Below are 58,545 nucleotides of genomic sequence, written 5' to 3' on the forward strand. Positions count from 1 at the left end.
GCGTTTTGTGGCATGAAAGGAACCCAGCTAATTTACCAGTGCTTAGATTTCTGTACTGTCATTCAAGCTAGTTCCCGAACCATCGAAGTGTTGGGATAACTGGCTTCTCGAAGTGATTTCGCGGCTAGCATGTGGTCCGACTGTCACAAGCTCTTTGCTGGACGTATTAACCGTGATCGCAGAGGAAGCTGAACGGGCGGATATGTTAGGTGCTCGCAGGTCAGAACACAATCTACCCTTCGATCCGCAAATTACATTACGTTGAATTTGCTTGGATCCAGGGTGCAGTACGATAAGTCTATTCAAGATGGCAGTGGACTCGTTATCAGAACTTTATCGGAAGCTCTCGTCTCAGAATCTCGCTCGATAAGACTCGCCGCCCTCAGTTGCAGTCAAGCGTGGCTTTGCTCTTCTCACTTAAACATCGATGGACCTATTACCTTATGGCCAATTCTATTGGACTTGCTATTCAATTCCCAGTATCTTATGGTTTACTTAAATCCAAATACGTCTATCCACATTGCCGACGAGGAAGAGGATATTGTTCAAAGGTCTGCCGATTGTATTGAAGAGTTGGTGTCTGGTAGCCGTGGAGGAGCTAGCATTGGAGCTGGCTTTGTGACCAAGGCGAGAGCTGAAGTCCTTCTGGACTGGTTTGGTGGCGACTTTGTAGGCTCTATTATTGAACGATCAGTAGCTTGTAGGTCTTCAATCACCTCCCTCCCCGGACGTACCATTGGGCTTATCATTTCGTGATTTCTAGCAGGAGAGGTTCCCGATGCGATCTTATCCATCTACAAACTTTTTACTTCCTTGTCCGAGCACTCCATTGCCGGCATCGCAGCAAACCTTTCATCTCCGCGAAGCTTGAAAATGATGAGACATTTATTGCGACTCAGTACCTTTCCCGGCTATGGTGGAATCGACGAAAATATATCGATACTTATTCTTCCGATTTGGACGCTACTACAAGAAGAACTTAATGACTTAGGATATCTGGCAACCGCCCCAGACAACTCTGAGTTCAATTTACCACCTTCTCTGGCCCAGGAAAACCATCCAGAGCTAAGATCTCTATCAACTGAGCTTTTCAAAACTTTATCCCAAGGCTTGAAACTCAAATCAACTTGGCCAAAGCATGATTTTATTGCTGAAAATTGGACTAAAGACATGGTCGCTTCTTTCAAGTCGCATACCAGGGCCGACTTGGCAGAATGTCTTTTGGCCTGCTATTACGTTTGCCGCGATGAATTGTTGCTCGACTTGGTTATTGAAACGAAATCGCTGCTAAGTAGAAGTCAGGAACCGAATGATTGCTATGAGGTATGAACGCATTCTTTATTTGATTACTTTCATCTTTTCATCAAATTTCTGCAGGTGAATTCGTGGTCTTGATGCTCAGATCATAATAGCGGGGGATGATTGCGTAAAAGAGATTATTACATGTATTGACTGCTATCCCGGTAAAATAGTATCCCCACAACTGAAATCCTGGATATCTCCGCTCACTTTTTTTCCAAGGAACTAGAAGCATGTCTATTTTGCATCCGAGCCATCCAAGATGGGATTCCGTTGGAAGAAAATACGGCTTTGCCCCTAGTATTCAGCTCTGAAATCTTGGGAAGAATCCCTATCGGAGATACAGCACCTTTACTGCGGTTGAAAGGCACGTGCTTGGGGCTGATCGGTGAGCGCCCATTCATTCCAGCCTCTATTCGTTGTGATGCTCAAACGAAGGTGCTCATTTGAGATTCAACTGCACAGCTTCCTTTTCAGAATGGCTTAAGCACCGTCCAAGTCACCTACTTTGCTCCCTCAACTTGGTTGCACCGTCCTTGAACTGTCCGGACTCGGAGACGATCTCACTGGCAGCCAACGCTTTGCGTAGACTTTGTCATGAAGGAAGGAAGGTTCTAGTCAATGAAATTGCACCTTTAGCAGAGCTGATTCGGTCTACCGAGGGAAAAATCATGGTTAGTTAATCTGCATCCTCTCAATCACTGGAGTCAGTGATATGCATCTATTCACCGTTGAAATTGTTCGGTTTCAGCCCGATGAGTACAACAAGGTCTTGCAGGCAGTTGCCAGTGTACTCCAGGCTCTTCCCCCCAAAGACCTGGTCCAGCCAATTCTTAGTTTGTTGGAGCCGGTCTTAACGCGACTGGATCTTGCTCTACAGCAACATTCTCAAGTGCGTAATGTTTTTCTCATGGCGTCATTTGACCTGTATGGGCTCATGACTACATGTCCTTCAACATCTAAAAACAGTATCCTGGAATCACATTCTGAATCTTGGGCATTTCTTGTATCGAATAGGCACCTGATCCCAATAATCGTTTGGTTATCATCACTCAGCTGCAACAATTGAAGGCTTGCAATCAGGGACTTTCTGAACCTGACGAAGAGCTCATTTTACTGGATATTGATGACGAAGCGGAAACAGAAAAAGAAAAGATGGCTCAGTTGACTCAATTAGAACCTATCCGTAATCTTCAACAAAATCTCTCTCAGCTAATCTCCAACGCTTTGGTTCAATCTTTAGGTGATGTTGATATGGCTGTGGTTAGTGTTCTCATAAAGTTCCATTTGAACTCACAGGACCTTGCTCCGCCATCATATTGAATGCACGCCTTGCCTTACTATCAGACTCTATCAGAACTCGCCCGATCATGTACATCCAGCAGTATCCCTACAGCAATCTCACTCGATCCTTTCCTACTGCTCACGACCTGTATCTCGAACATCAGTCGGGATCCTGCCAATCTAGCCATTTGGTTCTCGCTTTCCACTTCTTTGGTTATCGCTACCTGCCGACTTAAAGGCCAAGACTTTCCTCAAGATCAGTGGAATGCTCTTTTGGGTTGCGTCAAAGAGTCGGTTAAGGTCACTGCTTCCGTGTTAAATTCTGATGCTCAGATGATGCAAGAACCGGATGTGGTTCAGACGTTTCTGCAGCTCTGTGCAGCGGTCAGTGATTTCTTCCTCCCCCAATCAATTTAACATCTGCAAGCTTTTGAAACTTTGCACAGGCTGATCAAACCCCCTTGAATATATTCAGATTATTGAAAGATATGGACAGATGTTTGTAGCTCTGAAAGATGAGTTGCAGATCATATTGACCATCGCCATTGCTGGTTTGAAAGTCGAAGAAAGAGTCGCTTTACAGGCTGCTTTAGACATCCTTGTGAGTTAAGTTTTATCGCTTGGGGTTCGGGATTTTATAAGATCCTTCTGTGATTGTTGCCTTATAAAAGACTCCTGTCACACGCTGTCACTCTTAGCGAATTTTCGCTCAGCAAACACAGAAAGCATCCTCGCAAGCTCAAGTTGATCTGTTCCTCGAGTTATTAACGATCCATGGACAAGAAGCGTTGAATCAAATTGTTCTCGGGATCAGTGGAAAGCTACCAAGAAGCTCTTTGCCAAGCCTATCAGAAACGTTACATTGTTTTATGATTAAATTGCCTCGCCTCAGTCAGATATGGCTCGCCAAACTTTTGGAAACGGTAAGCTCATTCGAGAACCGTATATCGTTCGAAGAGCTGACCTTTCATGATAATTCTCAAGCCTGGATATCCGAACGAAAAATTAACTGAAGACAAAAAAGTTAGATTTTTGAAGAATATTACCGCGTAGGTCTAATTCTTGCGGTTCTATGACTTTGATTTAGAGATCAAATATACCCGAACTCATTTCGTTTTATGCTTAATGCTTCTTGATAGGGCTCGGACGCTCAAGAAGGCCAGAGATGTGTGTAGTGACTTCGCCATTGTCTCAAGAGGACTAGAAGGAACTGCTTATGGAGCAAGTCAACTGAGTCTATCGTTTGCAGATTAATATATGTTTGCTTACTGTCAATTACAAGTAGCTTAATTAACGTTTGCGAATTGTCAATTACAAAGATTTTAAAAGCCGTCAATGACAGGCCGTTTCTGCCCATTCAGGATTTGCTCTAGAGCCTACATCTGCCCCCTGTTGGTTGTAATTTTCGAGTACAAATCGAGTACAAAAGTATGAATCACCTGATTATCAAGCAGATTCCTCGGTCACTTGTCGTCTTTTGAGGCCTGTAAGGCTGCACCGTAGACAGCATACATCTTGAAAGCATTCTTGTAAAAACTGAGATTCTTGTGATTCACTTTCAACCCCTAGAAGGTCGGCTACCCATCAAAAATCACAATACTTTGGGATTGGTCACATGAAAGTAGTTGAATTTGAAGGATCTGGTGTGCTTGAATGGGTCCTGCCCTCCCAATTAAAACATGAATAATTTGAAGCACTCCATATATACAACCAGGGGTATGAGATTTTGACTGAGGGAAGAACAGAACACTTCAACTGCTAACAGATATCCTGTGTGGGATGTCCAGTAAGAAATCTGGGATAATGTGTATGTGCCAAAAAAAGCACACTTCTTTCCTAGCAAAAATGGGTCACTACACTACCTGCAGCAGTAGTGTAATGGTAAAGTAGCAAATTTTGGGCTGCTATTGCTACCTTACATGTAATTTTTGTCCACTAAATTATTGGTGCACATTTTTCCTCATTTTCAATTGCAACTACACTATTGGGAGGGTAGGAGATACATTTTTTGCATTACACTATGGAATGCATCACAAATTTTTAAAATTGACAGAAAGTCATTTTTTTGGATGGCGGCATTGAGCTATGATTTCAAAATTTCCCCAGCCTTGGAGCAATGGTGAAAGTGCTGCGCTACAGATAGCGCAGCGCAGCGCAAAGCATAGCACTTTTTGGCCCGGATGTGCTGCGCTAATTTACAGTGTTTTTGGGCTACGCTTGCGCTTTTTGGTGCACGCTTGTAGCTTTTCTCTTTTTGTAGCCGCTATTCATAGCCAGAAAATAGTGCAAAAGCACTACACTTCCGCTATAAATAGCGCTTTTGTAGCGCTTTTGAGGTGTTTTTTTTGGAGGGGGGGAAGTAATGTTTTTTGTTTCAATGTTCGATTTTGTATTAGAGAGAAAAAGAATTGTGAGGGGCAACACCTAATATGGAAGATACATTCTAGTGGCTAATCATATCAAGGAACTATTTTGATGTTCCAGGATTCTTCTTACTTGTGGCTGATTCAAATTTGGGGTTCTTAAGCGCCCCATCAATCAGTTTATGGCAATCCTTGAAGTTGCCTCCCGAGTCCCATCCTGAAATTTTTGCCCAGACACATCTGGCTGCTGATGCAGCACTCAATTGTTTGGACTGAAAGACTAGACAGACCTGATGAGCACACTGTTGCTGCGCCCGATAGGGTCATCATCTTTGGCGGCTGTAGCAAAATGATCAGAGGAGAAACAGATCACGCTGAAGTGAAGAACAGAATAAGGGTGACAGACTGAGGAAAGGGTGAAGGGTGGTGAGTGATCACACCACTGTGGGATGGATGCATTGGATGGGAGGAGCCAAGGGGTATATGTATACCCACTTGGTAGCCTGTAGCGCCTCAAAGTGCATCACAGCTTTGGCAAGCTTGTGCTATTGTAGCAAAATAGTGCATGTAGCGCACTCATAGCGGCAAAAAGCGTTTTCAAGCTGTGTTGCGCTATTTTAGCGCAAAAGCGCAGCATTTCCGGATGCGCTTGCGCTATTCCCCCTTGGAGAAAAGCACATGTGCGCTATATTTAGCTTTAGCGCAGCGGGTTACCCGCTGCGCTAAAGCTTTTTTGGTCAGTCACGTAGCGGGTGCCTGCTGCGCTGCGCTATAATGGGTGATTTTTGTAGCGCAGCGTAGCCTTTCACCGTTGCTTGGAGGAATCCCAATTGAACAGTTGAATACCCAGCTTGGGTGTCAGAGGTTGCATCAAAATGGGAGTTGGTGTTGCAGGTGACTGATGCCCAAGCTGCTGGAGCCATGTTGATTACCAGGAAAACTGATTAGATGGATGTGTGGAAGCTCAAGCCAATGGCAATGCTGGCAACATTCAAATTTAAGAAGGGGGGGGGGCTCTCTTGCAGGAATCAGAGGGGAATCTCTCATAGTGAAGCAGTCACTTGAATAATTACACCACTGGGAGACCCAGAGGATGTAGCAACCCATTGTTGTTCCTAGGAGTGTGCCAAAGGGATGGCAATTGAAATTGATCAGGCTCACACTGTGCTGGTACTGCAGGTACCACCACTATGTTTTGAAAGTGACTGGTCATCACCAATTGATTGGGGTATACACACCCCTCTTGATTGCCAGTCATCAAGCAGAGTACACACCCCTCTTGATGACTGTACATTGAGCGGAGTACACACCCCCCTTGATTACCCTACATCAAGCAGAGTACACACCCCTCTCAATGACAGTACATGTCAGCCACAGAGTACATGTCACAGTACCTTACATGTACCAGGTACCTGCAATTGTTCACATTACTTATAGTACATTCCTTTTACACCTTTATTACATATGTATATCATTAGATACAAGCTTAAGAATGTACTCTTGTTATACATCACATTACAGATAACCTTAGTTAAATACAGTTACCATAATGTACTGTTGTTATAAGAGTTAAGTTACGTGAAAACAGTAAGATTACAACACATTGTAATATTACTGCACATGTGAAATACCCCAAGACAGGTATCACTCATTTATCCCCTGTTACGCCTCAGTCCCTATTTACAATATAACATATTGGTTATGATATAAATACATAAACAATACATGATGTAATCCAATTCAAAGAGCACTGAATGGAATCAATGATTGGTTATGATCAGCTAGTGTGCACTGCTACTGATCTAGGATCAGTACTGATCAGTACACTACCTTGATCATTTCCAATGTTGATCCTCATGAGGATCTGCTTCCCTTGAGCGCTTCCAGTTCCCCCCTGGTTCTGAAGCCCCTCCAAGCGCCTCATGTTCCCTCCTGCTCTTTTCCCTCTATATAAACACACCCCCCAGGACTGTTTATACCTCAGAATATTATTACAGCAAAGTTTAACCCATACTATAGTTAAACAGTGCTTTCATTCTCACCCATCTTTCAATTCAGGAATAACGTCAACTCTTGATTACCCTTACCTTTCTGTAGGTAAAACCACAAACCCAAGTTGAGTTATTCCTTGGATGCCTATTAACACCCTGTGTTGATCTGGATGCGCTTTAATTGAGCAAGCCTCTCAGTCAAGATTACTGATAGAGTGAAACCTTTTACAGGTCTTACCACGAACCCATTGGCCCATCCTTGGCACTTTACACTATCATCTTGCTAGTAACAACTCTCTCAGACACAGTTAGTTACCTACAGGCTGACAGTACATTGAATGGGTTACACATCCATGATCCCACTTGATGACCGGCCATCAAGTGGGATGCACACTCCACCTAATGACCAGCCATTGAGTGGGGGTGTAGGCCGGTCATTGAGCGGAGTATGCATCCCACTCAGTGGCCGGACATTGTGATCACCCTGCTCAATTTCCGGTCATCAAGTGGGATGTGGGGGTGTGTACTCCGCTCAACAATGGCCGGTCTGGTCATCAAGAAGGTTATGTACCCCACTTAGTGGCTGGTCATTGAGTGGTATGTGTATCCCGCTTGATGTCCAGTGAGGGACTTCTGTCCGTGTCAGGGGCTGACCTCAGGGTGATGGTCCAGAAAAGGGGGGGTGTAGAGACTGTAAAATGAAGATGTGTCTGGTGAGAGTCAAAATCACGACCTCAGCTATGCTAAGACACATACTAGAGTGCTGCCTTTACCAACTAGGCTACAGACGCTTGTGGCTGCCAGCTGGGTGGTTGGTTGGTAGTGCTCATGGGTTGATCCAACAGCCCTCCATACTGTGGTGATACATCATGGTAGCAGACTAACAGACAACTCAACACCCCCCCCTTGCTACATGATGGGAAGTGGGGATTGGCCCCAAGAGAGAGTGGGAATGAGACCCAGGAAAGATGATCAGCGTAGGGATTGAACCCGTGATCTAGATGTAGGCTTATAGGGGTTTGTGTGGTCTTACAAGTAAGCATTCACAAATTCATCAAGTCTCTATTGTAAGCAAGTAGCGCTCAGGTAGCTCTGGGCTCATAACCTGTAGAGACTGTAAAATGAAGATGTGTCTGGTGAGAGTCGACCTCACAACCTCAGCTATGCTAAGACACATACTAGAGTGCTGCCTTTACCAACTAGGCTACAGACGCTTGTGGCTGCCAGCTGGGTGGTTGGTTGGTAGTGCTCATGGGTTGATCCAACAGCCCTCCATACTGTGGTGATACATCATGGTAGCAGACTAACAGACAACTCAACAGGGGGAGCTGTGATGGGATAAAGGATAGCTGCTGGGTTTAGGGGTGTTTTTGAGATGTTTGCCGGGGTGTTGGATCCTTGGCGGCGGTTGTTTTGTTTGGAAGGAAAGGGGAGGTGATCTTAAGAGGGGAAAGGAAGACCAGATACTGATCTCAAGAGAAGTGATCAGAGGGTGATGCCCAAAAGTTTGAACTCAGAAAATATGATCAATATTATTTGATGATGGACCATATTCTGGGGATCAGAATGCCATGCCGCTCCCTTCCTCCAAGTTATGCAAACTTGGAATCAGGGAGACAACCTGTCACATACATCACATCCTCCTGCGCGCGCACACACACAACAAGACAGCAGAGAGAAAGAAAGAAGAAAACAAAGGAAAAAGAAAACACAACACAAAAGAAAAGAGGAAACAGTAAGATGAGACAGAAAGAGAAAAATCAAAACCTAAGAGGAAAAGAGAATAGAGGATAAAAATCAAAACAAAATGGAAAACACAACCAACACATTGAATAAACCCGTAGCAGGTGCTGTGTTAGGACCAAGAAAGGTGAAGGGATGAGAGAGAAGGGAGGGAAAGGAAGGATGAAAAAGAATGAAAAAGGAAATAAGATTGGAGATGGTGCAGAGGATTTGGGAAGAGGGGGAAAAAGTTTGAAAGTGGGGGAAAGGATCTTGAAGGGAGAGAAACTTGAGGATGAAAGGGATGAGGATAAGTGTCTTGAGATTGAGGATTGAGGGGTCTTGAGTTCTTGATGCTTGCTGAGTATCTTGCTGATCTTGATGGTGACAATGATGGAAGAGCTCCCTGAAAGAATGCAAGGAACTAAGAGTATTCATTTTTTGTCAGACTAAGTAGTTATGTTTATGTACAATAGCTTTCTGATATGAAGAATAATAACTTGAGAAGAATAAAGTAAGGGAATGTACCTAAGAGCAGGAACAGAGCCGCTCTCTACTTGAGATTAAGGATTGAGATTTAATTTAGAGGAAGTTTGCGCCGGCTGTCAACGACCTGTCATGAGTGACATTTGTCGTTAGCTCATGCCATCTCTCTGATCTCTCCTGAATGTTCATTCAAGCCTTACTTTTACTGGTCTTTGAGACCTGAGTGATTTCACTCGGCGTCGGCCAATCGGCAAAGTAGCGGCGCAACGCAGTCTACAAGAATAGACACGTTGCATCAGCTCCTTGCTCCTTGTTTTTGCTTTAGCCTTTTCCATTATTGGAACTCAAAACTCTTACCGATATTGCTTCCTGCTCTTTGAGCGGTATCGGCGTTTTCGGTCTGCGTGTCTTCAACGGTTCTGTCTAGGATTGCAAAATAGAGCGTTAGCATCTATCTGATCATCTCATCTCGAGTCTCTGCAGCCGCTTACCTTTGGTGCTTGCTGAGATTCTTGTGATGAGAGATTGGGAGCCAGGATTTTCCGTAAGCCTAATCTTGCTGCTCACGTGCGTCGGACCTGCTGACATCAAAAGATTAATTCAGTTTCACGACACCCGCAGCGCTGATTTGGACTGCGGAAATGGTTTGCTTTTGCTTACCAGATTCCGCAGCTAATTTAGTTCCTGGCGTCTTCCTCAATTTATGAGTTAGGCGCCGTTCCCCTAAGCTGGTATTCTCACACTCCCAACTAGCTGACCACAAAATAGGCCACCACACCGGTCATCAAGCGGGGTGTGTATCCTGCTTGATTTCCGGTCATTAAGTGGGGTGCATACTGCGCTTGATGTCTGGTCATCAAGTGGGGTGTGTACTCCGCTTGATGACCAGCCATCAAGAGGGGTGTGTAACCCACCTTTCTGGCACTTGATGACCGGCCATTGAGTGGTATGTGGTCCTGGTAGATGTTGATGGCTGGCCATCAAGCTCAATGGAGTGCATACCTGCAGCTGACAATGGTGGGTACCTGGTTATTTTTCAGCCCAACTTGCATACCCGGCACCTGTGGACAGGTACCTGTGGGGCATGAATGGCAGGTACCCGCCAACTGGTTCCAGGCACTGCCAAACAGGTACCCACTGGCCATCTCTATTCAGGCCAAAAAATTAGTGGGCAGGTTGGGCTAGTTATGTTTTACTGAAATTTTTTCCAGCCAAAAATTGCTCTTGTGTTGCCCAGAAGCCCCTGAGCGAAATGAGATAATAGAAAAGAAATGCAATTAAAGAAGCAGAAGGACCAAGGGTTGCTTATGACTCTAGATTAGTTTCTACACTATATCCATGAAGGCAACATACACCAGAAGAAATATAAAGTGGGAAAGAAATGTAGAATTAACTTTAGGCCACTTGCTTGGCAGATGGCTTCCTGGACTTGATCCTGTCAGTGGTTGGTTACTTGCAGGGGGAAGATGCAAATCCACTCAATGGAATTTTACTGGAATTGACCAGTGGCTTCAAGTCATACTAGAGGTGGTCAAGTCTGATCCAAAAAGTTTACACCCAGATTTTTTAGGTTCAAGAAAGATGCAAAGGATTGCCAGACTTGTGGAAGTATGTTTTGTTAGATGAACTAATGTACAGTGGGTCATCTAATGTTTTTGGCACCACATTTTTCAATGCAGAAGCTCAGGCCACAGACTTCAAGTCATGAAATTGGCTACAGGGATGGAAACAAAGCTCCCAGGAATGATTATGGAATAAAGAAAATTAAAAGCAAAAAAATGGAAAATGTGAAAATTATCTAATTTCTTGCAAATTTCTCAGAATGTGTTCAAACCAAGGAGGGCAAATTAGAAAGCATCGCATGCAACAGGAATGATGAAAAATCAAAAAAAAATTGAAACAATTGCCAATGATTTTTATTGGATCAAATAAATTGAGTCCAATCGGTGGTGATTTGGCTGCAGTCCCTGAGTTCAATTCAAAATTGGTGGATAACCCATCCACCCAAAAAATCATTGGCAATGGTTTCAATTTTTTTTTTTATCATTCCTGTTGCATGTCATACTGTGCTCTCCAATTTTCCCTCCTTGGTTTGAACAGCAATGAAGATTCTGAGAAATTTGCAAGAAATTAGATAATTTTCATATTTCACATTTTTTTATTTTTACATTTTTTTATTTCATAATCATTTAATTGTATCAATTGCGCCGTGCTCCCATTGGTCCGCCAATCACTAGTTCTTGGGGCTGTCAGCACTGAAATTACCTACTCAGGCTCTCAGCTACCGGCCTGTTACCACACGACTTCACTTTTCTCGTCCACATGCACATCCCGCTCTGATATTCTTTACAAACAGCTGTCCATGGGTAGGCAGATGTGTGGGGGCCTACAATTACAACTCCTGTCAGTCTACAAGAGGTAGCTCTTTTGCTCCAAACCAAACTGACGCGACTATCACAGTTTTGAATACCTGCAATGGTCGTTCATGTACTGTGTCACGGGCTTTATAGTCATGGCGGTCAAGCTAGTCAAAGATAGACAGAGTGCAAAAGGAACAAGGAGTGATCCATTCGGAATGCGCGAGCTGAGAGGCATGGAGGAAGGGGGCCAAGGCGAGGGAGGGATGGCAAAGTTGGTGGAAAGTGCAGCACGGGAGGTGCTTTCAGCAGCAATAATCACAGGGGTGCTCGCGCTGTTCATCAGCTCGCTGTTGGTTACCCGTTTACATCTGCTCATCCACGGCCTCACCCCCCTCGAGCACATGGCCGTCGGCAAGTTTAAGGCCGAGCTCCTCCAACAGATCCACCATGCCTTCCCCGATGCCCACCATCACCAGAATTCTTTGCCCGTCGACTATTGCTCCCGGATATCTACCTTCTTCCGCAAAAAACTCCGCAAAATCATCCACACAATAATGACCCGAGTCCTGACCCGAGACCCGACCCGCCCCGACCCGGACCCGATTTCATCACCAGCAGGGTCGGGTTCGGGCAGTGCTAACCTGAATCTGACCCGACCCGCCCCGACCCGCAATTATATCCGGGTCGGGTTCGGGCACTGTTTTCCGACCCGAACCCGACCCGGTTTCATCCCTAGTCCCAAGTTCCTCCTTTGGAGGTCGCGCTTCGCGCCAGCCCAGGCTGTACCAGTTAAGTTAGAGGGGGGCGCCACATCGCCATGGGTCACCTGTACGACATGGTGGCGCAAATCAGGGTCCATGTGGCGTCTGAACACGCCCCGCGGTGTACGGCTGTAGTTGCTTGTCTCTGGGGTTGGGTTGTTTGTCCTTGTGCTTCTGTTTGAGGTGCCCTTACAAGGCATCCTCTCTCTTGTAGGGGTTTTTTTCCCCCAGCTAAGGTGCTACGATGGTTTTGCATTCCTCAGTCTCCCGAAGTCCTACTAAGTTTCCCAACTTGCGCCTGGATTTGATCACACCGTCAAAAGCCCAGAGTAGCAAACCGACAATCTTTTCAGCCAAACACCCACTGTGGTTATCGATCATTATAATCCTCTTGTTTCATATTACCTCTTCATTCTCAAAAGCATCCGACCCACAGCACCAAGCTGAGCTCTGGTCTCGTGCTCGCCTAAGACCACGCGCGGTGGATACCGGCCAAAACCTTTCCACCCAGCAAGACGAGACAGCCCCTAAATGCGCGGTAAGCGACCCATTGCATTTATATTCCACAGTCCTTCTTAAAGGCTGCCCGCCTGATATAGCAGCTAACTAGGCCAGGAAACACGATTCCATGCGTGTAGACCCCGCCATGCAAAAGTACAAAGAAACCTATCTCGGGTAGAGTAGACCCCGCCACAGTAAAGGAGAAGTGAGTGCTAGTTGTTCAGAATGTTCGATTTTCCTCTGCGAAAGAATCACTCAAGAAACTCTCACCATTTCCTAGCGTGATCCACCATCGTGCGACAATCTCTACCAAGCCATCAGGTTCTCTTAGAGCTAGAGACTGTACCCCTCATGGTCAGTTCCTGCTGTCTGAATTTTATCTATTTTGGAACTGTTATGTTCCTACATTTGGGTATTAGTTTCTAAACTGTCTTTTTTTTCCAGGCCCGAAAGCTTCACCAGTCCCACAAAAGCTTAAAAACACGCAGGCGTCTCAGAAGACCACAGAGAAATCTCCCAATCCCCCACCTCAGAAAAAGGAAAAGTCGGTCGAAACACCAGAACAACATTCCAAACTACCTTTTCCCAACCAAAAGCATGAGACTAAACCCTCGCGGCCCGTCCCCAAAGGTTAGTTGATTTCTTCATGATAGCGAAACAAATATAATTGTTTTACATGAGGAGACCTAAATAATATCTGTGCAAATTATTCTAAGAAAAAGACAAGCCCACTACGAAAACTGTGGAACCGGTGCTCGATTCTCCTACTATTGAAATCAAGCCCCGACCCAAGAAAATACCCAGGTGATTAGCCAATATCTCACCAGCTCACAGCGCAAGCATTTCATCAAAGATTCGTCCCACTGAACATATACATTCACCTAGTCACATTTCTACAGGCACAGTCCATCGTCGTCCGAAACAGCCTACTTCCCAGTCCGGTGATTCCGCCAGCAGGTTGGACACACGCCAATTTACTCTGATGAATCACCAACAGATCTAGCAAGCTCATCGGAATTCTGGTTACTTTTTTCTAGATGGCTTGCAGCCCACAATGAAATCCGAGAGAGGTACTCTGTCGGCAACCTCGTCTGGAGTTCAAAATTGGAAGCCTCCGCTCAAGCTTGGGCAAACCGATGCGTCTTCGAACATTCTCATGGTGAAGCCGGAGAAGTAAGTTTTCTGCTAATTTTCTGAGCAGAAGTGAATCTAGTCTTGGAAAAGATTCCCCAGAAGAAGGCTGAAGAGAGGTTCTTTTGGGTGGGCATGATGGTCACCAACTGATTCACTTCAATTACCTCAGAATATTGCAGCCGGTCAACCGACAATCGCGTCCGTTGTCAAGGATTGGGTATACGGCGATAACGAATGTGAGGCTTACGATCCTAACCGGCCTGTTTATTCTCATTTTACCCGTGAGCCGAATGTGTCTTGTTTGGGGAGATCGTCAGTTCCTTCTCATGGATGAATAGTTGACTAGATGCATGACATCAATCTCATCGTAGAGGTTGTTTGGCGAGATACATCTCGTCTTGGTTGTGCGGTTAGTACATGCTCCAATCTTCCCGGAACGCCGTTGCAAGATGCTCCTTTTTACGTCTGCCAATACTCTTCGTACGTCGCAAAGCCTCCAAAAATTTCAACCATTCAGCTTGAGTTTGAGTTGACGTTTTTTTTTCTATCGTTCCGTTATTTATTCGGTGGTATGTTTTCATCGTCAATAATGATAATTGTAGAGCGGGAAATGTCCTGGGCGAATTCGACACCAATGTCCTTGCCAAGGCTGGGCAATGTCTGAAGTGATATACAACCCCACTTCATGGGCGCCAATCTATTCGTCCTGTTTTACATCTCTGCGAATATAGGGATTCAAGAAACCATGAACTGATAATCATCTTAAGAGAAATAACAATCCGTCCCAGATTCGGTTTTTGAAGTTCATTTCATTTTTTTTCTTGTGGCGTTCTTGCTCTCAGTTGAAAACATATATGGACTTTGATAGTCCAGTTATGATCTCAGTAGCTTCTCTTTCTCCATGCACTCTTTCCTGAGAACCATAGTCGGTTTATATCCCCTTCTTTCTTGTGTTCTGTCTCATTTTTTTATCAATCAACTATGGACCCTTTTATGATAACAACCGCAAAAGAAAGCAAAAGCAATCAGGAGAGCAACACTAGCCCACAGAAAATAGAACAGCATCCCGAAAATCATTTATACAGATGAAGTGATATAATTTAACTCTCTCATCTGACAATTTGCAACTTGCTTTGTTTGTTTTGTTTCGGAAGTTACCTCAAAATTCTTCTTGTTTAGGTAGCTTTTTAATTTTTCGCACTTCCCTCTTGATTTATCTTGTTTTTCTGATTCCATGAATTTACCCGACACCTAATTGAACCATTTCGGGAAGTTCTCCACCTTGACGTCCCTGTTGGTACATAAGAGCATCCGCATCGGTGCGGGTGTAACTCGAGGAGTAACAGATCTGCTTACTCCCGGATTAGCGGGAATCCCGGCCGGCAACCGCATTGGTGCGGGATAAAAAGTGTAAGACACTCAGGGATGAGTGAATGCAAATCTGACAATAAGATATGCGTCACGGGTAAGCACAAGTACGCTCGGTATCGGTCCAATCTTGGTATTGATTACACTCACCTGACGATAAGATATGCGTCACAGGTACATAAGCACAAGTACGCTCGGTATCGGTCCAATCTCGGTGAAGAAGAGAAGAGGGCCGGTACCGGGCGCACTGGTTAGAGCATCCGCATTCGGCACTAAGTCAGCCCGGATTAGGGCACTTAGTCCACCCCCGCAGCCGCATTGGCTCGGATCAACTCGGGATCAACTTGACCCGGAGCTCCGTTTGGAGCTAGTGGGGTCTACATGTAGACCCCACTAATCCTGGGATTAAACTCAAAATGCATATTCAACATGCTCATAAGCATGAGCTCTATGTGTTTAGGTGCCAAACACATAACATACTGGCACCTAAACACATAACCTCCGACAGCTAATCCCCACCCATGTGGTCGGCTGATTGGATTAGCTTGTTCCGAGCATAATCCAAGCTAGTTAGCCCATACTAACTTAGCCACCAATGCTGATGCTCTTAGACTAAGTACAAGGTTGCCGCAGCCGTAGTTATGCATATATGTACAAGTTTAGTATATGCATAGCTACTGATAAACTCAGATGAAGCAAGTTTACCACCTTGGTTACCCCAGCCTCCAACGTGTAAGTATGTGGTATGCACCTACAGCTTATGTAAGCTGTGTTTGGAGCATACTTTTGGGTGGGGAGGAGTGTCTGCATGCAGCGCTTACTCCCAGGATTAGCAAGGAGTAACTTTACTCCCGCTTACTCCAAATTGGAGGAATTGAATAAAACTTCTCTACTTCCAAAAAGAGAGCCAGTTGCAAGGACAAATCATCAACAGTCTCCACCAGTACAACAACTGTGTAAAAAAAGATAAATGGAATCTGCAGCTTGGCCAGCGGGTACACCTTATCTACACCAGGATGAGTGTTCTTTGGTGAGCACCTGCACATCGGGAAGGATTCCACCATGGAGCAGTCCGTACCTGCTAGCCAAGGAAGGCTGCTCCAGGCGGACAGCAGCTATGTGTATTGGCTGGCCGGACAGCGGAAGGTGTCTTTGCTCGCCGGGCCCGGGGAGAATATTGCTCCTTGTAATTCACTTGGCTCGCCGGGCCCGGGGGGAATATTGCTCCTAACAATTCACCAGCTAGTCTACATCCTTGCCAAGGGGTTGCTCCCCGGCAATCGCCTGCACATATTATCAACAGTGGGTAGTTACGGTACGGTTATTGGTAACATACCAATATCGTAACGGTTTTTCTCTCATTACCGTTACCGTTAACCGTAACAGAAGTGTGTTACAATATTGCACACCCAGGATGTATGGCATTTAACATCCGTTACAATATCTGCCCGCACGGAGGGGCAGATATCGGACTGCATATGATCCAGAGGGGGCCATTTCCCCCTCTTTATCTCGTTAACCAGTGGTTAACGTGTTACGCTACTAGTAACACAATTAACGTACCAAAAAAATCAGGCCCATTACAATACGGGCCTGGGGTTACAACTAGTTGTTACTAGGAGCGCTAACCCCTAAGCGCAGTAACGGCAAGCGTTACGCTACGCAGATAACGGCGGTTATTGTAGCATATCGTAACTACCCACCGCTGGTATTATGGTATTCAAAATTGCATAACATTTTTTTACATAAAATCATAAACTGCAATTTTGGCTGGGAGATGTCACTTTGAGTTTTATGCACATTGACATCTCCCAGCCAAAATGGGCTTTATGATTTTATGTAAACAGTGGCATACACAATTTTGAATACCATATATGCTTGCCAAGAATGATTCGTTCCCACCGGGCAGAATCCTTGGCACTTGTACATGCTTGACAAGGAGACTGGCCATCAAATGGAGTAAACACTCCCTTTGATGGCAGGTCCGACTGCACATCTAGAGGAGGAGAGTCCTCTCAATTGCCACTGTCTTCTCCCTTTATGACCTATTACATCGGCGGCCATTGGGAGGGGTAACTGAAGGCCGAGGAGGCATTCTTGCACCGGGAAGGGGCTGGGTGGGATAATCTTTGCAAGATCAGAATGTGCGGGTTCTCAGGCCCTTTTTTTAGCAATTAAAGAAGTTTTATTAGGGGGTGCCGCTAAGCCTCCCTTAATCCCCAACATGCGGATTCTCAAGAGGTTTGCATCGGCGGCGAAGCCGCTCCGCGGGACCCCGGATCCTCTGTTTGAGGGGCTTTGAGAAGTTCTGATTGGAAGACATCTGTTTGAGATCTGCAGATATCATTGCCCAGCTGCAGAATCAGTTTGGAGTCTCTCGTTGGAATAGATTTATTTGAGCTTTTGATCAGGTCTGAATAAGATCTGCAAGGGCTTCAATTTGTTTTTTACACTCCAATGAATAAACATAGAACAATTTTGACAACTTGACCTCCACCACACTGAAAAGTGCAGTGGCCAGGGGCAAAAATAATTGAGCTTCTTGCGCAAAAGGGGGATAGATTCAATGGTGCAACAAATGTAATACATGTATTGTATAGGCATATACATTGTATTGTATTTATCTTTGAATACAAAATGTCTTGGTGTATTTGTACTACATTTGTCCTGGACAACCAATGCAATACAAAACATACATTCCAAAAAAATGTATTGACTGTGCCAATTGACAAGATATTATGGGGTTTCAAATTTGGCCAAGTGCAACTTGCATGCACTTTTGCAAGTCAGTGTACAAGTTTATTCTTGAACACCAATGTGAGAATAAAGGTTGGTGTTGGATTTTCAAATCTTCCCTCTGCCTTCTTTTCACTGAGCTACTTGTTGCCTACATCATCATCTCTACTTATGCTCATACCACCTGTGTTTCCTTTTAGTTTGGTCATGCTATCTTGCCGTACTAGCCTTGTGACTTTGATCCCTGCCTAGATTAGCTGTATTGCTTTCCTTCTACTGTGTTCTCTGGTGCGGGCGCTCTGTTAGTGATTGGTTGTATGTCACCTGTTTGCTCATCCTGAGTTTCCATCAGGTTCTATTGTCTTCTTTCATATTCAATATTCTCTCAACCACAAGTTGGTCCTTGTATTGTAGCCTACTTAAAACATAGCCTACAAACCTGAAATCAATCATCGGTTCTTCCTCCATTCTTTCCGCGCCGATCCGGTGAGCTTCTCCTCCTCACTGTCCCCTCTTGAGCCCAAAGGCTCATCTCTGTTCCTTCATTCGTGCTGCGGTCTTCCTGTGAAATCCCTTCAGTTGGTAAGTGTGTAGAAATGAACACTTCTGCCTTCTTCAAGATATATATATATATGTCCGGGCTGAGTGATTATTGATGTCTTGGCTCCGCACTGCTACTTTCTGCTAGCCTTCAGCACTCCGCAATGAGCCTGATCTATAGCGTAATAATCCGCAAGTGAAGAAGCTCTGCACTCCATAAGCACAAGTCCACAATGGCAATCAATCGAGTAAGCAAAATGAGGGTCACATGGAACTCTTCTAATACTCTATTACGTACATAGGTTTTAGTTACAATAATGAGTAGTAAGTAAGACGATGAAAAGGAAAAAGAGAAGAGAAACCATGAGCCTCTACCCCCTTCCTTCCCTCCACGTGCATCTTTTTTCCCACCTGATCCTGCAATCTGACACTTTCCCACACTAATCTGTCATCTCCGCCCAATTTCTGTACATCATTTTCCCAGGCTCCACTCCTCTCCAACGCTTGACCTCCCACGTCCTTTGCCTTGCCCCCTTCAGTTGGTCTCTCACTAGCACCTCCGCCCCAGTTCTACCCACTAGAGGAACCCACTTCAGCTGCCCTGGCTCACCTGCTGACGCGCCGCTGCTATCAGCCCCCTTGTTTGGTCTGCCACAGTCCAGCCCTACCTGTCTGCTCCGGTCCGCTACCTGATCCAAATCCCGCAGTCCTCAATCCTCTCAACATACAATCCATGCATTCTGTCTGCATGCGACTTTCCGTAAGCTTTTTCTGACATCATCCTCCGTGCTTATGTCACTGAATGCACTCTGAGCTCAGCTGTTTGTGCATTCCCGCCTGTGCTATTGCCAAGTGGACATTCTAGCACACTTACCAATATAAATCACCACACCAAGTTGCAAAATTGCATGCCGGTCACATTGTACTAAGCCCCCTAAGCCTTCTTAAACATATTTTTGCAAGTTGGTCATCAAGAACTGCCTTGAACACCAACTTTCAAAAAGTGCATGCAAGTTGCAATTGGCCAACTTTGAATCCAAATCCCCTTATTAAATTTGGGCAGGGCAATACATTATGCAAAAAATACATTGTATTTATGGTGTTCAAAGTTGGTTTGCATAATTTTATGCACGCATAAATCATAAAATCATAAAGATATTTTGGTGAGGAAATTTTCTATTACATCCTCAGACAGTCATATACCATGCAAAAAAGATTTTATGATTTTATGATTTATGGATGCATAAAATTATGCAAACCAACTTTGAACACCATAATTATATTGAATAAAAAATACAATACAAATACAATGTATATGCTATACAATACAATACAATACAATACATGCCATATACAAATGCATGTGTTGTATTTTTTGCACTGTTGGTAGATTGGTGGATATCAACAGGTGCATCAATATTTCAGTAATCCTGGAAGCAGTGGAAGAAAGTATTCAAAGGCTGGCCTGAGAAATCCAAGTTGAACAGTCAATTCTGAAATGCCCATGAAGATAAATTCACAGCAATATACACCATGAAAAAATTGATTTGAATAGGTTTCAGGTGACATTCAGTAAAATATGCTGAAATTCCAGCCATACTCCAACATCACTCACCTTGAATAACAATGGCCCCTTTGCCATCATCAGGGGTTTCTACCACTTTTGAATAAGTTTATGGCTGGGGTTAAGGCTGGATTTAGCTTCATTTCACCTACCACCTACTCCCCTCAGTTTTTTCATGGTGATAAGTCACACATTTTTTCTTGTAGATTGCTCATATTCACACCTTTTCCCTGAATCTTTTTGCATTTTTTTTAAATTTAGTTAGCATTCCTACATCACAGCCACCATTGTGTCCATGTGTATTGTGAAGCAAAGTTGTTTTGATTGCTCTTATCAAATGGTACTTCAGTAGCAAGATAATGATGATGCATTGTGGAACTGCGGTAATGGTACCAATCAAAATCATTGGCATTGGAGTGATGGAAGTGGTACACATATGTTGTGAGCAAAATGAACAAAATGTCAGGAAGTTTCAAGCCAGGCAGAAGTAAGCTAGGGTGGTGGGGTGGAAAGGTGGATCTGCTTTTTATCCCTGTGTTTCCCTATGAAGTGTTATTTTTTGTGAAATTTCCACCCTGATGTTTGGGCAAATATCAGGGTGGAAATTGACCAGTGGCTTATATAAACTGGACTCAATGTACACCGTTTTATGTCATCAAGCTAGGAAATCCCCCGCTCAATCAACACTACAAAATACTGGTCATTGAGCCTGGACTTTCTAGGCTCAATTACCAGTATGTACTGAATCTTGAGCTTGGAAAAGCCCAGATAAATTACCAGTAATGTCAGCGGGTACCTCTTCTGTGGTAGTCCGTCAAATAGAAAGGTACTTTTATAAGTACCAAAGTTGATGATATAGAGAGATGAAAACCGTCCCGTGGCACGGGAGGCTGGTAGAGCGAATACTACCAGGTCTGGCACACCGCTGGGATAAGAGTTTCTCTGAGATATTGGATAGCTGAACTGAAGAGGAACTACTTACTCGGCCTTAATGGATTTGACAAGGAGTACGGATAAGATGTAGGAGATGAGAGATGGAGCTGATAGGAGTCAAGGTTGGAAAGGAAGAAGTTTGATAGAAGTGGAAAACAAACTAAGGATCTCGGTGTAGATAAGCCCCAATTTTAGACTACTTATGAAGTAAGTTGACTACAATCTTGGTGGGCTTGGTATCTGGAAATCTAAGGAGGAAAAGGTCTTCTTGACACTTGGACCTTAGGATTTATATATGAACGGTTTAACCCTCCGCGGTTTGTATGAATTCCGCGGATGAGAGGTCTGGCTTTCTCAAGCTATGCTATAAAGGGAACATCAATTGGACTAAACTCAGGTCACTATATCTACGTTGTATTGGATGCGCTCTCTTATCTTTGGAGCGCGCGCGCTGACTGTGCTATTTGGGTTACTTAATAGTGGGTGTTAGCCCCTCGCACACCCGTGTGGGTAGTCAAGGGCTGACAAGTAAGTTGTGGTAATCTAAAAGGTGACACTATCAGGAGAAAAATAAAAAATTCTTTATTTTCTTTTCTTTACGTACTATTCATCAGGAATCACGTAATATGGCACAAGGACAGGACTCTACAGGACTAGAGGTTACACTTGCAGGCTACATATACATCTAACCTCCTATTACAACATCACGTTTACATACACAACCCAGCTACAGGACACATACATATTGACACTGCATAGTACATAACATACATTCTAAATTAGTGGATTTTCACAACTGAAAGCCGCAGGTGACATCATTAAATCCCTCATGTTCTGACCAATCATAGTCACTCATTCAGAGGTTTGTATACTTTTGATACATCATGTACATTTCCAAACAACCACATTCACTCATTCAACTTCTCCTGCAGCTAAAATGCCTCATCCAGGGGCTTCCTTGTATCTATCTTCCCTCACATTTGTCTATATAAGGAGCTCTTGTTGGTTGAGTCTCACAATGTGCTGGTCATTGGTGTGGTATACAGAAATGTGAAAAATCAAAATTTCTTTCTAATACATATAATTAACCATACTAGGCCTCAAGGTAACACCAAATGGACCCCAGGAATTGATTCTACAGCCAATATCACCCTTAGTTCCCACTGGAGGTGTCACTGGATCCCCGCTGGATTGGAGGTTAGACCTCTTTGGACCCCACCAAACACCTATCACATGTTCAACACACCCAGTCACCAGCCTGTCACCAGCCTCAAGTCCAAGGAATCAAGGCATTACGCTTATACATATCACAGGATGCAAACATACATCCACCCATTAGACTAACGTCATTACATAGTGTCAAGTATTCCCTTATTTGCATACTATGACATCATTTTACACTGCGTCCGCAGCCTCAGACTTCATTTACGCACTCACTGCATCTGTATAACACTTCAAACCTTCTGACATCATTTATGTACCCCTGAAATATAATGACATCATTTGTACATATTATGACATCATTTGTACCTACTTCTACCAGCTAAAATGCCACATACCCCCTTTTCAGTCTAGCTGAAACCCTAACCCAGGCGCCCCCCTCAGAGGGGGAGGGTAAAATATATCACATTTGTATACAAAAGAAGCTCCTCCTCCACCCAGTTCTCTTCTCCTCAGTTCATCACTCACCAGTTACAGTTCCCCCAACTTGTAACCCTTACACTATTACAACCCTCATATTGGAAATTAAAGCCTTATACTTGTCAATCAAACAAACTCATCTTGAGCCAACCACTCCTATCACTTCATTCAAGCTTACCTTGGTGGCCCTTGTTGTCTGATAGCCAGAAGGGAAGAGTTTGCACCTCCATCATACCCTTCACCATTCAGCAAAAGGGTTTCATTACCACTAGTCCTACATTGGGATAGGGCTTCTTGAACTCAATGGCTATCAAAAACTGGTCATTGATCTGGGAGAGGCCGGGCTTGGCCCTCATAATGCCCTTGTCATCAATACGCGGCCACTCTGAACTCAAATTTAATGGCAAGTAAATACTCTTCATCAAAGGAGGGAGGCCCTAGCTCAATGACCCTGGTCATTGAGACAGCCTTTTGGAGCTTGTTATCCCGCATATACTGGCCACCCAGCTCAGAAAAGAGAAGCTTGATGGTCAGTATGTACTGTCCATTGAGTCAGGACTTTCCCGGAGCAATGGTCAGTAAAGCTGGGAAAGGCCCGGCTCACTGACCAACATGTAGAAATGGTCATTAAGGGTGTTCAAAGTTGAAATCATATTTTTTTCAAATCATAAAATCATAAAATCATAACACTTTTGAGTGATCATTTTTTATGTACCATTTTAGAATTGTTGCTCTTTTTTGAGTGATTGGGTGTTACACATTTTTTTCAGATTAAAATTTTATGAATTTATGGTGTTATAATTTTATGCAGTCAACTTTGAACACCCCTATTGAACTGGGATTTTCCAAGAAAAGAGATATGCAATCAAGTGGAGGGTTTCCCCACTAGATAGTGGGCATACACTGGTCATCAATTAGAGAATCCCTCCACTTCATGGCTGGTACACCTGTTCAGAAAGTGGAGAATCCCTGAGGCTGAACTCCATGGCCCTTAAGGGTGGTCATTTAGTTGAGGATGTCTCTCCACTCAATTGCTGGTAATATATATATGGTCATTAGGTGATGACACCCTCCACTCAATGGACGTCCAGAAGTTTTCAAGTGTAGGGTGTGTAAAGCCCCCCTATTGTAGAGGGCTTCACACAAGAGGCCTCGGGGGCTGTTATCCCCTTGCGCGTCCGATTACTTAGTCTTCAGCTCTTGCTTCCCCAGACCGGCAGAGAACTTGTTCTCTCCCAGCTAGGTAAGCAATACTGACTGTTTTCTTTTTTCTCTTCATTTCTCTCTTCCATGACTATCAATGTTGTACTTACCACCAGGAAAAATAAATTATCACCAGAAATCAGGTTAAATCAAGCAACAATGACTGTCACTTTTTTGACAGCTCTGGTGTTACCACAACTAGGCTAAAATGGCCCCTTTGTTTCCCACAGGGGGCTGTCCATTTGGCCAACTTTGCAGATGGTGGGTAGCTCAGTGGACTTAGGCTGATGTTACCTGTAGTCTAGTGACAGTTTATTTTTCCTGATTTACAAGAGAACTCTTTCTCTCCCGGCTAGCAATCAAACCCAACCTTGGTACTAGAATCTCCGGTGTGGTAGACGGAAAAGTGAAAAATCAAAAGTTTTTTCTTGTCTACAGATTTACTCGTACTAGGCCTCAAGATACCGCCAAACAGACATCAGTAATGGATTCTACGGCCAATCTTAAACTTAGTACCCAATGGAAGCATCACTGGAACCCCTCTGGATTGGAAGTTACACCCTCATGGACACCCATCACACGGCCAGCCCCAGTTATCAACCTGTCACAGCCCTCAAGACCCCTGTTCCCTAGTATAAATTTACTCAGCCCCATCCAAACACATACTCTCTTTCAACCCACTTATCTCCACTGCATATGCAGGGGACCAACCCCATTTCTTCTGTATTTGACATGTCCCCGCTTCATTTATGCACCCCTTGCAGCTGCATGCAGTCTTCTGGCCCCATTTCTGCACTACTTGCATTAGTCTGACATCCTTCATGCACCCCTTGCACAAGGTACCCCTTTATTTGACATTTTCCCACTTTGTTTATGCACTCCTTGCATTAGTATGACATCCATCATCTTTCATTTCTCACCCCACTTTTTGCCTGTATTTAGTATCTTCTGACACCAATTGTACGCAGCCCACCAGTGTAAATCCCTCATCCAGGTTCCCCCTTGTAGCTAAACTCCCTCAAATTTCTCTATACAAGGAGCTCTCTCCCCCAGTTGTTTTTCCTTCAGCTCAGTATTCCCCAGTTATTTACATACCACCCATAGCTTTACCATTAACCTTATAACACCTCATAACAGCCCTTACTTTGCAAATAATCACTGAGCTCACTCTCATAACTCTCATATCTCTTGATTAACATATCACATGCCTGTCATGAGTTACCCGGTTCCTGGTTCAACTCCTGACTGAGACATATACTCTTCTCAGTTGAGACACTCTTCTCAACTTTTTTATATCACCCTATCAAGGACCTGTGTTCAACCCCCACCGGAAACATCAAGTCAACTTTCACCCTTTTCCATCATCATAAAACCTCACATCTTTCACATACCTGTCATCTGGAACTAGACCAGACCTATCACTTGATTAAAACTTGCCAAGCTTAGCTTGGTGGGCCTTGTTATCTGATAGTATAGAAGGGCAGAGTTTGCACCTCCATCATCCCCTTCTCCATTCATAAAAAGGGTTTCATAACCACTTTTGATTCTTACACCGGCTTTTTAGCCCAGAGACTCCACAATCCCCTTTTCCTCCACTTTAGTGAGGGTCCTAACAAGGACCCTTATAGGGTGTCTCCATTTGATTACTGTACAGTAAATTCATTAAGGGTAAGGTGTCTCTACTCGATGGCCAATTCAAACCTGTCAGTGTAGAATCCCAATGTGCACCAACCATGGATTGGATTTACCCTCCACTCAATTAAAAGTGTGGCTACCATTGATTGGATCAAAGTTCAGCCTCAGTTGAACATAAAATCAAGTTATTGGAGCCAAAATGAATCATGCTTGAATGGCTGATATCAGAAATGGTTCCAGAAAGAAAATGTGGCCTGGCACTCTCTAGAGAGTGCCACAGATCCCCCCCTGGTGAATGAATATAAAATGCAAGTGTGGCAGTACAGTGATTTTTACACCATCATGAATGTCTATATTCTCTAGTGATCACATTAGGGGTGTAAACGGGTTGGGTTTGAGTTGAAAAATGGTTCCAAAACCCAACCCAATGTGAACAATGGGTTGAGGCAAAAGTGTGAATACACTTCCCACACCCAAACCAATTTACAAGTAGTTGGGTCTGGGTTGGGTTGTGGGTTGGTGGTGGTGGGTGTGGATTTGCGGCAGGCTGCGGGTTCATGGGCCAATCCAAATGGAAAAAAACCCTGCCCAAGCCCAAACCGGCTGTCTAATTGGGTCTCAGCAGGTCGGGTTGGCTTCTTAAAAGGACACCTGCAGCACCAGGAAAAATAAATTTTCATCAGACATCAGGTGACATCAAGAAACCATGACTTTCACTTTTTTCCTGCTCTGGTACTACCACAACCAGGCTACAATGGCCCCTTTGTTTCCTACAGGGGATTTCCATGCGGCCAGCTGTGCAGCCGGTGGGTAGCTCATTGGACTTAGGCTGATGTCACCTGTAGTCTAGTGACAGTTTATTTTTCCTGGTGCTGAAGGCTTCCCAAACCCAACCCAGAACCCTTCACCCCACAAACTCAGAAAACCTTAATTTGTTTTTCAACATGGCTGATGGCCTGAATCTTGCTGTCACCATAGTCCATTCAGAATTTACTTTTTGACCATCATAATCAAACTGCATGATCTGGCGTAAAGAACCCAAATCCAATTTCTTGTACCTTTTCTCCTTCTTTTCCAACCAACCTTAAATAGGGGGTTTCAAAATTCAATGTTGGCAGATTCCGCCTCCAGGAGCAGGAAAAAAATACCCCGCCAAATATGGCCTGATCCTTGCCCAGCTTTGAGCGCCCCACCCAGTTCCTGGGATTTTCTGTAATCTGCACCCAGAACAGCCCAAGAGTTTTTCACACAAGAATTAAACTACATATCTTGTCACCCCAACCTGGTGTTCTTTGTTCACCAAGATCCCGTGTGAAGTTCCCTCTGCAAACTACATATTTATTTAGACATCTGTAGCTTAATAAAAAATACACAAGTACCAGCCATGAAGGGCAGCACACCCTGCATCCCCACCATGGCCTACCCACACAGTTTATCAATCTCAACACAGTACCCCCTAATTAATCACCAGTATTTCTGGGTATTGGGGGCAATGTATTTCCCCTTCAAAGACCCACATAACTGGGCTTCAAGAGGTGTACACACTGCACTTGTGGGGCAATTGAGAGCAGCCAGCTGCCCTTGATAACCAGCACAGACCGGTCATTGGGTAGAAATACACCATCCACCACTCTCAATGGTTGGAACTGTACAGGCCATTGTGAGCATCCCACACTACAAGAAAAAGTTGTGCAACTGACAGCAGTTGAGGTGTGAGAAACTTTTGTGTAGCCCTGGCTCTAGCTCCACCCAAGCACTCAACAGTGTTTTGTTGCACAGTCCCTGTGCATTGAACCTTGGTCAACACAAGCCTCAACAAAGGCTTGAGTAGCACCGCAGCCTTCCCCGGCGCTCTTGAATGTCAACTGCTTGCAGTTGCGCGACTTTTTCTTGCAGTGCCACTCACCTTGATGGTTGGTACATATACCATTCATCAAGGAGAGTATATAAATACCTATCAATGTCCGACACTAGTAGGTAGCAGCCAGCAAGAGCAACCCACTCCTCTCCACGGCTGGCACAACTGGTCATCAAGAGAAGTGCAAAACACCCATTTCAACCACTGGCTGTGCCTACTAGAGTCTAGCAAGGGTGGGTGCCTCTTTTGATGACCGGTTGTGCTGGCACTTGAGAGGAGTGAGTAGCTCTTGATTGCTGGTACCAGTGTTGGCCATCAACAGGTATGTACTCTCCTCAATTAATGGTCTGTACCAGCGGTGGGCAGATACATTATCCAAAATTCTGCTAAGTTACAGGTAACTGAAAATTTGTTGTGTAATTGATGATTAGCAGAAAATCACTCAGTAAACATGATTTTTTTTTGCGCAAATGAAAGATGCTATGAATACAAAGCCCTAATGTTTAGTTGTGTGCAAAATTGGAATCTAGAACAACAAAATGCAGAATTCTGGATAACGTATCTGCCCACCGCTGTCTGTACCAAACATCAAGGTGAGTGTGATGCTCTCAATGGCAAGTACAAGTTCCAGGCATTGAGAGGGGCGGATGGATGCAGGTGGTGTGGTATGGTTGGGTGGATGAAAATGGGTACATACACATGTATTTAAATATGTATCATGAGCAGTGGTCAGTGCATGTGACCACAGGGGTTGGGCAAGTTGCTGCAATATTAATGGGTTTTCCTTCAACGGCAGAATGGATGTTTCCTGACTGCCGGAGTGAGGAAGTAGATCAGTTGATCAGAACACAAATCAGGAGTTTTTTTTTTTTCTTTCTGATTTTGAGCTCTGGATCTGCTACTGGATGGGGGATCTGCCAACTTTGAAGCCCCCTGATAAAGAAACCAATAGCATACAGTACTTACTACTATTGGGCAACAAGAAGAACAGCTTGACTGGATTTTCTTTTGTCACTAGAAAATCAGGTTTACACAGTACAAAAAAGCTACAGATCACCCAAAATGTGCATCAGGACAATGGTTTCCATCTGTTGGGATAGTCAGCTGAGTGTGATATTTTTCTTAAATCTAATTTTAAGAGATGATTTGAGTGATTCAGACATGCTGCCAGCCCTGCAACCCAACTTTGCACATAAGTCTCTCTACACAACAGTGTTGTCCCCGTAAGGCCTCCAGAGAGGCTGCTTAAGCTTGCTGCACAGTGCGGTCTTTGTGTAGTCACCCTCTCTATGTATGTATAGACTGACCAGAAGCCTGGCTGTCTCCTGCCACATTCATGTGTATTTTTCTTTCTCCCTCCTAAACTCAAGACTAGCGTTTAAGGGCGGCTACGCCGCCCTGTGATCGCTGGTGTAAATTCATTCACCATTAATTTAAGACACTTCCTAAAATGTTGCCTTTATGGTATGCCAAGGTGGCATCCTCCTCCAACCAGAACACGCGGATCGCCGCAGTTGTATTTTATAGAGCGGGTCGGATAGGTGCGCGGAGGGGGTTGATGAAACTTCTGAAAAGAAACTCAATTTCCCATTTTTGTGGGATCAATTGCGTCCGGGAAGACTTGGAGGCATGCCGGAAAAGGTGTGAGCCTGGAGAAGGGCTAGGGAAATGGCTTGGGGTGATTTTAAGAGTTCTGAAAAGAACCTCAGGTAACCATTTTCGAGTGATTGATTGCATGTGGAAAGATGAAAATGGAAGAAAAAGGGGAGGGGGATGTGGGCAAAGGTGGGAGGGGAAAAGGAAATTAAATAACAGAGTTTGGCTTGAATTGAAGTTTAGGGGAAAAGTATAAAAGGAGGCAGCGAGTCGATGAATGCTGGTCATTGCTTGGCTCTTGCTTGGCGCCAATTGCTTAAAGAGCCAAGCAATCCAGGTGCATTGGGACCTGTATTTTTTTGGGGGGGGTGGGGGAAGGGAGAAATGCTGCCATTTTTTTTGTTGGTGGGCGCAGCGGTCTGCTCAATGTTAAACTGTTAATACAAGGCATGAAAAAAGGCTCATGCTGGCCAAAACAGTTGAGCCATCATCATTGTTGTTTTTTTTTTTTTTTTGAATTGGCTCCCTTGGGATTTGGATTGAACTGGGGAAAATGCCAAATTTGGGGCGCAAAGCGCCTCCACTGGAGGGACTTATGCAGTATTGGTGATTTAGGACTGAGAGCAAAGGCCAAAACCCCCCAATTTTGATGAATGTAGCTCCTTCACCTCTGAGGATTCCAACAGTTTTTTTGGATCAGATGAAACATCAACATCTTGTCTAATTTGTGATGCATCAATATCATCACATGTAAGTCCTCCTGCCTCACTCACAATGATGCATCAAAGATGGTGGATGGCAAGAGCCAACTGGGAGATTGCTAAAACAGCCTTTTTAGTGCAAATCCATACACTCATGGCCTGGAGGAAAAAAATAAAAACTGACAGGTATCCAGGACTCCCTGCTCTGACAGATCTGAGAATGTCAATCAGCTGGAGGATGTGTGTGGGAGCATGGATTTTTGGCTGTTCACACCCGATCCTGAGGGAGTCAGATAGTGTCCATTGTTGGTTCTAGCCAGGATGAGGTTTTTTGTGTTTACATATTGTCTTTACCATAAATCTTGGTCATCTCGCTCTCTCATTTATGCATTTAAGTTGCCTCAGGGGCTGGGGTTTTGTCCTGACCGGGTGTTTCTGCCCGCGGACTATCCCAGCCGATGTAGTTTCCCACACTACCAGAGGGTCACACGGTATGTCCCTCTCCCACCATCACTACACCGCTCCGATTCCTGGACCCAGCCAGTCCTCCCCATGCCCCCTGCCCCTTGCCGGTGTCCCCCATCCCCCCAGCCCTTGCCACCTTTATCCAATTTGATCCCCAGTCCCCATCATGGTTTTCCGAAAATACGATGCTTCAATAAAGGTTGCGACGGTCCGAATGTCCCTTCAAAAGCACTCGCAATCCTTCATCCGCAATGCTCTTGGCGTGACTGTCTCAAGGCAGTCTTTCAGTCGATGGACCCAGCTTTACCGTGAAACACAGCGAGTGGTACACGATCCTGAACAGTATGGATCGCGCGGCCAAGTATCTTCATTGACAGCTGAGGATCGCCAGGACATGGTGGAGCTTGTTTGCAACAAACCGGGCCTCTTCCTTGACGAGATCCAAGAACGCTTGTGCGATCAAGGCAGTGCACTCCTTGGGATCAATACCGTCCATCAAAATCTTGTCAATAAACTCTGTATCACCTTAAAAAGGCCGAATACCGTCAACATCTGCAAGAACTATGCGGCTAAATTTCGATGGATTGCCAAAATGAAGAACGTTCCGGCTGAGTTTCTTGTCTTCACCGGTCAGTGCAGCTCAATAATAAGGTTTTTATGTATCAGTTTTAATCTGATACGTTTGGTCTGATTTCAGATGAGTCAGCAATATGTTTGCGCGACTTGCTACAAAGCTTTTCCAGGTCCGCCCGAGGCTATCAGGCTTCACGTTACCAGCTTGATTCGAATCTGCCACGCTACAGCTTGATTCCAGCAATTAGCTATGACGGAGTTGTGGCAATGAGTGTTGCAGAACACACGTTTAAGGCTTGTGACTTCGAGCATTTTTTGAAGTGGAAGGTGGTATGTCTGTTCCTTTGATTCCTCTTACTTGGAGTTAACTAACAGCATAATTTTCTGCTAGTTACCTCGCATGAACCGTTACCCTGCTGTTAAGTCCATCTTGGTCATGGACAATGCCACAATCCATCGACGACCAAGGGTTGCCAGACTCTGCCGCAACGCAGGCGTCAAATTAGTTTATCTCCCCCCGTACTGCCCGGAATTAAATCCGATAGAAGTCTGCTTCTCCCAAGTAAAGAGTAACCTCCGTCGAACTCAAGCACTTGTCAATGCGATCGATCCGACTTGGGTAATTTGTCAAACAACAAATCAAGTAGTTTCTGCGGCCTTGTGCCGAGAGCTCTACCGTCATTCCGGCTATCACTGCCCAATCACCAACAAAATTGATAACTGAGTGCCCTGCCTCTGTTTCTTATTCTATTGCCTATCTATACTCAAACCACAAAAAAATTGTATCACATATCCATTAACAAACCACAAAAAAATTTATTTATATTATCTTGGCGAACCTTGCCTTGTTTTTATTCCATGATCGATGAACCTCACCTTGTTTTTAAGCCATGATCGAATCCCTTTGCTAAGTTGGCTTGTTTTCTTATCACTGTGTGCCCTGTCTGTGTCTCTCCTACTGAATCAAATATGTTCGTGCATGAACCACAATAAAATCAATGTTGTCTCTCTGTGTCTTGCACTCAAATGATATGATCCTTGAACTTGAAATGCGAGATGCACAAAAATTGGGCTTGTCTGAGAAGCTGAGGATGTCTAACTCGCTCAGAGACTTTCCAACTAAGTCAGATTTGAGTTGGGCTTGTCTGAGAAGCCGAGAGATTTGTCTCACTTGCTTAGAGATTGTCCGACTCAAGCAGACTTTAGTTCGGACTCGTTTCTCAAAATCAGGGCTATGGCCAGCTGGGCTTGCGACTCGCGACTCGCTTAGAGAGTCCAAACAGTTGGTGTGTATAATTGCAGGCAAACGCTTTGATTTTAGGACACGAAGCATGTGAGGAAAAAAGGGACTTGATAAATGCAGCAAGCTGCTGGATTCAGCACAGCCGAGAATGAAAGGGAAAGGAGGCAAGCAACATCAGACCAGGGAGAATAACAGGCAGCAGGACAGAGACTAACAGGCAGCACGACAATACAAGGAGAAGAGACACATGGATAGACTCAGATAAATAAGAGATAAGCAAGATATCAATCAGCAGATGAGGAGACATGAACACAACAGGCTGGACCAATCAGGGATTTTGAGCGAGATGGTTTCGGAATTTGTTAACATTGCTGCGAAGTTTGGATATAACACCCACATTGAAACCAATCGATCTCAACTCTTCAACTGAGAGGGACTTGAACATTTGATAATTGTCGATATCGTGTTCAAGAAGTGTGGTCAATAACTCCTTGCGCTTGTGAGGAGCAATGCTGACAAAGACCAAGTAATCGACAAGTTGATCGGGAGTAGCACCATGGACTGAGGAAGGAGGAGAGGCGCGGACATTGCGGGCTTGATGGTTTGCAAACCAGTTCGCAAATTCAACAAAGGAGTTGTTGCTGGCACCGGCAGAGGTTTCTTTGGATAACTTTGACTTGGCTTTGCCCTTGCGGGTCTTGTACTTGAGCGAGCTTGGGGGTGAAGTCAGACTGACTCCAGCAACGCGAGAACACTGTCAAGTATGATCAAAACCATCAACATCGAGATGATGAAGGCTGAAAAACAGATATAACTGACCATAGCTTTGGCCCAGATGTCAATGTTGCCAGAAGTAAGTGGGATATAACGGTCTGCGTTGGTGGGATCAGGATAGGCGGGATGGAATCGGTTGTATTCAACGTTCATGCCGTACTTTGCGTAGATCTGATCGGTGTAGATGTCCAAGTCTTCGAATTCGACATTGCTGGACTCTCCCTGAGAAAATGTAAGAGTTGAATTTGTGTTTAGCCACCATGTCACCCTGCATCAAATGAGGCAAGAGAAAGAAGTTACTCACCACATTGCTATCGCCTAAGGCCCTTTGGGATCTTCTTGAAGGACCGACTGGACCAAGCTGTCGAGCTTCCATCTGCTTGATCATTTTTGCAACCAAATCTTCTTTGCAAGCGTGGACGGCCGCATTCCGAGGATTGTCCATCAATATGACAACCCCGCCTTTTGTTTGTTTGGAGGTGTTTATCTCAGTGATCCATTGGTTGAAGGAAAGTTCATCAAACAGGTGATGGGAATTCTTTTTCGGAAACTTCTTGTTGCTAAGGATATAGACATTCCACGTGATCGTAGACGGTGAGCCAATAGTACCCTCGTGGATGATTTGACCAAGACAGTTGTATTGCTCATTGCATTTATCAGCAATCATTTTTTGGAAGCCGGATAGACTGACGTTATCGCGAGTGTTGAAAGTAACAGAAAGCTCGGATTTGGGTCGGACTGCTACCCAGTTTGTCGCATTGCGTTTGGTTTTCTCGCTACAATAGATAGTAAAATTGACAGCACACTCGAATAACACCGGCGGACCAAGGCCTAACACTCTGAAGCCTTCGGAAGTGAACATGGGCGGGTTTTGAGGAACCGGGGAAGGAGAGCCATTCGCTGCCAGGTTGATCATTGGAGAGAAGTACGGTGGTAAGCTCGGGTCATATAATTCCATGGAAGCCATTGAGTTGTTGTGGATTATAATGCGATCGAAAGAGGACAAATGAAGAATGCTAATTGGATGATAAATAAAGACCGATTCGAGTCGAAGATGGATAACTGCTTCTGGGTCCGAAATTCCTTGGATCAGGTCTCTTTAAATATAAAAGACAGAAATTAAAATTGCTCACTTGTTTGTTGAAGGCATGAGTTTGTGAGTCCAAGATTCTGTCTGTTCAAACAGATCCGAAAGATCTGTTGATTGTTGATGGTGTGCATTAACAAAAGGCTGAAGCAAATAGGAGCAGGGATCGGATGGCGAGCAGTTGAGATGGATCGGATGGCAAGCAGTTGAGCGGGATTGGATGGCGAGCAGTTGAGAGGGATCGGATGGCAAGCAGTCGAGAGGGATCAGATGATGACCAGTTGAGAGGGATTGGATGACGACCAGTTGAGGGATCAGATGCCAACAACCTTGCATGGATCTGAGGTCGGCTGGGTTTGGAGAGATCGGGCAATGGCCAGTTGAGGGAGGCGGTTGAATATCGTAGGCATGGAGTGTATGATGGGGGGACCGGGAGGCAATGGCGTTGCGGTAGGGAAGCAGCTGGGGCCGGGCAGGGCCCGGCTGTGGGCAGGACGGAGGTCAAAAAATAAGGTTCCAATAACGGGCTCCGGCATGCTCAGAGCTAAAGTCACACGCTAAGGTTGGGTGACATGCTGTGAAATGAAAAAAAGAGATGCACAATTTGATTTCTCACGACACTCTGGAAAAAACTCCCAAGTAAAAACCGAGGAAAAAAAAAACAGTATGTGATGGATGGATGGAATGTCGAGTGCAAAGTCCAAGATTTTCGGGAAAGACAATGTTTATCTCAATTTTGGGAAGGAGAAAAATACGCCGGAAGGTGGCCAGGCTTCTGATGAGTCTTCGTGTAAATGTACGGGGCGATTACAGAAAGACAGCGGCGTACGGGGAGCTTGGCACAAAAAGGCAAGGATTTTGGGGATAACTCTCAGGCCAAAAGGACAAGTGCCTCCGACTAGAGGGAGTTAGTTGAGTGGGGGCAAAGGCATGTTTCCACAGGCATCCTCCACGTCTTTTACATATTTTTTATTTTTCTTTTGGCAGGTTCTCTTGATTAGGAGCTCGCGGGGGTTGGCTTTTGCAGTCGATGGTATTCGGAGCAAAGCTATGTTGTCTTTAGGACAGAACAGATGGCCAGCTTGCCGATATTGATGAGGTGGTTGAGTTTGTGGTTGATGGTGGGAGTGGTTCTCATGGGATCTCCCAGTGCTGTATGTATATGGAGCACATGGCGCAGGACGGGCTGATGTTTCGAATCGGCTGCTTTCTTCTTTCTTCGTCTTCTTTTCCTCTTTTTTTTTCGCCCGATGACCTGCCTATAACCACCCCGGACACCACCACTGCCCAGCCCCAGCCCAGCGAGCGAGGCTCTCGTCGGTCTCCAGAGAGCGATGCTCGCCAGTCCCTCATTCAAACTGCTCCTGCTACTCACCACCACCACCACCACCACCACCATCGCAACACTCACCAACAACAACAACAACCACACAACCATAGCCAGTAAGCAAAAACGAACAACAAAAAAAAACAAAAGAAAAACAGAAACTAACTATAACTCACTCACACAGCAAACCCCATCACCATTAATATCCACGCCGAACTCCACAACCCACCCCAACAACCCAAACAACAGCCAGAAGACGACCAGCACTCCGAGCACCACATCCCCCAGGATGAAACCACCAACCAGCTCCCCATCCAGAACGGCAATCCAAGCACCACCAAGCTAACCAGCACGCAGCCAGACAACAGCCAGCCAACTGTCTACCAGATCCCGCCAACCGAACCAGTGCCTGTCCACCACACCCCAAGTGCCGCCAACAGCTCCACCCTCAGCCCACCCACCACCACCACACCCGAGCAGAACAGCGCTGCCCATCCTTCCAAGCCTCCGGTGTCCTCGGACGACGATCAGCTGGACTCATTCCTCTCCAAAGACAACCCCACCACCCCCCTCAAGCTCAACAGCACCACGCCTGCCCCAACTACCACCCCCACTACGCCAGAGCCACCTAAGGACAAGAAGAACGAGCCCGCTCCGGTCCGGTCTACCGACACCCCCGCCTCCGCCGCGCTCCCCAACAGCACCGATGCCGGACTCGCCCAGCCGAACACCCCCGATGGCCTGGCCCCGCCCCTCGCCAAGGATAACATCACCTCGCTCCCCGTCAAGGCCAACAACACCCCGCCGGCTGAAGTAGGGCTCCCCCAGCCGGACACCACCAGGCAGAAGCCGGACGACAACTCGGCCTCGTTCCTGTCCAAGGATAACGTCACTTCCCTCCCGTTCAAGTTTAACAATACTGGTGGAGCCACTCAGCCGGACAAGAAAGCTAGCACGGATGATAACTTGGCCCCCTTCCTGGCCAGCGATAACGTCACCTCGTCTTCCCTTCCGTTCAAGTTCAACAACACCGGAGCGAATCAGCCGGACAAGAAAACTAGCACGGATGATAACCTGGCCCCCTTCCTGGCCAGCGATAACGTCACCTCGTCTTCCCTTCCGTTCAAGTACAACAACACTAGTGCAGCCACTCAGCCGGACAAGAAGACTAGCACGGACGATAACTTGGCCTCGTTCCTCTCCAAGGATAACGTTACTTCCCTCCCCTTCAAGTTCAACAACACTAGTGCAGCCACTCAGCCGGACAAGGAAACTAGCACGGATGATAACTTGGCCCCCTTCCTGGCCAGCGATAACGTTACGACGTCTTCCCTTCCGTTCAAGTTCAACAACACTGGAGCCGCTCAGCCGGACAAGAAGACTGGCACAGACGAAAACTTGGCTCCCTTCTTGTCCAGCGATAACGTCACCTCGTCCTCCCTTCCGTTCAAGTTCAACAACACCGGAGCCGCTCAGCCGGACAAGAAGACTAGCACGGACGATAACTTGGCCTCGTTCCTCTCCAAGGATAACGTTACTTCCCTCCCCTTCAAGTTTAACAACACAGGAGCCGCCCAGCCGGACAAGAAGACTGGCACAGACGAAAACTTGGCTCCCTTCTTGTCCAGCGATAACGTCACCTCGTCCTCCCTTCCCTTCCATTTCAACAATACCGGAGCCGCTCAGCCGGACAAGAAGACTATTACGGACGATAACCTGGCCTCGTTCTTGTCCAAAGATAACGTTACTTCCCTCCCGTTCAAGTTTAATAGCACTAGTCCTGTCGATCCGGACAAGAAAACTGGCACGGATGACAACTTGGCATCGTTTTTGTCCAAGGATAACGTCACTTCCCTCCCGTTCAAGTTCAACAATACTGGAGCAAATCAGCCGAACAAGGAGCCGAATACGGCAGATAACTTGGCCTCGTTCTTGTCCAAAGATAACGTTACTTCCCTCCCGTTCAAGTTCAACAACACCGACGTCGGGGCTGCCCTGACATCATCCAAGTTGAACTCAACCGACGACGATAAACTCAACCAGCCTTCGTCGTTGATGAATGCGACGCTAACTTCGGCTCCGTTCAAATATAACACGACCGGCGGTGGCACTCTCGACCAGGCTAATGCCACTCTACTCTCTCTTCCCATCACGGCTGACCACAACGCTACTGGTGTGGCTCATCTGAACGGCAGCGAGTCTGGAACCAGCTTGACCGCAATCGGTCTAGATGCGGATAAAACCAACGCCACCTTGGCATCCAACACCTTCCAGCTCAACTCGACCGCGGGCACCCTGCTCCAGAACAATGTCTCTACGGACAACGCCGTCCTGTCATCGCCCCCGTTCAAGTACAACAGCACTACTCTCAACTCTGCAGCAGATGCTAACAGCACCAATACCACCACCGCCACACCTGCGTATACTCCTAGCGAACACAGCAAGCCTGCACCAGCCTTTGTTCCCGTCACCTCCCTGTTCACTAACCCACGCCCGGCCGAGCCAGTCAATACAACGACCGCCGCCCCGGTCGTTGAGAACTCGCTACCTTCTGCTGGTACACCACCCAAGAAAGCCACATCCACCCCCTTCCCGTCCAGCTGGCCGCGATACATCGTGCCGACAAATGCACCCAGCTCGGCGCCTGCGAACTCGACACTGATCTCGATCCTGTTCACCGATGCGCTCAACTGGCCCTGGATGGTCACCAACTCCAACGCCTCCTCCCAGGTGCTCGTCTTCATGCCCGAGTTGATCGCGGCAACCCTGCAGATCCCTGAGGACCAGGTGGTGACCCAGTCCTTGCAAGCCTACCAGCCCGCTAACTTCAATCCGAGTAACGAGGCCAGCATGCTGACCCTCTGGCTAGGCTACATTCCTAGCCAGTACGTCGGCCAGCTGCAGGCCATGATCCACGCTCCGCAGAGTCGCTTTTACACCAACGCCAACTCGGTCTTGAGGGCCTTGGCCCAAACTGTCAACCCTTCGCTACCTATCTCGTAAGCTTCTTATTTGTCTTGGATGTGAACGAGAGAGAGAGAGAGACAGAGAGAAAAGGTATTGACGTTTCGTCTACTGTCATGCGATCTGTATAGGACGTATGAGAAGAAGATCCCCGCGAGTCAAGCGGCAGTGAACCCGACGGCCACCGATGAAGGGGATGCGCCGGCGACGAACCAAGGGCAAAAGATAGCGGTGATAGCATCAGTGACGACGTGTGGAGCTGCGATCCTTGCGATCGGGCTAGTGATAGCGGCGCGGCAGTCGCGGCGACGGATGGTGGGACGGTCCCAACCGGGCTCGTCGTCGAGTCTGCGGATCGGGGCGCCGATGATCGGCAGTTTCCAGCGCGGACAGGACGGCCGGCCGGTTCCGAACCGGCACGCCTCGATGACCCAGGTCTCCTCGGCCCTGCCCGTCTCGCCTCACATGGGCGGAGGAGGAGGAGGCAGCTCGGAGACGGACTCGTACGTCCGGCACGAGTTCGGCCAGGCTAGGACCACCTCGCTTATCCAGCACCCCTTCCAGAGCTCGGCGGATAGTCGGATCAGCTGGTGGGGCAGGATGAGCGGCATCCTTGGTGGCGGTGCTGGGGCTTCCCAGTCTCGCCACGAGGACCATTCCGGGAACGCCGACCACACTAACCTCTCCTTCGAGTCCGCCGTCGACGCCTTCCATTCCCCGCCCTCCCCCGCTGCTCACCCCCCCTCTCAGCGTCACAACCCTCATTCGAGGAGAGTCCAGATCACTCGCGGGGCTGATGGACTTGTCTCCGGCATCGGCAGACCCGTCATGAAGGTCCGTCTCTCTCTCTCTCGCTCGCTCTACCACTCCCTCTCCTCATCCTTGTTTCTTTCTTTCGGCCCCGTTCTTCTCCAGGAAAACTCGCTGTTCTTTTAAGCGGTGCAGGCCCGAAGATCTCGTTTCCTTTCCACGCAACCCAAACACCAGCCACACATGCAACACGCACACAGCCACGCTCATTTACATAGATATCTGAAACATATCCTTTCTCTCTCTCTCTCGAGTCTCTCTCACGATATCTTCACACACATACGCTCCTTGGCCTCTCTCCATCATCCACACTCCTTGCTTATACCCTCATGCTAGTTTATCTTATACCCTGGGCAACAAATCGACCTGTCGATGCACACCTCTCCCCTTTCCATCGGCCCTTTTCCCGCCCTCTATCCCCACCCCAAACTCTCTTTCTCTCCTTACTTCCTTCTAATCCTTTCTATCACACTGTTCCTGCTCTTTCATTGAAATCATCACCGTCCTCTTCTCTCTCTCTCTCCACACACACACACATATATATTCTTATTTTGTTCTTTGTCCGAAGAGAACAGAACTCCGTCTCTCTGTCTCTCTTCCCTCCCCTTTCATCCTTCGGAGTCGTGGTTTTTGTTTTTTTTATATATGTGGAGGTTTTTGTTTGTTTGTTTGTTTTCAAAGGAGTAGTATATTTGGTCTATGTTTTCTTTCTTTCTTCCTCGTTTTCCTTTCCTCGTTTATAAACTAGTAGTACGCGGCATCATGACACACATATACAAACAAGTACGGTTGGTCGGCCCGTCGGAGCGTGGTGGATGTAGGTGTAATTAGTCATCGGTAGTTTCGTACACACACCCTTATACTTATATATATACAATACAATACAACACACACTGGTATACAACATATATAGATACACCCGTCATCGTCTCTTTGAATACCCCGCCCCTCCCCCCAGTCTTTGGAGAATTCAGTCACCCGGTTGATGGAACTTTCGGCCCCCAACAAAGCGCCCAACCATCCTCTTTCTTCCCGGCTTCTCTCCTCTCTTCTCTCTCTCTCTCTCTCTCTTTTTGGCAAAGTAGCACGATTTGTTTGATGTTCGGTTTTTTTTTTGTTTCAGTGGTAAATGATTGGTCGAAAGCTTAATGTGTTCTCTCTTCTCTGTTTATATACGTACATAAACTTCCATACACGAAAAAAAAAACCCAAAAAATATATGTGTTATGTGCTTTCTTGACGCTCTTTTAGATACAATTATGGCACACAAACACTCTTGGAATTATTTATTTCTGTCTTTTTCTTCTTCTTGATGATGAGGGTGGTGGTGGTGGTGAAGACAGACACGTGGGGTTGTGTGGGGCCGACCATGAGAGGAGTGCCCGCGGAGAGAGACGAGCGTGCCGATGATCTTGCTCCGTAGTTGGCATACACACCGGGACGATTGGGGCGCCCCCCGATCGTCCGGCCTGCTGGCGCCACCGTGGCCCTGCAAGTGAATCGCGCCCACGTGGCGCTGGAACCCGCAATGCCGGCCCGGCGTCGGACATAGGCGCCCCGGAAACGCCCCCAGATGGGCGCCTCGGGGACGCCCAGGGGGGGGTGGCGCCTCATCTGAGTCTGCAATCAAAACGCCTGGCCCCGGCAGGCTCCTGGCGTCCTGCGCGCGGGGGCCATGGCGGTCATGATGACTGTTCCCTGATGACGTGCGATGGCCTTTTGGGGGTCGCCTGGTGGGCTCTCATCCCAACGCCTTCGGGGACGAGGGCGTGCCGCACAGGCGTGGAAAATTTCCCGTCCCCTAGGTCGTCCGGGTGGGTGTTTGGCAGGCGCCGAGGGCTCCTGCTGGCTTGGCTGGTTGGCGACGACCTTGAGGGCGCGTAGAGGTACAATCGCAGGCCCTCGGCTGGGCGACTCAGTGGGCGACTAACTGTCTGCCCGTGAGCCGTCACCCGCATCCGCAGGTGGGACGATGGGCAGGGGGGGGGGTCTCTCATGCCGTGGCTCGAATCCGATGCACGCGATGCCTGGCGCCCGCAGACGATCGGAGAGGTGGCGCGAGGATAGCACTGAGCGGCGGCGTGGCCCGAAATGAGGCCGAGAGGGCCTGTTCACGCCTCAACAAATGGTGGGGGGGGGTCTCACGGTGATGCTCAGGGGGCTCATAGGGATTCCGAGTAATCCGATGCATTTTTCTGGTGACGCAAGGATAGTTACAACGGGGGGAGAGGAAGGAAATAATACTGAATAGGGCCCATGGGCAGGGAAACAGGGGAGGGGAAGGGGGAATGAGCGGCGGATCACAGGTTACACCGAGTGTGCAGAGATATCTTCCTGCGCGCGCGGTGCCGGCGCGGCGGCGATGGGGTTGGCTGATCTTGCCCTGCTCATAGCTTGGTGTCGCTCAACATTCAGTTTATGTGACTCGGTGCGGATATGGCGGCGCCAGTCCTTTGTCCCCCTCGCCAAACTGCATAGCTTGCAGTAATAGGGGGGTTCACATTGCAAAAGAAGCAATGCTGATTTCGTCTGCTCATGCACCTGTGAGTAAGGTTTATGCCTTGCAGATTGCTTCCAAAGGGGAGCTGCCCAGCCAAACCTTTTTGCTTTCTCACAATTTTCAAAAGCTGCATCTGCTGGTTTTGGTTGCTGATTTTCGAAATCAGCCTTACGTGAACCCCCCTAATAGACACCTTCCTTGTAGGTGAACTCTAAAGGAGGGGGACACAAAGAAAAATTCAGTGCAATTTCTGTCAAGATCACGCAGAGCGGCGGGCGTTGCATGCAAACCTACCGTCGCGGGGATCCATGGCCTTTGCGTGGTCGAAAGTCGAGTTTGTGTGAACGTTCGGACGGGACGGCGTGAGCCTCAGGACGTGCTGGAATGGTGGAATGTCGGGTAAGACTTGCGGGCGGGAATCGTGGTGACCGACCGACGTGCGGTCTTGGGGGCGAGGCAGGGGTGTGGCCCTATAAGAAGCTCAAGGTGGCTGTGTGATAACAGTCCTATGTGTAAGCTCTCCACACTCCCGGGTCCGGTCTCCAATCTCAATGATATTGCAAATATGTACTAACTAACCTGTGTGATAACAGTCCTATGTGTAAGCTCTCCACACTCCCGGGTCCGGTCTCCAATCTCGATGAGGAGAGAGAAGGGAGCCGGGCCGGGTGGATACATATAGACTAGATACAAGGTTAGGTTTGAGTGTCTAGCTGTCTCACAAGGTTAGGTTTGTTTGATGACTAAGTACATAGTATGCCTATGTAGTATGCAATCATGCTCTGACTTGTAACACCCCCTCCCACAATTGCATACTTCACCCGGTGAGTCCGAGCTTGTGTGTCGCGCTGATCATCTTCTTTGGTCCCATTGCCTTTGTGAAGACATCAGCTAGTTGGTTGAGGGTGCTTGTCCACAAAAGTTGTATGCCTTCTTTGCGAATTAAATCATTTACAAAATAAAACACCCTCTTGAGGTACTTCGTTTTTTTCTTTGAAGCATTATTGGTCGCAATTAGTATCGCGGCTTGATTATCTACATGGATTGACTTTGGGATGTGGTAATCAAGGTCTTCAAAAATGTTAATGATGTGCAAGAGTATTTGAGAGCCTTCTGACAGCGCTACATATTCAGCCGCGCAGGTTGATAGCGCTACCACCGTTTGACGCCGTGATCCCCAAGCTACAGTGTCCCCACAGTGTGTGATGACATAGCCAGTCGTCAATCGTTCATGTTCCCCCCCCAGTTGGCATCGGTCCACAGTCGCATTCCTTCGCCATCACCCCTGTACACAAGCTTCCAATCAACCGTTTTCTTCAGGTAGCCAATTACGCCGTCCAACGCCGCCCAGTGCCTGTCAGAGGGGTTCGAGCTGAATCTTGCTAGCAGGTTTACCGGGAAAGACAAGTCCGGCCAAGTGCCGCCGGAAAGGTACATGAGTGAACCGATGATAGACCGGTATTTGGTTGGGTCAATTGGATCTGTTGCTGAGATTTCGAGGTCGGCATCATTGAGCGGTGAGTCTTTCATGAAAGCCTGCCTCTTGTATTTCTCAATAATTTGACGTGCCAAGGATTTCTGACTCAATTCGACCGACTTTCCAATCTTCTTGATATCAATACCAACCAACCTTTCAACGTCTGCCGACCACTTAATTTCAAGGTCTTTCGTCATCCCAACACGCAACTGGTCCAATAATCCAGGGTCGGAAGCCAGCGCGAATCCGTCATCAACATGGAGCCAAATCACAACAAAACCACCACTCTTCTTAAAAAGGTAAAGCAATGGTTCAATTTCACTCGCAACAAATCCTAAGCTCTCGACCGTTTTCTTGAAGAATTTCCACCAACAATGCGCGGCCTGTTTAGTGCCGTACATAGCTTTCTTGAGTAACATCACTTTTCCTTTCAGTTCGGGGCATATCTCAACAGGCGGCTGAACATAAACTTCTTCCTCAATCGGACTATACAGGTACGCGGAACTAACATCAAAGGTTGCTGTTGGAAAATTGTGGCGGAGCGCGATGGATATCAATATTTGCAATGTGTTCAACGAAGCCGTAGGTGCGTATGTCTCGTTACAGTCCTCTCCCATGCGTTGGTTAAAGCCTTTTGCCACATATCTCGCACGGAACTTGTCAACTGTCCCATCTGGCTTGCGTTTTATTGAGAAAACCCACCTAGACCCCAGTACTTTGATGCCCTTGTGTGCCTCGACCGCCTCCCAGACGCCTAATTCACCAAACTTGCCCATTTCATACCGCGCAGTCAGTCTCCATTCATTCGCCTCACTCCCCAACAACGCTGATTTGATGGTCTTCGGGAGCTCATGTTCCGGTCCGATATGCAGGTGCGCTAACTGCCTTTGTTCTTCTGCCGCAAACTCCTCGGTTTTCTCTTCACCGAGTTGTAGGATGATCTGATTCAAAATGAACTCAAGGTCCAACTTTTTGATGTCCTTCTTAACCGGCAAAGCTTGAAAATTGGGAAACTTGACCGACGCTGAATGAACCATCCTTTTCTCTTGTGGGAGCCAAAACAACCAACCAACCCCGGCATCGGGATACCCCAGTAGCAAACCCTCCTGAGCTCTCTCATCTAATTTCTTGCGGCGTTCTTTCGGGATATGGACAATCGCTTTCGCGCCGAAAGGGTATATAGAGTTTGGATCAGGGTCCATTCCATAGAGCAACTGGATTGGGCAGTGATTGCCAGTCCTCGAGTTAGGTATCCGATTATGCATGTACGCGGCAGTCGAATAGGCATAGCTCCAAAACTTTCGAGGTAAGTCGCTTTCGTGCAACATAGTACGAGCCATGTCACCTAAGGTTCTGTTCAACCTTTCAGCTTCACCGTTCTGTTGAGGACTGTAGGGTGTAATCGGTGCCAGCGTAACGCCAACCTCCTCAAGCATTGGTTTCAGCGACTCAACATATTTGGGTGCGTTGTCACAACGGAGGTAAGCAGGGTAACATCCAAATTTGTTCTTGAGATGATGCATCCAGGCCATTATCTTTGATGGAACATCTGACTTTGCTATCATCGATGTACAATAGGTGTATGTACTAGCATGGTCCCGTAAGGTTACTATGTACCGGCGACCGCTAATGTCATAATCGAAAGGACCGGCCACATCTGACACCATGAAGTCTAATGGTTTATCTTGAGGGATCTGGGTACCAAGGACCATCGCCTTCTTGTCAATACTTTTTGACTTTGCGCATCGGTCACAGAAGAATGACGACCATTTAAGCTCCAACTCAGGGAAATTGATTCTTAGGTAAGTTTTGACTATTTCTTTGGACGCATGTCCTAGGCGCACATGCCATAAATATGGGTCAAAAGAAGGGACTTGAGTGACTTTCTTGATTGTATTGTTGATAGAAGTATTCAGGGTCCAACAGTAATTATGAAACAAGGTGGAGTAACTATTTAAGCGGGGATCTATTAAGGTTGCCTTTGTCCCATCATAGTTCAATTTCCAACCCTCCAAAAGCAAGCGTCCCGTCGACAAAATAACACCATCAACTCCGGGAACATGATACACATTAGGGATTGTGATCGTCCCCGTTGGCGTCGGAATCCGAACCGTCCCGATCCTATCAACCGTCACATGACATTCAGAGACGGCCAGGTAGAAGGTTCGTGGTTTTGTTAGCTTTGATCCGGGAATGAACAGCGATGAGTCGCCACTCACGTGAGCGGATGCGCCGGAGTCAAGTAAGACACCTTCGCTGACATTGGGGAATTCAACCTTGCGCACGTGATGTTCAGATTTGCGAGGCGGAACATAGGTGGACGACTTTGACCTGTAGTCGGCTGGCGGTTGTTCTTGCTGCCCCGTGGCCACTGCACGCCAGTAGTCGAGGCAGTCGGCATACCAATGCCCGTTCTTTGAGCAGTAGGCGCAGGTCGTCCCGTACTTGGAGGTGAGTTCAGGGGATTGGCCTTTACCACAGAAGTGATTTGCTCGCTCCACTGAAAATCTCGGGTGATTTGCTTTTGGGAGATCAGCTTCCTGTCGCCAGTGCGGGTTGACATATTTACCCGACGCTCGGTTCTGGAACACATGGATGCGGTCAAGATTCATCGCATTGGCGTCGGTAGCACTGGCCTTAGGACGATGTTTGCTGATGGCGTACTGAATCACAGTCACGACCTCTTTGAGCGATGGACATTTCTTCGCGTCGAGTGTCTGAGTGACACTGAATTTGAAGGTAAGATTATCTGTGCCGGCCGGAGGTTTGAAAGTGTTCTGCAGCAAGATACCAAGGAGCTCATCCGCGGACATCTTCAGTTGTTTGATGTCAGCACCAAGTTGTGACCATTTCGACAAGGTCGCATCACTGGATGGGTTCGGATCCGCCATCAAGTCGTAGATTTGATCAAGCAGACCGATCTTGTGTCACCGATCCGAATGTTGACACTGCGCAATGATGAACTCATATAGCGCACGAGTTGACTTGTGAGTCGTCAAACTGACAATGGAAAGAAGGTCAGTCTCAAGAGTGTTACGAATGAGACTGTCAACGGTCGTAGCTTCTTCAATTTCCAGACTATCGAAAACATTGAGGTCGTCGACGAAAGATACAACCCAACTGAAGGCATGCATCAAAGTGCGGTCCAAGGCCTTCTTCCAAGGTTGGAAGCAAACTCCATCAGAGTCGAGGGTCGGATGCGAAGGGTTCAGTTCTTTATGCATCGCAACTGGGGTCTTCAAGAACTTCGAGTATATGATGTCTTGTCTTGTCTGCGCATTGGGGCGGATGGTGCCACGAGCAGTAAGCATACCTGCAATTTGGGCGTTAAGGTTGTTGATTTGCTCTTGCAGGACGGCCAAAGCATTTTGATTGCCAGCGTTGGGTTGTTGCTGGTTGGCAGCGGGGTTTGGTTGTGCCATCTCGAGAGGGTGTCGTCCGGACAGCAGTAAGATTTCTTTCTCTTTTTATTTTCGAAAAAGTTCTCTTATATATATATATCTCTTGATTTAAGTTTTTCTTTTGCTGTCGCAGTATCTTCACCAGCGAACTTAACGCTCACTTGGAGAATTTGGGATAACGGTTGTGTGAAGCGGACAAGCCGGCTTTTAACCTATAAGAAGCTCAAGGTGGCTGTGTGATAACAGTCCTATGTGTAAGCTCTCCACACTCCCGGGTCCGGTCTCCAATCTCGATGATATTGCAAATATGTACTAACTAACCTGTGTGATAACAGTCCTATGTGTAAGCTCTCCACACTCCCGGGTCCGGTCTCCAATCTCGATGAGGAGAGAGAAGGGAGCCGGGCCGGGTGGATACATATAGACTAGATACAAGGTTAGGTTTGAGTGTCTAGCTGTCTCACAAGGTTAGGTTTGTTTGATGACTAAGTACATAGTATGCCTATGTAGTATGCAATCATGCTCTGACTTGTAACAGGCCCGACCCAGTGTTGTGCATGTTGCACGTTTGAGGGCCCCTTCATTTGAAACGATGACGGGCGGGCTGGTGGCAGGAGGCATATGTACATATGAGGAGATCATGCCGATCCAGCATCGTCCGGCCCAAAGGCGCACCCCCACGAGCACCCCGGCCTCACGCCACCTCAAGGCGCCCAATCGGCGAACTATGTAGGCGGGCGGGCAACATGCCGACACCTGCTGGCCATAGGCCCCCCCCGGCGCCCGGATGACCTGTGCGAAGGGGAGGCGACCCCGGCTCCCGCCACAGCCTGACGCCAGCTCAACCGTGACGCATGGCTGGCAATCCGCTGAGGCGCCCAGCTCACACCCACCCGCATTGGCACCAGCCAAGATCCCGCTCGTCCTGACGCCTTCTAGGCTCGGGCGGACCGCGGTGTATCACGGTGGCGCCACCGTGACAGGACCCAGGAAAGCCCCTATGGAACAGAGCTTAACAAAGCCTCACTGTGAGAGCCCCGCAGGGTCTCTGTCTCACAGAGAGGTCGCACTTTGTGCGAGGCGCTTCGCGCCCCTGCCCCCTGGCAGGCGAGGGACTTGTGCTAAGTTTGCTATGGAACACAGTAACAAAAATGTATGAATTTTTGGTCAAAAAACAAAAAACATACGCACCCCAGATGTATGAATGGGAAATTTGGTGGATAAGGTACTCACCCCAATTGTATGAAGTTTTTTGGGGGACAAGGGGGGTAGTAACCAAAAATGTATGAGAATGAGGATATGATGCCACAGTTTTTTTTGCACCCCTCCCCCCCCCCCCCCCCCCTATATTGGTCCAGCTCTTCCTGTATCAACCACATATCCCAATTGCGGCTGGTTTCTACACTTCCTTGCCGAGTTCCGGGATTTTTGTGCATCTTGAAGTAGCACATCTGCACCATTTATTTGCAGTCACCAAAGGCTTAAATATTACGGATGCTGGTGGGAATTGTGTATCCATCTCCCAGAGATTACATTCTCTTCTTATTACAATGTCTCAAATTGCTTTTCTAGGACACTGGCAGAACAAATTTTCAAAGATAAAAGCTCTCAAAAAAAGCAATAAAACTGTAGATGAAGAGTAGTTGTTGATGATAGTCTATGTAGTTTTCTACTTGAATATGAAATTTAAAATATCTTCTTCTTCCATTTTTTACCTTTGTCACTGCTCCTCTGGGTATGTAGCAGAAATGGCTACTCAAAAAACTATTTCTGGGAGTATTTCTTCACGCCTGCTGCAAAAAAAAAAACAACATACACACAAAATTTGTATGGATTTTATGAAAAAGCTCTGCACCTATGCACGAAATGTGTATGAATGGGCTCCAAAAATGTATGAATTTTGCAAAAATCTTGGAATTTAGGTTACTGTGTTCCATAGGGGCTTTCCAGGGTCCTACCGTGACTCCTGGTCACGCTGGTGTCCTGTAACGCCCACCTGGCGCATGTATGACTCATGCGTCAGGTGGGCGCAAGGGCTTTTCCCAATTCGCCCGGGTGTGTACTGGCCGAGGGGGCCAACAAGTGATAACCTCAACAGGCCTGAAGGAGATCAATGGGGCCAGGGTGTAATGAATGTCTCTGCGGACACGGGTACACTCGCACCCGTGTGTTGCACCCGTCTCTACTGAAAAAAGCCGCACCCGTACCCAGACACGGCACCCACAGGCGGGTGTGGCGTGTACACCGGCAGTACTACAGGCGGGTGTGGCGTGTACACCGGCAGTACTACAGGCGGGTGTGGCGTGTACACCAGCGGTACTTGGTCACTATTTCTCACTTCAAACGCCCCCAGTGGGCCTTTAAAATATAAAAAAACTATAAAAAAATAAATTACATATTTTAATTTACTACTTAAGCTAATTATACCTCATCATTCATTGTCGACATCAACAACTTGAATTTTGCGCTTCTGCTTGGTCTTTCTGTTGTCCTTGAGTGCCTGTTTCCATTTGCTCAAGGTCCCTTCCTTGATCTTATTATTCTTCGAGTAGAAGGCAACCGTCATACCTCTACTTATGGACGTAGATGTGAGTCGGTGCCTTTTTGCTGAAATGTAATCCTGAACGAAGCTGAATGATTGTTCAACATCAACAGATGTTGCTTCACATTTTAAGACAAGAGATGTCAGATACTTGATGTTGATGATGAGAATAATAAACGGAAACTCACCTGGGCAGCTTAAAACATCTAGCGCCATATGTACGAGGCCCCCATGTGTATTACCAGCCTGTTTCTGTTGAATCCACCACGTAAGAGGATTCACAGGGTCGGTACCATTGAGCACAAGACCCCCACCTAGCCATACGTCAAATGGGTTGGATGAGTGGTCTCCCGCTCGGGCCACCGCTGCACTTCCAAGGTTGACCAGCATAGTGGTCTTGGGCTGTGATAAAGGCAATCAGCGGATTGAAACAGGTCAGATGAGTGGAAACGACCGACCTTTGAGCTCAAAGCTTGTGCCAAGGAGGTAGGAGTAATTGGTTGGGGCTTGTAATGTGATACCCACATATCACGGGCCAGGCAAATCGCTTCGGATATCCACTCGGGCTCCCAGTTGGCCAATTTGAAATACTTGTCTTTAAAAGACGGGTGAAGCACTGAAAAAAGACATATTTATAAGTCAAAATCAAATGAGACAATGTGAGATAGAGAAACAAACATACATATAGCTATGCGGTACATAATTGAGGCGTCGGTCAAGCTATAGTATTTGTTCACTATCTTCAACCCAATTCGGCAGGCGTTTCTCAAAGCTGGTGGATATTTGGGCGGGCTGATAATTGATGATAAGTGATCTGTGATTTGGTCGATGTATAAGATGATGTTTGATATGCGCGCTGAGCCTGCTGTTGATATTTGAAGGGTAATCTTGTGAAAAATGTTGAGGACTTCGGCCAAATCTTGAGCCAAGGCAAAGTTGGACTTATCGACATAATACTTTTGATCTATGCCATACGTTTTATCACGCTGCCACTCAAGCCTTTGAGTAATCAAAAAAAAGCACCAAGTCAGTCGGTTTAAGTGAATGTTACTCCCAAGCAGGACAAGTACTTACAAAGCGGCTTGACACCTGATTATACTGTTGATTTGTGCACATGTTGAGTTCCAGCGAGTGTATACATCTCTTGAAATGTTATGCGGGGTATCACAACCGTTCTCCCGACATATTTTGACAAAGTGCACCTTGGAACTTGGAGAGTACCGCAATTTTTTAGCAATTGCTCGAAACTGTATAGAAATTGGACTTCAGTTCCAATCATACGCCTCAAAATAAAAACAATAGAAAAATCTTACTTTGGCTAAAGTCACCCTGCAAGATTCAGATGTGTAGGAATCCACATCATCTTTGTCACTTGCGTTCTCAATATCTGCCTCGCTGAGTGATTCCATGTCATCTTTGTCTAGTCCAGTATTTGATTCAACCTCACTGGAGTCTTCAGCATGTGAGTGGGGGGGAATATCCCCGTGCGGAAGTCTAGAATTATAGGAGGAATGAATGAGAAATTGAAAAAGCGGTCAGAAATATTAATAAACCACTTCTAACTTACAATCTGATCTGCTCGGCAGCATCATCTTCTGAACTGTCCTTGTCCAAATTTAGCGCGTCAGTATAGGAATTTGTTTGTCCACTTTTATTCTGATGACTTCCAAAGGGACGGAGGATGCCTTGGACAACTAGATTGAGGATGTGAGCAAAACAGCGAATCCAATGTGTCTCGCCTTTGAATTGGGGCCACTTGAAATTTTTGATCTCCCGTACCATGACTTCATTATTCTTGGCGTTGTCGCTCACAAGGCCGCATATCTTATCTTGGATTTGAAACTTTTCAACGACTAAGCGGACTATGTTTGCCAAGTACTCACTGGTATGGCTTTTTGAGAGGCAAACAAAATTGAGTGGAATAGCCTCCAGGGTTATATCGGATGTTGTCTTGCCCTCAACTAGTCGATAGATGACAACACCCAATATGTCAAATCCGTTTGGCGACTGCCAAGCGTCAACGCCTAGATATATCGCTCCACAGTGACCGTTCAAAACACTCATCTGGTCGTGCTGGATAGCCGAGTATAGACGGTGGATGTCCTTTGAAACGGCGCGTGGAGTTGGGAGGTTGTTGAGAATCTTTGGGTGGAGGATTGCTTTATGGCTGGCATCTACAAGTGCCGCAAAAGGCCTTGCGGCTTCGGCGTACCATACAGCGCATAGTTGGGGAACCTATTATGTGATAAGTTTCATTCATTTAGCAGATTTCTAACCTGAAAGCAAAACCAACAACTTACCTCACTCGGAAGGATGTCCCCCGTTCCTGTTACACCAAAAGAAGCCAAGCAACGGGAGGAAACGACTTCATTTTGTTTGCGGGAGCATATCAATTGATGCTTGAGGAGATTGCTACAGGATGAGTCCGAGCAATGTTGAAACCACTTCGCTGCGAACAGCGCAGCGAAGCGGTAAGCGCAGCGGGTTTTGGGTGCACTGCGCTTCGCTTCAGCATAGCGGAAGCCCGCTACCGCTTTGCTTTCTGGCGGGCAGAGGGTATTTTTTGGTTTATTAGCGCGCTGATTTAGAGCTCGCAAAGCGGGAAGCGCGCTATGGATAGCGGCGGAAAGCGCGCTACCCGCTAAATAAGCGGGTTTCATAGCGGAAAATACCGCTTTTTATTTCAAGCAGACAGAAAAGAAAATACTGGAAAACAAGCATATGGAGCAGAGGAGGGGAGAGGTTACGTTTGGATAGCTTGAGACTTTCGCACGGATTTCTTTGTGTATTTAGCAAACTTCGGGCTTTTCTTGGCTTGGTTGATAAGGTCTTGACAGTCGGCAAAGGCTCCACTGAGTTCAACCGAGTTCCTGAGCCACATGTGGCTGCTGATGCAGCGTTCAATTGTTCGAATCGCCAATGCCGTTTGACCAGTGGCGCAAACACCGGCGGCAGCAGAAAAGGTCCGTTCCACACTGGCTGAGCTGGCTGCGCAAGCAAGGTAGTCCCTTGCCAAAGATCCCAATACAGGGTAATCTTTTTCGTGCACCTGGCACAGGGGAATGAGGCTGATCAGTAACAAATAACATGTAGAGAAATAGAAAATTGAAAAACTTACCTTCCACCAACCCAGCAATTCACCTTTTTATCCATAGGATGATCGCCGTTGTTGTACCTATCCATCTCAGTGTTGACTTCACTTGCCTCGGGATTGGTTGGGTAGTAGTTAAACTCCCCGCCATCGGATTCGGAATCGGAAGTAGCATTGGTGTTGGGGTTGGATTGAGTTCGCTCGCAAGGAGGCGTTTGAGGTTTGAGAGATTCAAGAAGCTGGAGTTGATCGTCAAATGTATTGGTGACCAATTGTGTAATCCGGGAAGTTTCAGATGAGAAGTGGTTTGCAAACAGCATCATCCGCCATGCTGGATGAAGATAGGTGGCTAGGATGACGGTATCGCAATTCAAGGCAAGGTTAATATACTTCTTGAGAATCTTGATCATGGGGTCAAACATTATCCTCAGCGGCGTCAAGAGATTCTTGACTTTCTTTCTTTCCATCGAGTCAAGTAATCGGACGTATTCATAAAGGACCATGGGCAGCTTGGGCCCATCGCCTTCGACTCGTTTTGTTATTTCAAGGAATTCCTGATCAGAAAGGTGGTCAGATGATTAAACAGCTTCCTCTTTCATGCGAGTACAAAGAAAAAAACTGACCTTTAAAACTTGGTTCAAGTTATTGACATGCTCCCACTTGTATTTATCCAACTCGTAGGACTTAAAGAAATGAGTGTTGGCAGATTTCCCAGCATGCAAGTCTGACTCGTTTTCCAAGAGTTGCTTGATCACCTGTGGGGGAAGTCGAATCAGGCCGGAGGCGAGCCAAAAAAAAACATGACAAGAAAAAAACAACTAACCCGTCTGCCCTCATAAGCCCGCTGACAGCTGTTGTATGCGATGTTCCATTGTATTCCGTAGCCACCAATTAAACCACGGCCTTTATACTCAAGCTTTTTGGCCCAAAGCTTCCAATCAGCCTGCTTCTGAGGAGAGGAAGAGATTCGACGGCAGATGTAGTCCAGCTGTTTTGTGGTCAGATCAGATGTCAGCAAAATTTGGCACTGGACTCGGAGAAAGATTGGCCGGTGGTCAACTTACTTTTTTCAAAGTGAATGCAATTCCTGACTTTGCCTCCTCAATATCTTCGCCATCACTGTCCCACTCCCAGCCTGGCTCGCGTGATGCAGCCTCTGCATCGTCAGGATTGATTTCTTCATTGTCAGTTAGATCCCCATGATTCGCAACGATGTCATCTGCGGCTCGGGTTTCATCGGCCTTGGCAATGGGATTGAGGATTGGGAAGTTCTGGTCAGTCTTTTCTGGTCTGACCATGGCTTTGGAGATATTCAACGCTTTCAGTCTGGCACCCAAGATTAACACAATAACATGACATATGCAGCGATGGTGGTTGTGGGAGACATCCCACATAGTCAAATCAAATGTTTGGAATTTCGCAGCGACTGCTTTTGCCATTGTGAAGTTGTTACTGCCAGAGTCAGTGGTCTGGGCAAGGACGTAAGGAGATGGAAAGGAAAAATGTATTAGCAGGTTGCGTGATGAGATGATGATGTTACAGTGATAATTAAAGTGAAAACTTATCTTAGAGTGGAGATCATGCTTAATCAGCACATCTGCGAACGGAGATGCCAGGTATTTACCGTTATGATGCCATGAATCATACTTGATGGCAAGATGTTCACATACATATGTCCAATCCTTGTTGATGTAGCAACAAGTGTTGAGCTAGTCCACATAGTGTCTTTATCTCTTTTCTTCCATTTCCGCTTCCGCGTCTGTATGCCACACACATGTCACGTTGTTGTTAGTCACCTTTCACATATCCTCATGTACACCTGAGACAGCGGGTGTGGAAGAACCTTTTCCTCATCCTTCCACACCCATCGCACACTCGACCCGCCTCGTGCCCGCTGTCATCAGGTATGTTCTGTTTCTTGTTTCTCTTTCCTTCTCACTGTCTCTCTCCTCATTTTATTCTTTGTATGATGATTTGTCTCACCCATCCAATTCACCATCCTTCCACACCCATCGCACACTCGACCCGCCTCGTGCCCGCTGTCATCAGCTTATCAACAAGCCATCCCGACAAAGGCCTTGTGGCTTCCTTTAGTCGTCCAAACGTCGGATACAAGAGAAATCTTTGATTCAGATGCCTGACCAAGAGTTCAACCAAAAAATGAGCTGTGATCGACTATGCTTGATCACAAGTACTTGAAAATATACCTTGATTAGCTTTAAAACCTGCTTTTGTTGTTCCAGGTAGAGGACATGGGCTTGCATAGCAACCCAGACACGAGAGTGGAGTTGCGAATTGTGAACGGTGTAATCGAAGCAAACTCGTAGAAGAAAGTCTTCAACACGCAACCATGGGAGTGAATGCCAAACTAGCCAGATAGCTATCAACTTGTTCAGGGTATCGTTATTGTACCGACCTTTCAAAGTATAAGCGATGAGGTTTCCAGCGGATGGCTCCTTCTCTTTTGCCTCAGTGGAAGCAAGGTCGGTGTGGTGATTTATATAGGCGAGCGCGGTAGAATGTCCACGCGGGGATAGCGCGGGCGGGGAATGCACAAAGCCGCTCAGGCAGAGTGCATTCCGGTGACATAAGCACTGAGGATGAGGTCAGGAAAGCACGCTAGGAAAGCTTACGGAAAGTCACGCGCGGATTGGAATGCACGGATTGCGGATTTCGGATTGGGTATTTGGATCGGAGACGAAAAGACAGGGCTGGACTGCGGCGGGACTACACACGTGGACTGGTAGCAGCGGCGCGTCAGCGGGTGAGCCATGACAGCCAGAGCGGGTTCCACCAGCGGGTGGAACCGGGGTGAAGGCGGTGGCGAGAGAACGACTGACGGGGGCTAGACAGAGGACGGTGGGAGGACAGGCGTCGGAGAGGAGCGGAGTCTGGGAGAGTGACGAGCGGGATAGCGGGCGGAGCTGGAGGACTAGTGCGGGAAAGTGTCAGGTGTGCGGGATCGGGTGGGAACATTGACATGCGTGGAAGGAAGGACGGGGGTGGCTCAGGGTTTTCTCTCTCTCTTTTTGGGATCCGATTATCTTGATCCTATTGAATTATTACGGATTTCACTCATCATTGTACTTACAACTACGGACGTACAAGAGTTATTGGGAGATTATCTGTGTTCTTATTCTTATTGGAGAGTTACTGCGGATTCTTGCGCTTACAAAGTGCGGAGCTTTATTCACTTGCAGATTATTACGCTATAGATCAGGCTCAGTAGAGGAGCGCTGAAGGCTAGCGGAAAGTAGCAGTGCGGAGCCGAGTTACCAACAATCACACAGCCCGGACATCAATATTCTTGAAGAAGGCGGTCAGCGGACATTCTTCACCAGCCAACCAGCTTTCTTTCTCACATTAGCAGCTGAAGGGGGAAGCATGCATTTAGCTTCGATTGCTTTTGAACGACCAGGGCATGCAGGTCGGAAAGATCCTTTGTAGAATGAACCGTCGCGATGGCTCTTCAAATTATAGTTTGATCGGCTGGTGGCTTTGAACACATTGGGGCACCAACAACACAAATATGCATTTGGGCTCAAGTCCTGTGATTGTAAAATTTGAATACAAGTCTATTTTCAGGAAGACTAAAGGAGAGATTGGGGAAACAAGTCTAACCTTGTTTGGAGGCTCTCCAGGTCCATAGAAGTATAAAAGAGGATGATCAAAACCATCTCTGTCTTTGGTCTTGTCCTTACGCTTTTTATTGGTGACTTGTTTGTTGTCGTCATCTGAGTCCTGTGATAGATTAACATCAACGTTCTTGCCGGTGCGTTTGGAATGTTGTTTCAAACCCAACTGATTCAAAAAGGAGTAAGCAGATGATCAGATCAGACACCAGACTAAGAGGAAAATTGAGAGAAAGAAACGGGATCCAAACTGACTTTGCAGGTGTTTCCTGCGTGTATTATGCCAATCGAGGCATCCAACAAATCATCAATTTCTTCTTCTTCTTCCACGGAAACAATTTTCGTGGCGGCAGTTTTTTTGCGGGCTGGCTTTGGTGCTGGAACATTAATGAGAGCACGCCGAGAGTTGCTTTGGGTAGCTACAAATCCAGGCTCCCGGCGGGTGGATTGAGGGACATCGGTAGGATCATCAATAATATTAGGAGGGGTCTGCGGGACTTCTTTGATGGATTCTTCAGGATTGGCCATTTTGGGCAAAAAATAAAAAAAGGGGGGGGTGAGTCGACTGAAGACCCGTAGGTATACATGTGCACTACATCCCATTACTAGTACTTATATGGGCATGCTTGGGGCCAGTTTGTGGTTGGCGCAGGGGCCAAAGTGGGGCCTAGTGTGCTGCGCTTAGCTTCTTTGCAGCGCCCTTTGGGGAGAAAAGCGCCAAAGCGCGGTATTCAGCGGGTTTTTGCCACTAACGCGCTGCGCTGCGCTTTTTTGCAGCGCTAGCGCACATTTTGCACTTCACTTTCACTTTCCATGCCGCCGAAAAAGCGCGGCCCGCTATGTGAAGCGGTAGCGCAGCGGAACTGCGCTTGCGCTACCTATTTTTGGTCTGGCTAGGAAGCACAGCACCGCTGCGCTTCGCTAAAACTGCGCTTCCTGCAGCGAAGCGCAGCGAAGCGCAGTGGTTACAACGTTGGTCCAAGGTCGAACAATTTATCTTGATTCCACACCTGGATACAAATAAGTGTTTATATTAGCTAGTTACAATATCAGCAATATCATGGATGAGTGAAATAAGGCTTACAATTTGCAAGGGTAAGTGATCATGAGCCTGCCGTGTCTGTCTTTTTGAGTGGAAAGCTCCGGTGGGTGGTATGACTGGTAGCTCAAACTGAAGCCTAAAGAACCTAGATTTGATTGCTAAAGACACAAGACCAGAAGACTGAACAACAAAGAGGTTAGAAGAGATATAGAAAAAAGAAGAGATGAAATAACAGCATACCCAAGATTGATTTGAAGTAGACAAGTAGACAACCAGATAGAAAAAAAGAGGACAGGAGAACAAAGAGACAAGGGACTGAAGAAGAAGTGTTAGTGATTGACTGACGACCAAGGAGATGAGCGCCGAGAGAGAGAGAGCTTTGAGTTCATTTCTCACCAAGTTGAACACGAGTCAGTTGTTGTTGAAAGTTGGCCGTTGATTGACCGCAAGACAGATTAGTAGGTCGACAATGATTGACCGCAAGGACTTGGAGAGTTTATTGGCGAAGTGGAGGAGAGGATGATGAGAAGGAAGATCGGAAGAAAGGGACGGAAGGAGTAGTGATGGAGTGGATGATGATTATGGTTTTGAGATTGAGGATTGGATGAGAGAGTGGGGAAAAAGAGGGAAGAGTCGAGATGAGTGAGCGGTTGAGTGATCGGAGGAGTTAGGTTTTCATTGATGATAATGGTTTTTGGGGCTTGAGATTTGGAGGGCTTGAGGTCTTGAGGGCTTGAGGTCTTGAGGGCTTGAGGTCTTGAGAGCTCAAGGGCTCAAGATCCGCAGCTGTTCTAGCACTGACGAGATTCAACAAAGCCGGCTTTGGCTATTTTTTGTGCTCTTACTATAGAAAATTTGGGGTCAGGAAAATGATGGAAACCACAAACAAGAGCAAAACTGACCTAGCTCCTCCTCATTGGTCAATGCTCTGGCCGGAGTTGAATCTGCTGCTCTAGAATCTTGACTGCCCTGTTCTTCGGGGGGATTATCTGCGGGCGAAGATGTGCGATTGGATTGGGTTCTGAGTTGGTTGCGGGAGCAAGGCATCGTGGTTGGCTCCGAAGAGGGATGCAAGACCTGGATATCCTGATGGCGAGCAGATATCAACCTGAGACTGGAGCCCCGACGGGGTGTACTGCGGCAGGAGCCCTGACCCAAGCCCCGCCCCACCTCGGTGAGCTGGGGCGGTACCTGGATGGGTACCCGGGTGCCGCACCCGTTTAGCCCAAAAAACAGGCACCCGTACCCGTACACGGCACTCACGGGAGGGTGCGGGGCGGGTGCGGGCGGTACCCGCCTACGGGTGGCTGGTACCGGCCGCGGGTATGCAGAGACATTCATTACCAGGGTGGGAGGACTCTTTGGATCTTGTGGGTATGGTATGGCACCTATTATCATATTCATCCTTCTGAAAGCACGTTCATGATCACCTTTCAAGTAGAAAGAAGAAGAAAAATGAGATGGTCAACTTTTCTATTGGAAGTGGTTGCCATCATGAGGAGTAGTTCAGATGGTCTGTTCATGGCTGACCAGTTCCCCCCTATTCCTAGGCCAAGATCAGCCTGCTTGCCCTGCTCAACTTGATCAAGAAGGAGCGCTTTTATCAGGCCACTGTGGACCTTCTTTGGCCCATGGGCCATCTTTCTAGGGCCTCATCTGATCAGATGCTCAGCACCTCAAAATTGGCTTGGGAATCATTACCACTGCTGGTTACCCACACTGTGCAGATCTGGGCCTGTGTGTGCAGCCAGGGTGGCACTGGTACAATCAGTCACCAAGCACATGTTGTACTAACTTATCTAAGTCCATTCTCCTTTTGTGGCAAGAAAGGCAGCGGTGGGCAGATACGTTATCCAGAATTCCGCATTTTTTTGTTGTAAATTCAAATTTTGCACACAACGGTTCAACTTATCAGCAAGATTTAAACATCAGGGCTGTGTA

The 58,545-nt window shown here is 46.8% G+C and overlaps 7 protein-coding genes across 7 annotated transcripts in view; 4 read left to right on the top strand and 3 right to left on the bottom strand.

Moving 5' to 3' along the window:
• PtA15_1A77 (uncharacterized protein) overlaps positions 1 to 3,837 on the top strand; it is a gene marked incomplete at both ends in the record, with an annotated part of 4,321 nt that extends 484 nt beyond the window's left edge. Inside the window, 12 exons of the mRNA XM_053165842.1 lie at positions 47 to 219; positions 282 to 700; positions 764 to 1,323; positions 1,522 to 1,687; positions 1,765 to 1,973; positions 2,051 to 2,191; positions 2,317 to 2,562; positions 2,647 to 2,967; positions 3,059 to 3,184; positions 3,282 to 3,506; positions 3,568 to 3,632; positions 3,723 to 3,837. Coding sequence (XP_053016294.1) covers positions 47 to 219; positions 282 to 700; positions 764 to 1,323; positions 1,522 to 1,687; positions 1,765 to 1,973; positions 2,051 to 2,191; positions 2,317 to 2,562; positions 2,647 to 2,967; positions 3,059 to 3,184; positions 3,282 to 3,506; positions 3,568 to 3,632; positions 3,723 to 3,837 — 2,766 coding nt within the window. The remainder of the gene's footprint in view (positions 1 to 46; positions 220 to 281; positions 701 to 763; positions 1,324 to 1,521; positions 1,688 to 1,764; positions 1,974 to 2,050; positions 2,192 to 2,316; positions 2,563 to 2,646; positions 2,968 to 3,058; positions 3,185 to 3,281; positions 3,507 to 3,567; positions 3,633 to 3,722) is intronic.
• Positions 3,838 to 11,657: 7,820 nt separating this feature from the next.
• On the top strand, positions 11,658 to 14,570 carry PtA15_1A78 (uncharacterized protein; the record flags this gene model as incomplete). Its single annotated transcript, XM_053165853.1, has 11 exons — positions 11,658 to 11,993; positions 12,703 to 12,804; positions 12,905 to 12,972; positions 13,048 to 13,121; positions 13,212 to 13,397; positions 13,484 to 13,571; positions 13,667 to 13,708; positions 13,805 to 13,940; positions 14,071 to 14,182; positions 14,273 to 14,381; positions 14,504 to 14,570. 11 exons carry the CDS (start codon positions 11,658 to 11,660, stop codon positions 14,568 to 14,570), a joined length of 1,320 nt encoding a protein of 439 aa, XP_053016295.1.
• A 17,715-nt stretch (positions 14,571 to 32,285) lies between these two features.
• Positions 32,286 to 33,698, bottom strand: PtA15_1A79 (uncharacterized protein; the record flags this gene model as incomplete). The annotated part of the gene is made up of 3 exons (XM_053165864.1): positions 32,286 to 32,711; positions 32,777 to 32,953; positions 33,036 to 33,698. The coding sequence occupies 3 exons, from the start codon at positions 33,696 to 33,698 to the stop codon at positions 32,286 to 32,288; spliced, it is 1,266 nt and encodes a 421-aa protein (XP_053016296.1).
• Positions 33,699 to 33,747: 49 nt separating this feature from the next.
• On the bottom strand, positions 33,748 to 34,392 carry PtA15_1A80 (uncharacterized protein; the record flags this gene model as incomplete). Its single annotated transcript, XM_053165875.1, has 3 exons — positions 33,748 to 33,799; positions 33,865 to 34,301; positions 34,375 to 34,392. 3 exons carry the CDS (start codon positions 34,390 to 34,392, stop codon positions 33,748 to 33,750), a joined length of 507 nt encoding a protein of 168 aa, XP_053016297.1.
• Positions 34,393 to 35,152: 760 nt separating this feature from the next.
• On the top strand, positions 35,153 to 39,045 carry PtA15_1A81 (uncharacterized protein; the record flags this gene model as incomplete). Its single annotated transcript, XM_053165886.1, has 5 exons — positions 35,153 to 35,162; positions 35,330 to 35,550; positions 35,626 to 38,144; positions 38,241 to 38,943; positions 39,025 to 39,045. 5 exons carry the CDS (start codon positions 35,153 to 35,155, stop codon positions 39,043 to 39,045), a joined length of 3,474 nt encoding a protein of 1,157 aa, XP_053016298.1.
• An 8,039-nt stretch (positions 39,046 to 47,084) lies between these two features.
• On the top strand, positions 47,085 to 48,661 carry PtA15_1A82 (uncharacterized protein; the record flags this gene model as incomplete). Its single annotated transcript, XM_053165897.1, has 2 exons — positions 47,085 to 47,262; positions 48,651 to 48,661. The coding sequence occupies 2 exons, from the start codon at positions 47,085 to 47,087 to the stop codon at positions 48,659 to 48,661; spliced, it is 189 nt and encodes a 62-aa protein (XP_053016299.1).
• An 8,708-nt stretch (positions 48,662 to 57,369) lies between these two features.
• On the bottom strand, positions 57,370 to 57,651 carry PtA15_1A83 (uncharacterized protein; the record flags this gene model as incomplete). The annotated part of the gene is made up of 2 exons (XM_053165908.1): positions 57,370 to 57,401; positions 57,507 to 57,651. 2 exons carry the CDS (start codon positions 57,649 to 57,651, stop codon positions 57,370 to 57,372), a joined length of 177 nt encoding a protein of 58 aa, XP_053016300.1.
• Positions 57,652 to 58,545: the final 894 nt, after the last annotated feature.

Source organism: Puccinia triticina, chromosome 1A (assembly GCF_026914185.1).
Source record: "Puccinia triticina chromosome 1A, complete sequence".
Classification (NCBI taxonomy): domain Eukaryota; kingdom Fungi; phylum Basidiomycota; class Pucciniomycetes; order Pucciniales; family Pucciniaceae; genus Puccinia; species Puccinia triticina.